This window comes from Vulpes vulpes, chromosome 1 (assembly GCF_048418805.1).
Source record: "Vulpes vulpes isolate BD-2025 chromosome 1, VulVul3, whole genome shotgun sequence".
NCBI lineage: Eukaryota > Metazoa > Chordata > Mammalia > Carnivora > Canidae > Vulpes > Vulpes vulpes.
Window position 1 is genome coordinate 41192557 of NC_132780.1, and position 71518 is coordinate 41264074.

A 71518-nucleotide genomic window follows, 5' to 3' on the forward strand; every position below is an offset into this window, starting at 1 on the left:
TAAAATGTGTCTAGCCTCTGATTTAATAACCATGATTGTAAGGATCCAGACTAAAGAAATATTCACACAAAGAGAGTCCATAATAAGAGTCAGTAATAAGAATGTGTACTGAAGCATTTTTGAAATAATAAAAAATTAGAAACAACATAATTATACATAAATGTGGAAATTATTGAATTAATGCCTACCAATTCCCACCACGCAATACTCTGCAGCAGGTAAAACAGCAGCTCTGTAGTATGGACACAGAAGTATTTTTAAGGCATACTGACATAGGGTGTCTGGCTGGCTCCATTGGTAGAGCACGCAACTTTTTATCCCGGTGTTGTGATTTTGAGCCCCACGTTGTGTGTAGAGATTACTTTAAAAAAATAAAATTTTAGGGCACCTGGGTGGCTCAGTGGTTGAGCATCTGCCTTGCTCAGGGCATGATCCCGGGGCCCTGGAATTGAGTCCCACATCGGGCTCCCCACAGGGAGCCTGCTTCTCCCTCTGCCTGTGTCTCTGCCTCTACCTCTGTCTCTCATGAATAAATAAAATCTTTTAAAGAATAAATAAAAAAAATCTTAAAAAATAGATGTACTGATGTGAAAAACAAGTTCTGCCATGATACTTGTTCCATACTGTTTACATTTATATGGGTAAACACCTGTTTACACATATATGGTGTGCATCTGTGTCTGTGCTTAGAGAATGCTCGGTAAGAATACATACATGTTGATGGTGACTCTGCAGAAGGCAGTAGAACTGTGAGGAGGGACAAAAGGGGCTTTTTGTATTTTACTCTATTTACTTTAGGTTTTGTTTTTTTGTTTTGTTTTTTTTTTTGTTTTGTTTTGTTTTAGCGTAGGCTTCATGCCCAGCATGGAACCCAATGCAGAACTTGAACTCACACCTGAGGTCAAGATCTGAGCTCATATCAAGCATCAGACCCCCCCTGGTTTTGTTTTTTAGGAAGCCTCTTTTTATGGTTGACAAGTAATTTTCTAAATTCTCTTCATCACAGAGAACTTGGAAAATACCGATAGATGATCTGTCATCCTGTACTCCCTGTGTCCATTTATTTTTCAAAATCTGCCTGTCCTGTGATCTATGTGGAAAATGAGCTTTCCCGTGTAATGTCTCCATTTTGTATCCTGATGGCTTCCTACGTAGTATATTCAAACTGCTTTTTTTTTTTAGACCACAACCCACAGTAAAAATTATATTTTATGCAAAGTAAAAGGTTAATTGTCCTGGCCCACAGCTGCCTTGGGTGCACACGTAGTGAATGGAACATTTCATCAAACAGCTCTTAACTGCCCTTCTAGTGACACTCTAGTATGTTCTGTTCTGATTCCTTTAAAGGAAATTCTCTTTGCCACCTACTAAGTAGGTTTCACAATCCACTACTGGGTCATGACCTATGGTATGAAGACACTGGGGAGAATGCTTCAGATATTTGTCCTGTCTACTCCCAACCAAACTGCTGTGGGGGTGAACACGAGGCTTTCCCACCTTCTCTTCATTTGTGGGTCATTATGGGTCAAAGTCCTTCTCCATTTGTGTATTACTTCCAAAGCCCAGCTTTCTTGAGCTCTTTCCCTCTCAATAGACCTAAAATAATTTCTGTGAGATTGTCTTTTAAAAAAAAAATCCTTTTGTTACACTGAAGGCCTGAGTTTTCAAATTGATGCATCTATGCAGAATCCTAAAAAATATAATTGCGTCTAAGAGTTTTTTAAAAAAGACAAATATTGTGTGATTTAAAGCAATTGCTTGGTGTAGGCGATTGTTCACAAGGCACGAAATGTACTTACTGTAAGGGTTGAAAGGACTCAATCCCCATGTCCTCTTAGTATAGTTTGTAAATTTTAAACCAGTGTGAACTTAAAAACAACAAACACAAAAACAACCAAGCAGTTTAGAATTAGGTAAGGATACCTCCTATATATCAGATTCATTAACTTTGGAAAAGTGACCAGTGAGATTCAATTGGTTTGTTTTTTTAAATATTTTATTTATTTATTTGACAGAGCAAGAGAGCACAAGCAGAGGAGCAGCAGAAGGAGGGGGAAAAGAAGGCAGATCGACTCCCAAGACCCTGGTATCATGACCTGAGCTGCAAACAGATGCTTAACTAACTGAGCCACCCAAACACCCCAAGGATTACTTGGTTTATTTTAAGGTTTTCAAAAGATAGTCCTAAAAGTTCTTTGACATGTGGAGGAGACTTTCGATCTCTAAACCAGAAAAACCAAAACCAAAACTTTACAAAATCTTAAAAACTAGGTAATCCCAGGTCTTTTTGTCTTAAATGATAAAATTTGATGGTGGTGTGAAAACACTGAAATTGGATGAGGGGATAGGAGAGGTGCTGTATAAGGCTACAGATTTGCAACAAGTACTAAGTAAATCTGACAGATGTCATGCACAGTGTAGTAAATATAGACAATACTGTACTATAATCATCAAACTCGCTAAGAGACTAGATCTTATTCCAACCACTAAAAAGAAATAATTGCATAATGTGGTAGATGCACTAATTACTGTCACAATGACATTCATACAAATGGATCAAATCAATGTGTTATACACCTTAAATTAACAAAATGTTATATGTCAAAAATATTTCAATAAAAAAACCCTGAAAATTAATTTACTAAATCATTCTAATTTCTTTATACCAAAGTCAAACTAAATCTTTCTTAAGAAACTAGTGCCTTGGAGGCACCTGGGTGGCTCAGTCTGTTGAACACCTGACCCTTGATTTCAGCTCAGGTCATGATCTCAGAGTTGTAGGGTCAGGCCCCACCTTGGGCTCCATGCTCAGCAAGGAGTCTGCTTGAGATTTTCTCTATCCTCTCCCTCTGCCTTCACCCATGTGTGCTCGCTGTCTCAAATAAATAAATAAAATCTTAAATTAGAAGGAAGGAAGGAAGGAAGGAAGGAAGGAAGGAAGGAAGGAAGGAAGGAAGGAAGGAAAAGGGAAGGGAAGGCAAGGGGAAGGGAAGGGGAAGGAGAAAGGGAAGGAGAAAGGGAAGGAGAAAGGGAAGGAGAAAGGGAAGGAGAAAGAAAGAGAAAAAGAGAGAAAGAAAGAGAGAAAGAAAGAGAAAGAAAGAAAGAAAGAAGAATCTAATGCCTTATTGTACACCAGATAGGAGACACTTTCACATACTATCCCAAGACTTGAAAACCTGTAAAGGGTCAAAGGTGTTACCTTTATTCCCTTTACACCAGTCACACCCTGGTTCGAGCTACTGCTTACAATCAGGTGAGCCACTGGCAGTTTTTGTGACAAGTGGCAAGAATGACAAATGTGAAGCTATGGAACGTGGTTTTCTTGGCTTCCTGTTCTTTATGGATGCTTAGGCTTATATCATTTTCTGTAGCTGCTATCTTCTCCAACATAGTTAATATAACAACGTTATAACTGTATAATAATAAGTCTAAATTGGCTAATGCCTCAAAATTTTTGGTATAGATTTCCAATCAATTTTGACTTTAAAAAAATTAGTATTAGGGGATCCCTGGGTGGCTCAGCGGTTTAGTGCCTGCCTTCGGCCCAGGGTGTGATCCTGGAGTCCCAGGATTGAGTCCCAGGATCGAGTGCTAGGATCAAGTCCCACATTGGGTTCCCTGCATGGAGCCTGCTTCTCCCTCTGCCTGTGTCTCTGCCTCTCTCTCCCTGTCTCTCATGAATAAATAAATAAAATCTTAAAAATAAAATAAAATTTAATTAGTATTAGAGGTTTTAAAATTACATAACTTTTTGCATGAGCACATGCAAAATGGGCACATGAGTTGGTGGCTCAGTAAGTTAGGTGTCTAATTCTTAGTTTCGCCTCAGGTCATGACCTCAGGGTCATGGGTTGGAGCTGTGCATTGGGCTCCATGCTAGGAGTGAAGCCTACCTAAAATATAACTTTTTGCAGAAATCATTCATCTTAAACAGAGTGAAGTCCATAGTCTTCAAGGCCTAGATTTTGAATACAGTTGATAAGATAAAGTTTGGTGTTTTCTTTTACTGATAGGAGCAGATTTACCCTGAACATTTTACTGGGAGTTAAGATCTTACACCTGTAGGTTAAAATAAAGCTTTAGGCCTACAACCCTCCGTTGCCCATGATTTGGCCATATCTTTTTTTTTTTTTAAGATTTTATTTATTTATTCATGAGAGACACAGAGAGAGAGGCAGAGACATAGGCAGAGGGAGAAGCAGATTCCCTGTGCGGAGCCCGATGCAGGGCTCGATCCCAGGACCCCAGGATCCCAAACTGAGCCAATGGCAGACACTCAATCACTTAGCCACCCAGGCATCCTGATCATATCTTTAAAGTACTTCCTGGGGATTCCTGGGTGGCTCAGCAGTTTGGCGCCTGCCTTTGGCCCAGGGCGTGATCCTGGAGTCCTGGGAATCAAGTCCCACGTCGGGCTCCCAGAATGGAGCCTGCTTCTCCTTCTGCCTGTGTGTCTCTGCCTCTCTCTCTCTCTCTCTCTCTCTCTATATGTCTATCATGAATAAATAAATAAAATCTTAAAAAAAAATAAAGTATTTCCTTTTTCATGTCCCAATTTTAATAGATGTGCTGCCAAAACAAGCATTCAAGTATTTCCTTTTATAAACGGGACTAGGATTGAACTTTCCACTAATCTGAGTTAACTCTGGTCCACAATTTACAGAGAGATTGTAATCATTCAGAGTATCTCCCTGTTTGGTCAACTTGAAACTCATAACTCTTCTCTACAACAAAACGATGCCTCTCCACCTGACTACTCCTCCATCTCCCCCATTCTCCCTTGAAGGAGAGTTAATGCTTTGGGCCTTGGGTTAGGAATGGACCTTGCAGGTCCTTGGCCTTCTGAGTGACATTTATGTTGTTGCCTCAGTAAGTTCAGTACTACAGGCCATTCTTCAGGAGAGGCTCTGAGAAAAGCACCTGGGTGGCTCAGTGGTTGAGTATCTGCCTTCAGCTCAGGGCATGATCCTGGGGTTCTGGGATTGAGTCTCACATGGTGCTCCCCACAGGGAGCCTGCTTCTCTCTCTGCCTATGTTTCTGCCTCTCTGTGTGTGTATCTCATGAGTAAATAAATAAAATACCCCGACGCCCCCCAAAAAGGACAGACTCTGAGAAATTAGAAACAGCTTCATTTCTTCAGGGACTTTGAAGTTCCATGTGGAAAAGGCAGGGTGCCTGCTAGAATGAGGAAAGTCTTACCTCCAAACAGGGAGAGACGCTTCTTTGAGGTGCATTTCCTAAGGGTTTTGAGGAGAAGCCGCTTCTGAGGGGAGCTACTGCCGCAGCACACGGGCTCCCGCCAGCCTGGGACTTCTGCTAGCCCTGGGAGGGCTCCGTGGCAGCAGGAGCAACCCTGGGAAAGTCGGTTTCTCCCAGTTCAGTTTCAGTCCACAAGTCATGGACTCTAGACAACCGGCCTGGGGAGTGATATCCTGGAGAACCCAAAGCCAAGATTGTTCTGCAGGAGAGGCAGCTGTGGAAAGAGCCAGGCTCTACCACCATCACTGAACGAGCCCCCTCTGACCGACCCTGAACCGAAGGGAAACTGGGCAGAAAATAATCGTGGATTTTTAATTTCTTTAGAGCTCAACCTTCAAGAGAAAGGATATTAATTTTTTTAGACTTTAATTCCTCCCTGAGAATTTAATAATGTGAGGCATTTCATACAGTTCAAATCAGGGCATTTTAATATTGCCAGCATTTATTATTTGGAATAGATTTATGCCTTCATTTGAATTCATTGCATAATCTCCAGTGAGCTCTATTGAATGCCCTACCTGGAAAAATCTAAGATGGAAAACAGATTGGGGAGTGAATATTGAGACGAGAGCGTTGGATAGCCTTGAGGGAATTTAATCAATGCTCCATTGAGACCCACTTCAGAGTCTTTGAGGTCCCATAGCTGACCTCAGGAGGACTCACAAGGGGATGGAGGATGAGGCCAGGGAGCACTCAGCATTTTCCTAGGAAGAACAGCTGCACTTATGCAGTGCTGAGGCCCGTGTTTCTAACCCAAATGTTAGAAATGCTGGGGACATAGGGAGAGATGTTGTCCCCTTCATCCATGTGTCAGCCAAAGTCTGTAAAGGTGACTGTCTGCTTTCTTGGAGCCTTTGGGCACTCAGCATTCATTCTCTTTGTCAGACCCCCTTCCTTCTCCCACCATGACTGAGTGGCTAATTTTGGTTTTCGAGGTCAGCAGTGGAGGTGTTCCTTACACAGGCTCAGCCTCCTCTTCCTGGTTATCCTCTGGATCCTGCCTGTGCCCATTAACTACCACTGCCTTGAAAGTCAATTTCATTTGGTGAGAGAGGAGGATAGAAAGATTAGCCTGGACCTGGCTTCCAGTCATAGCTTGCAGTCTATCCTAGAAAGTACTAACATGGCTACTTCAATCCCCATTAGAGCCTATTGGGCTTCTGTGAATAGGTTTCAGTTGAGTCCAGAACTTTGAATGGAAGAAACGTAGGATTAATTTGCATCCTAGAAGGAACACAAACTGTGTTCCTTCACGTGTCAAGAAAATATGACTATCTCTGGAGTCCCACCACCACGGCTTCTGTCCTCAGAGAGAATGACTATCTTCCTCGGTTCACCAGAAATCCTGGTGAAACCGCCTCCTCACACCCATTAGGATAGCTACTCTAACAACCAAACAAACCCTGGAAAATAACAAGTGTCAGTGTGGATGTGGAGAAGTTGGAAGCCTTGTGCATTGTTGGTGGGAAGGTGAAATTGTGCCACCACTAGGGGAAAACAGTTGGGAGGTTCCCCCTAAAATTAAAAATAGAACTACCAAAGGATCCACCAACTCCACTTCTGAGTATATAAGAGCTGAAAGTTGGTCTTAAATATATATTTGTACACCCATGTTCATAGCAGCATTATTCACAGTAGCCAAAGGTGGAAGCAATCCAAGCATCCATTGGTGGATGAATGGATAAACAGAATGTGGTATATACATATGTGAGGTAGTAAAAAATAGATATATTGGTCTCTACAATAGAGAGTACATATATATGTATGTGCATGCTCCTGATTCCTGGCATGGGGTTCCTAAAACCCATGAAAATCCCTAAGAGATAAGAGCACTAAGAGCATCTCTTGTTCTGATGAGGTGACTCTAGGTGGCTTCTGGATGTCTCCTGGAAGAAGGCCGGTCACCAGAAGGACCAAGACATAATTAGAAGTTTGGAGTTTTCAGCCCAGCTCCCCCTTCTCTAGAGAGAGGAGAGGGCCTGAAAATGGAGTTAATAATTGATCGTGCCTATGTGAGAAAGCCTCGAAGAAATTCCAGTAGTATAGGGTTCTGAGAGCTTCCAGGTTGGTGAACACATCCATGTATGAGGGGGGCAGCACATGCCACACATGTCCCCGCCACAGGGAACAGAATCTCCTGTGCTCAGAACCCTCCCAGACCTCGCCCAATGTATTTTTTCTATCTGACTTCTCATCCATATCCTTTATTATAGCCTTTAATAAACTGGTAAATATAAGTTAAGTGTCCCAGAGTTCTGTGAGCTATTCTAGCAAATAATCAAATCCAAGGTGGGAGGAGGCCATGGGAATCCCTGGTTTGTAGCCTGAAAGTCAAAAAGAAGATGTGGTAACCTAGGGACCTCCTCCTTGTTACTGGCATCAAAGTGGGGCAAAATCTCGAGGGACTGGGCCCTTGCCCTGTGGGATCTGATGCTAATTCCAGGCAGAGAGTGTTGGAAGTGAGTTAAATTGCAGGACACTTGGCTGGTGTTACAGAATTGCTTGGTGGGGTGAAACAGCCACACCTCCAGTGTCAGAAATGTCGGGAACATGGTAGTCATGTGAGAGCACTGGAGACACACAGGGGCAAGACTGGGTTTTTTTCTAATACAACATAACATACAATAGGGTAGTCATATTTACAGAGACAGAAACTAGAATGATAGTAGCCAGGGCCAGGAGGAAGGGAAGAGGCAAATGAAGAATTGTTTAATGGGTAAAGAGTTTCAGTTTTGCAAGCTGGAAGCATTCTGGTGGCTGGTTGCACTACAATGTGAATGTATTCCTGAACTGTACATATAAAGATGATTAAGATGCTAGATCTTTTGTTATTTGCATTTTACCACAATTTTTTTAATCTTGGGAAAGATTTGTGATGAATGCCTCTTGGCTCACTCTTGAAGCCATTAATTGTGGCCAATGGGCAGGGTCAGCTCCAAACATCTGAGCCTCCACTTTATGGAGAGAGGAGCACTGAGGGTCTGCTTCTGCTGGCCTTCATATAATTTGAAACCAGTGAGCCATTGGAAAGCTCTGGATATCCTGTGGCTGAAAAATATCTGTGGCAAAGAAAATCATAAATGGAACTGAAGGGTCATTGGAATTTCTGCAGAAGAAACAATTCTGTATTTTTTTTAACCAGTAAAAGGAAGGGGTGAAGTATTACTTCTTTCTGAGTTGTCCACACATAGGAGAATAAGAGTAATAAATCTCAGTTTAGTCTGAGATGCCAGGACAGGAAGGGTAGGAGAAACAGATTTTTTTTTTTTTTATTTCCGAAGCCCTAGGATAAAGTGTTCTTGCATCATCACTATTTCCCAATGATGCATGATCTTCTGAGTTCAGGCTTAAGGTCGTGTGCAATTTGCAGCAATAAGAGTTTAGTGATTTAAAAATAAAAATGTCTTTCTTTTGTCACGTCACCTAGCACTTTGGTTCAGGATAAAACGTTAATCATTGATTTTTCTGGTTGAAACTTGGTTTTTTGCTGGGCCAGTACCTCATACTGAGTAGTCTACTCGCATGGGTGATGAACTGGAATGTCTGAGAGACAGTGTACATCAGCAAAACCAGCTCAGAATTCTGATTATTGACAGAATGTGAGATGAGGTCATTAGGGCGAGCTGTGCAAAGGAGGGGAAGGAGAGGGGATCTGTAGTGTTTGCCTTCCCAGGCCTCAGCCTTTCTTCTGTGAAGACCATCCCCCCGTGGGATTGAACTCAGCCCACCTCACTTCAGTATTGGGGTGCTGCCAATCCTACTCCTCTGCACCCCTGAGTGCAGGACCAGGTGTGTGACCCAAAGGCCCTGGAGTTATTTCAAGGTGATTTTTGAATCCGAAACCAGGGAAGAGAGTCTCTTCTTCGCTCATGGCAAAAGATGGGACATGGTCCCTGGCCATGGATTCAGGCCTGAGGAGACAGCCAGTTTGAGAAAACAACATGAAGTGAAGAGAGAAGCCAAAAGGGGGACAAAGACATATGCAAATACATAGCTTGTGGAACATGGGGGTCTTGTCTAGGTTGTCCCTGAAGCGAAGCCTCACCCTCGTACACCGCCTTGAGGTTCGGTTCCAGGTTCCATAGTGGACTCATTTCCCCTCTGCCAAAGCTGGTCAGAGTTGAATTTCTGTCATTTCCAATCTGAAGAGTCCAGGGATGGCACCCAGCACAACAGCGCAGACCACCCAGCACTCACAGAATGAAGAGGTGTCCCTCGAAGATAAACTAGAGCAGGATCAGGCCACTGCCTTCCCTTCCTGAGAAAACAAGGAGTAGCAGCAAGTAGGCTCGGACACTGGATTCAGGAGAGCGATGACGAGAGCATTGTGCCTTCTGCTCCCACCCCCAACTGCGCCATCTTGGCTGAGTGATCTTTCAGAACTCAGCAAAACGAGGGGTCTAGACAACACCATCTGAAGGGCATTTCAGCTTATATTCTTTCAAATATGGTACTGTCGGTTTGATTTATGCCACTGAGTCTACTCTTGGTTTTGACCCCAACTCTGCCTCAGTGCTTCGCTTGAGTCTTGTTCACTTTAACAGGGTTTAAACGTTAGTCCTTCCTGTGTTGGCTAGAGAGGGTAAGACCCGGAAAAACAGTGCACCCTCCATCTCCCCAGTGGAGCAGTCAGATATTTAATATAGAGACGATACCTGTTCTTGGCAGCATAGGGCATAAAGATGACAGAGGAAAGAAGAATCACAAACTGGCCTTGGTGTTCGCCACTCCTGAGGCTGAAAGCTGCCATGGGCTGATGTTTTGCTGCAGGACAGAAGTGTCTGGAAACGCAGGGGATACGCAGACAGAGTTGAGGTCTGCTGTTTGGGCAGCGGTTGGAGTTGCCACTCTGGAAGACCCAGAGAAACTCCCCATGTAGGTGTGAGTCTCCCTGACATAATCACGTAAGATCATTTCATCAGCCTGGGATTGTTGCTCTTAAAATACATTGGGGTTTCTCTATTCTTTTCAGGAAATACCTTGTCTGTGTTGTGAGGAAGGGGAAGAGTGTGGTGTCTCCTCAATAGCCTAATTCCCTCTGAAAAAATAGGCTTGCTTGTTCCTTTGAAGTGTGTGTATGTGTGTGTGTGTGTGTGTGTGTGTGCTTGCGTGCATGCATAAGAACTTAAAGAAGATTATGACGGGTTGACACGATGAACTTTTAGTTTTTGTTTGTGTTGGGAGAAACTTAAAAATGGGTCAGAGGGACGCCTGGGTGGCTCAGCAGTTGAGCGTCTGCCTTCGGCTCAGGATGTGATACTGGGGTCCTGGGATCGAGTCCCACATTGGGCTCCCTGTGTGGAGTCTGCTTCTCCCTCATTCTGTGTCTCTGCCTCTCTCTCTGTGTGTCTCTCATGAATAAATAAATAAAATCTTTAAAAAAATAAAATAAAAAATAAAAATGGGTCAGAGGATTCCTTAGAATAATTCTGCTCTCAGAGAATTGGCTGAACTTCACAGCAGAAATCCTCAGTTGGCCGCCTGCTAAGGAGTGAACCTCACCAGCTCTGGACCCTGGGGCTATCCTGACTGTAGGAAAATCTTAATCTCAGACAGATGGGTGAGTTTTGTATTTATATTAACATTGTATTTAATGGAGAACGGAGAAGACACAGCTCACTCTTGAGTTTCTGTCTCTTGGTATGCTCTAAATTTTGTTTTCTGGTTATCAAAAGAATCAAAGGGTAGAATGGCTTCAAGAGGAGAGGCATCCCCAATTTTGGTTGTCCCTAAAATAGCTGGATTTCACAGTATTTCCTGAACAAGCAAGACAGGAACCTGGGCAGTTCTGGCTTCTACATGGGCTCACCTACTCCCGCCTTCTGCTACTACTCATCAAACGAATCTTGTCATCACAACTTATCTGTGGTTTATTTCTTCCTAAGGCCAATGGAGAGGAGGAGGTTGAACAATTATTGGCTCAATGAATTTATCCTGCTTAGTTATACAAAAGAAAGAAAGAAAGGAGAGGCCCAGGTGGCTCATTGGTTGAGCGCCTCCCTTCAGCCCAGGGCCTGATCCTGGAGACCCGGGATCGAGTCCCACATCAGGCTCCCTGCATGGAGCCTGCTTCTCTCCTCTGCCTGTGTCTCTGCCTTCTCTCTGTGTCTCTTATGAATAAATACATAAGTCTTAAAAAAAAGGAAAAAAGAAAAGACACATGTACATGCGTGTGCACACACATGTATATGGCCTTTTATTTCTGGTTTTTTTTTTACATTCTGAGTCAAAATTTGCCTAATATCTATTAAATAGAACAAAAAGGCAAGATATAAAGCAGTGCTTAAGTTACCTTAATGTAAAAGAGAGGGAGAGAATTTTGTATAAAATACAAAATTTTATATTTGTATTTGCCTGTCTTTGCTAAAGAAACTCGGAGACATATGAAGGGAACTGACCTAAGTGTCTCCTGGTGGAGATGAGATGGGGGTGAGCTGAATAAGGCCATTTTCACTGTGCATCTTTTATAGGTTTGATTTTTGAACCCATGTGAATGTATTACCAATTTAAAAAACAGACTCAGTACCTAAACTAAAATTGTCTCAAAGGTGGGACAATCTCTGTCTATGCTCTGAATTTCTATAATGTTTGAACATTTCAAAAGCAATCATGTGTTATATATGCCTCAGGAAAACTTAAAAAGGGAGAAAACTTTTTTGGAACAACACAGGCTGTTAACATTTTTCCTGGGTAAGGAGATCTAGGAAGACAAAGGCAAAGTACCAGATGTTTCTCTAGGGACCAAGACTGGGTGTAAATGCACCAAATTCAAAAAGTAGGGAAGAAGAAAGAGGGACTCTCCCAACCACTGGGTCTTCTCAAATGTCTCTAAATTTACACCACAAATCACTCAGAAAGCTTTTCCTCTGAGCCAGACCTCTAGTGATAGTTAAAAATGTCCCTGCCCCGGGGGTGGGGTGGGGGGGGTGGGGGGGATGGGGGGGTGGGGGGGGTGCTGCCTGGGTGGCTCTGTCAGTTAAGAGGTTAAGCAGCTAAGCTAAGTGACTGCCTTGGGCTCAGGTCATGATCTCAGGGTCCTGGGATCTAGCCCCGCATTGGGCTGCATGTTCAGCAGGGAGTCTGCTCCTCCCTCTGTGCTCCTCCTCCCCCCAGCTTGTGCTCTCACCTTGTCTCTCTCTCAAATAAATAAATATACCCCTTTGGCACTCAGCAGTTACAGAAGGATTGAAGACCAGCACAACGGGCTGAGGCCAACTTGGTGATAAATGGAGGAAACCAAGTGGTAACTAACGTGGGATGGAGAGGGACCACAGTTCTACAGGGAAATGTAACTAAAACTGCGGGGGGGCGGGGTGTCCAATGGGTGCATTTTGGGGCTGGCAAAACAGGGAACAGGGGAGCAATGCCTGTAAAAACGCCTAGGAATACCATGTGAAGCCCTTGCCTGCAGATCCCAGAGGATGCAGCCTCCTCCTGAGGGAGTGGAGGCGGGGCGAGGCAGAGGGGGAGGCGGGCAGGTCCCAGGCTTGTGCAACTGCCTACCCAGAACATGCCCTTCACTTTCTAGGTCTCAGATGGCCTGGGGTTCATTTTGTATTTCTCTGAGCTTGCTCTTTTCTGAGAGAGTTTAAATAACCTTGCCAACCCCTCAAGGTAATTTTGTTTGTTCTTGTTGTTTTTAAAGATTTTATTTATTTATTCATGAGAGACACACAGAGAGAGAGGCAGAGACACAGACAGAGGGAGAAGCAGGCTCCATGCAGGGAGCCTGATGCGGGACTCGATCCCAGGACCCTGGGATCACCACTGAGCCAAAGGCAGACACTCAACCACCGAGCCACCCAGGTGCCCTCTATTTGTTTTTAAAGATTTTATTTATTTGAGAGAGAGAGAGAGCACGCAGGAATGGGGGGGGGGCGGAGGGCGAAGGAGACATAGACTCCCCACTGAGCACAGAGTCCGAGTGGGGGCTCGATCCCAGGAACCTGAGATCAGGGCCTGAACTGACGTCAGGCACTTACCCAACTGAGCTACCCAGGCAGGCTTCCCTTGAAGTCATTTTTAAAAGCAGGGAAATGCATATAAGACTAATGGTTATATTCTTGGGACTTGAAATGCAGTGGTCTGGTGTCCTCTCTGTGGTTTGATTGACGAGATTCTTGGTGAAACTAGACAAATCCTTGATCTGGGTTTCAGCTTTCCCGCTGCCAAATGGGAACACATGTTAGTGATCAGCAGGTGGTAGCAGCTGTGGAGACACAGAGGGCAGGACTGGCCCCCCAGCATCACTGTTCCTCACCAGAAACTGGAGGAGTTGCACTAAATCCCCAAGATCTAAGTGTGAATGCTATAACACCACCCAATAGATGCAGGACACACCAGAATCACCTTGTATTTAGTACTCGAGAATGAGCCCATGTTGTTTGGAAGAGGGTAGGTACACTTATCATTTTATTCTTCAGAAGTGCACTTGGCCATTTTCTTCCATCTATAACCTTAGAGTTCAGAATGCAGACGGTTGTCCTTGACCACTGGGTTCCAAACTCATGGGGCCAGCCTGGCACCAAGTCATTCTGTTACCTGAGAGGAGTTTGGTGACATAAGCTACAGGGATGCTAGAACAGACATCGTCAATATAAAGATAATTGTTTTAAAAATATTTATTCTTGGGATGCATGGGTGGCTTAGCAGTTGAGCATCTGCCTTCAGCGTAGGGCGTGATCCCAGGGTTCTGGGATCGAGTCCCACATCGGGCTCCCTGCAAGGAGGCTGCTTCTGCCTCTGCCTGTGTCTCTGCCTGTGTCTCTGCATCTCTCATGAATAAATAACATAAAATCTTAAAAAAAAAAATCTTTATTCTTTCATCCCATTCCCCAGTTCTGCAACTTCACCCTAATCCTTGGGCAGTCATCCAGGACAGACATTGTGGGATTTATAGGGGATTGTGATTTTCTTCCCTGCTGCCCCAGGACAATGCTGGGAGAGGCTGGCTCTCAGAATGTGTGGGTGGATGATTCGAGATGACATTCCAAGATTCCTTACAGCTCTGCGGGCACTCTGTCTCCACCCTCTGCCACCCTGCCCTTTTAGCCACCTCTTCTTCCCCTACAAAATGCATCACTTCTACCACCTGCAACTCACTAAGGCTGCCGTGGACTCTGGGTGGTTGTGCCAAGTCAGAGAAGTGCAACTGAATCCCGTGCCAGTTGCATAGGAGTGAGGGATTTGCTAATTTCCCACTTGCAGCTTGTCTCTCCAGTGAAAACATTAACCTAGAATTCTACTTGCACAGGGACATGTTCATACTTGATGTAGGGGGGAGGCTTCAAATCTCAGCACATCCTGCCTTGGGCAGGACAGGCCTCAGCACTCACCACGTTGCAAAGTGGGATGCCAGGATCACCAGAGTTTCTCATGGTCAAATGCCTGTCGTCACCCCACTCTTTAAAAATAGCCAACTTTTAAAAAAGGATTTTATTTATGTATTTGAGAGAGAGAAAGAGACAGCACAGCTGCACTCACATTCAAATAGGGGGGGGAGGGAGGGAGGAAGGAACAGAAAGAAAAGCAGACTCCTCCCTGAGCAGGGAGTCTGACCTGGGGCTCGATCCCAGGACCCTGAGATCATGACCTGAGTCAAAGAAAAATGCTTAACTGACTGAGCCACCTAGGCTCCCCTAAAAATAACCGACTTTTAAGAAAATGGCTATGGGGTACCTGGGTGGCTCAGTCAGTTAAGCGTCTGCCTTCAGCTCAGGTCATGATCCCAGGGCCTTGTCATTGAGCTGCACATCGGGCTCCTTGCTCAGTGGAAAGCCTATTTCTATTTCTATTTCTATTTCCTCCGCTCCCCCTGCTTGTGCTTTCTCTTTCTGTCAAATAGATTAATCTAAAAAAAGTCTTTAAAAAATGACTACTGTTTTTAATATTCACTATAGAAAATTCTGGAGCAGTAAGAGATACTCACGATTTCTTTCTCCCAGCAACAAAGATTGTCAGCCTTGTTGTTAATTCCTTCTTCCTGCCCTGGACATTCACTCAAAATATATCTACTGAGCACATACTATATTGATGCTGTGGGTATAGCATGAACAGAGCACGTGTAGTCTCACCTTTCAGAGGACATGTAATCTAGTGAGAAAGTGGATAATGAATCAATACACAAATATTTCAGAGACTGGCAAGTTCCAAGAGAAATAGCCTGGGAAATATGGTGACAGAGAACCAAAGGGTATGCTGGGAGCATTTTGATGCAGTGGCCAGGCAGGACTTGAGGAAGTGGTGTCTGAACTGAGGAATAAGGGATGGACAAAGCCAGCCTAGGGGTGCCAGAGGATGCTGAGGAGGGAGGGAGCTTGAGAGGGTCCCAGGACCGACAGAGTTTTGGGTATTGAAGCAAGTCAAGCACTGAGCCAAGAGGTGACCAAGGATCAGACCAGGCCAGTTAGTATCTTGTGGGCCTGTTAGGAGTGGGATTGTTGCTCTAAAGGTAATGGCCTGCTGTTAAAGCCTTTCAGCAGAGCAGTTACACCATCTCATGTATATTTTTCAAAGATGACTGTTGCTGTGTTTGGAGAATGGATTCTAGGGGGGCAAATTGAATGCAAGGGGACCAGGTCTAAGAGTCTGGAAAGGAAGAGACCATGGGAGCTTGGAGAGGCAAGCAGACACAGAGAGAAGTGGATGGAATGGAGAAACACTTTGCTAAGAGATTGAATATGATAGTGAGGGAAGGTATAACCTCCTCTGGAACCTTGAAGAATGGGGTGAGGAATAATTTAATGATAAAGACAAGCATCAGGGTGCCTGGGGGGCTCTGTCAGTTGAATGTCTAATTCTTGGTCAGCTCAGGTTATGATCTCAGGGTCATGAGATTAAGCCCTGCATCAGACTCTGCATTTAATGGGGAGTCTGCTTCAGATTCTCTCTTTCTCCCTTCCACACTCCTCCACCCTCACTCGCGCACATGTGTGAGCTCTCTCTCTTTCTCTCTTTCTTTCTATCAAATAAATAAATCTCTAAAAAAGTAAAGGCAAGCAACTTTCTGTCTCTAGAGGTAGAGACTTCACCTTTGGGACAGACCTCTTGGTTTTAGGAAAATTATCATAGGAGACCTAGTATTTATAAATTCAGTCTTTCATTCAACAAATCCTTGTGAGCTTATCCTGAGCTAGGCACTGACCTAGGTGTGCTAGCAAATCTACAGAATTTGCATTCTACCCCACAGGCTATACATTTAAGGGCCAAGGGCAGGCTGCCCCAAAATGTTCCACTTTGGCATATTGCTTGCGATAAATAAAAGTTTCTTATGCAAGAGGGACACTCAGACCCTTCCCCATCCCCCTGAAAGCAGGAAAGAACTCTCCCCTGTGGAAGGCACCCTCCCGTGCCAGGTAATGAAGAGACATCCTTTTCACCAGAGATGGGAAATTTAGAGCAGAGAAGCCTGAATAAACAGCCCTTGTTACTTTTTTCCTAATTTACTACTCCAGCCCAAACTCAGTTGAGAATTCCTTTACAAATTGAAGCTCTCAAAGTTAACTTTTCTTTGTCCTGTCAATTCCTCACAGATTTATTGTCTCTTTGTCTAAAAAGTATACAAATGGAGACTTAGGTCTCCATTTCATTATTGGACCTCCGTGAGCATATAATAAAACTCTGGTTTTTCCTCCTATTGATGGGTCTCATGTCAATTTAATTCTTAGTTCAGCTGGAAGACCCTGAAGGACAGAAAAGAATTTTTCCTTCCTTTTATACACATGAATAAATAATAAATGAACGAATTCTATTGCATGTTAGAGGTGATTTATGCTTTGGAAAAAAGAAATGTTAGGGTAAGAGTAATCAAGAGCCACAGGTGTGGAGGGTGAGGTTTTGATATTATCAAGGTGATCATGGCAGGCCTCATTGAGCTGATGACATTTGCAAAATATAAAGAGATTCTCTATAAATATATCAAATCCCAGAAACTGTGGGAGGGCAGGAGCTATGCCTGCGTTCCTTGAGGTACATGGTAGGAATGCAATATTTGTGGAATGAATAAATGAGTCTGAATACATTTGTTAATGTTCTGGTTTGGGACTATAAATTGTCAAAGTCTGAGTAGGAATTGTGACCCTAAGGAAGGTGGTTTTTTTGTTTTTGTTTTTTTAAGTGGGGGAATGTTTGCAGAATGTAAATGGTTAATGGTTGCAGTGATGGAAAGTGGCTTTTGTTTTCATTTGATTTTTTTCATACTGAGTATATCCCTGTGTCATTAAAAAGTCTTTGTATGGGGGCGCCCGGATGGCTCAAGTAGGTGAGGCGTCTGACTGTCGATTTCAACACAGGTCATAATCTCAGGTCCTGGAATCGAGCCCCAAGTGGGGCTCTGCGCTCAGAGGGGAGTGTGTTGGAGATTTTTTCTCCCTCTCCCTCTGGGTCTCCTGCTTCCATCCTCTCTCAAATAAATAAATCTTTAAAAAATAATGGTCTTCTAATGCATTACCTGAAATAGTGGTATAGCAGTTCACCACATGCATAAACCATGATATATTGAACTGATGGGACTCTGCATGCTTCTTAGTCACTTCCCTTCAGACACACTGCCTGCCTTGTCTTTCCTGAATGTCATCTCCAGGATTACAGAAACGGCTCTCACCTGTGCAGCTTTGGATTCTTGCTATTTTTTATTACTCTTTGCTGCCTTTCTATGCCAAACATAAGCTAGTAAATCAATTAGATGAAAATCACTGTTTCTGAAGTAGTACATATTGGGTTTGGGGTAAGAAAAGGAGCAGGAGCAGGAAGTTCCAAGTCCTGCACTGGCTCTGCCCCCATTGCCCCTGGTTTTGCTCTAGCTCCTTCCCTTGTCTTAGTGTTTGCTCTGGCCTCCAGAGATGGGGATGGGGGCTAGGGGTAGAGGTAAGGGTAGGGGGGATAGCCTGGCCAGCTCAGTGGATAGAGCACAGGGCTCTTGATCTTGGGTTGTGAGTTCAAGCCTCACGATAGGTGTATGTAGAGATTACTTAAAAATAAAATCATAAAAAATTAAAAAATAAAAGGAAAAAATAAAACCAGCACCAGATCATTCACACTACAAATATCATTCTAAGAGAGACTTGTGGTTTCTATAATAGGCACACATAGACTTTGGACAGGTGATTAAACAGGTGCTCTGTGGCCATTTTCATGCTTCCATGTGGAACCCTGGGATGAGGTAGCCCAGGTGAAGAGTCCTAATCCAAAAATGCACCTACACATAAGCAGAGCCAGCCCTGCTGGGTGCGGTGAATATCATGTGTACACACCAGAGAGATAGCACCAAGGAGTTTTGCTCCTTTCCTTTAGAAAAACAAAACAAAATTAATGAAATATATTTTCAGGTTAAAAAACTCTTGATTTTTTTCCATTCCAGAATCTTTTTAGGCTGTCGAAAGATGTAAGCGGTTGCAGCCTCCTGTGTAATTTTGTCTACTGGTCCATAGAGAGCATTTCTTTTAAAATGATCCTCTTAGAGATTTTACTAGTTCAAACCCTGCAGTAGAATGCTCTCTGTACTGATCATTTAAAAAGGGAGTGAGAGGAGGGCATTTGGTTGGCTCAGTTGGTAGGATGTGTGACTCTTGATCTCGGGTTTGTGAGCTTGAGCCCCACATTGGGTACAGAGATTATGTTTTAAAAATTTAAAAATGAAAAATAATAGGGAGGCATGCCTGGGTGACGCAGTGGGTTGAGCATCCAATTGTTGGTTTCCAATCTAGCCGTGATCTCAGGGTTGTGAGACTGAGCCCTACATCCTGCTCCAAGCTCAGCACAGAGTCTGCTTGGGATTCTTTCCCCCTCTCCCTCTGCCCCTCTTGCTCTTTCTCTCTCTCTCTCTCTCAAATAAATAAATAAATCTTTAAAAAAATTGGGATTAATAGGCAGAGCACTGCTCTACATGATACTGTAATGGTGGATACACATCATTATACATTTGTCCAAACTCATAGATTGTACAACACCAACAGTGAACCCTAATGTAAACTCTGAACTTTGGGTGATAATGATGTATCAAAATAGATGTAACAAAAGTGCCACTCAAATGGGGGATATGGGTCATTGGGAAAGCTACCTATGCATGTGTAGGGGCAGGGGGTAGATGAGAAATCTCCATAACTTTCTCTCAATTTCCCTGTGAACCTAAAACTGCTCTAAAAATAAAATCTACTAAAAAAAGTTTTGAAAAAAATATTTTAAAAGATTTTTTTTATTCATGAGAGACACACGGAGAGAGGCAGAGACATAGGCAGCGAGAGGAGCAGTCTCCATGCAATGAGTCCGACGAGGGACTCAATACTGGGTCTCCAGGATCACGCCCTGGGCTGAAGGCAGGTGCCAAACCGCTGAGCCACCCAGGTGTACAAGTTTTGAAAATTTTTAAAAAACCAAGCAGAATGGATGAAGCTTGGAAAAAGTGATATAAGCTTGTCACAAAAGACAAATTCTGTATGTTCCACTTATGGGAGGTCCTCAGAGCAATCAAATGCCTAGAGACGGAAAGCAGAATGGTGATTTATGGGGACTCAGGGAGAGGGGGATGGGGATTTACTATCTAATGCGTGCAGTCAGTTTCAATTGCAGTAGATGAAAAAGTCTGGAGATGGATGGTGGTGATGGTCGCATAACACTGAATGTACTGATGCCACTGGACTCTGGACACTTAAATGGTTAAAATGGTAAAATTTGTTATGTATATTTTATCACAACTTTTGAAAAATGAAACAAAATAAGGGGAGGAAATAAACTGAGGTCATAAATGAGGAGGGTAACTTTTTCTGGCTTTGGGGGTTAAAATGAAGGATGTTATAGGATTTGTTTTGTTTTGTTTTGTTATAGGATTTTGACTTTTTGTTTCTTTCTGCTACTTAAACTACAACGACTGCCTTGTTCCAGGCCTCATTTCCTCTGGGGATAATGATAAGGGAACGAGATCTTCAGCTCAACTACAAAAGGTGCAACAGAAAAAATCTCACCTCATTCTAGACAGGTTTCTTCTCTGTTCAATTACCTTCACTTCCCATGCCTCTCTAGATGGGTTGGCCCATCTGACTGGAAATGGCAACATTTTCACCGAAGTAAGAACTTAATAAGTAACACCCTGGGAATTGGCATTTACAAAAAACACCTTTCATAAAGAAGCTTCTTTTACCTTCTCAATGACAGCCTACTCGAAGGGGGACAGAGGCCCTACTTAAATGCAAGAATTCCCTGGGCTTTATACATCTGCACTGCAAAATAGGCAAGAGAGACCATGGTGTCTAAATGGGTGTCTTGGGGCACCTGCGTGGCTCAGTCGGTTAAGCGTCTGCTTTCAGCTCAGATCATGATCTCAGGGTCCTGGGATTGAGTCCCGCATTGAGCTCCTTGCTCAACCAGGAGTCTGTTTCTCCCTCTCCCACTCCTGCTCCCCCTGCTTGTGTGCTCTCTCTCTTTCTCTCTGTCAAATAAATAAATAAACTCTTTTAAAAAATAAATGGGCGTCTCTCGATCGGATGGGATCCCCAAATATGGAGCAACTATCTGGTGGAAGCCAATAGCACAGAAGGTGAAAGAATTCACCTGAAGCAGAACAGAAATGATAGAATTTTACTAAACACACCACAAGGGAGCTTTGGACAGGACAGCTGAGAGGCTGTCTGCCAGGAGGTAGTGGGTGGGGGCTACTTTTAAAGGGGGAAGGTGGCAGGCCCGGTGGTGCAGTGATTTAGTGCTCCCTGCAGCCTGGGGTGTGATCTTGGGGACCTGGGATCGAGTCCCACATCAGGCTCCCTACATGGAGCCTGCTTCTCCCTCTGCCTGTGTCTCTGCCTCTCTCTCTCTCTCTCTGTGTCTCTATGAATAAATAAATAAACATCTTAAAAAAAAAATAAAGGGGAAAGGTGAGGAGGTCTGGATCTCCCCTCTTTGGTAACTGGTTATAAGTAGCCCAATGGTTAGTTAGGGCCTATGGTGGGTCGTCTGCTGGCCCACCTACATTCAGCCTGGTGGTCATTGGGGGCAACCACTGCTCAAGCCTGTTTGCCTAAAAGCAGCCTCTACAGCGACGGAACAATATTCTGAGATTCAACCACATTTCCTCCAGTGTTTTTTCTCTTCCTGTTCCTTTATTCAAGCAGGGCACAGAGTGTGTCTTTCACTGAATGAGGGAAATACACGGCAGCATACTATAAAGCAGGGAGCAGAATCAGGGCCTGCAGGGAAGCCAGCTCGACCCCTCCACCATGTCGATCTGTAAAGTGTTTTCTGAAATTTTAATTTGGAGACCTTTAAACATTGGGAAACTTCACATAAAAATCCGGATTTCTGGTTTTCCCTTATACATAGGGAGACAGCTCAAACAACCTTGTTTGCCCATTCAGCAACAACAGCGAGATCGCATTTGCAGCTGTTGGATTTAGAATGGTGTATTAACAAGGGTGACACGAGCCCTGGAACAAACAGCCCCTCGGATTTCCATGGCATCACAGAAAAGAAGACAATTTCACACTTGTGAATAACAAGCCCAGAGTCAGTGATACAGAGACTTCAGATCCTTCCTTCCTGTGTCTCTACCACCCCTGGGGGTCTCGGACTCTTTGAATTCAGCCTGTGGAATGGGAAAAAGAAGTGGAGAGGCACACCAGTTCTCAATCACTGTGGTCTGAAAGGACAACCTGGGTGCCATGCCCAGATGGGCCCCTGTCACGTGATCTGCCTAGATGCCAGGGGGAGCTGGGAGATGTGGAGTCTGGTTGGGCAGCTTCCTGGCGACGGCTCTGTTCCATGGAAGGGAAGCACGGATGTGTGGTGGGCTTGTGCCCCTCCCTCACAAATGGGTGGGTATGTTCCAATTTAGCACAATCTCACCACCGCCTTTCTTTTCCCGAGTGGCCCAGGAAACATTGAAATTCTTGGCTCAAGCTAAAGGCATTTGTGTCAGAGTGTGAGAAAGAAAAAAAAGAAGTGGATTCCCTCTAGAATGAAAAAAAGAGACTCCCTCGTGCTCTGAGGAAGAGAGAAGCAGAGGTCGGCAAGTCTGCAGAGAGCAAAATGGAGTCTCTCAAGTCAAGCAGGGGTCTGTGCAAGCAATGGTGTAAGCAGTTAAAGGTACTGTCCCTAGGAAATATCATGGGGACCAGCATCAGCTGACAGCCCAGAACTGATAAGAAGCAGAACTAGAGGAGGCCTGCAGGGGCCCGAGCCCAATGATATCCCTTTAAAAAGGGAGGATTTAAAAAAAAAAAAAGGGGGAGAATTTTGGCAGCCAACTGTCACTCTTCAGACCTGATCCCTCTATGTCTGACCACTTCAAAAATGCAACTGCCGGGGCACCTGGGTGGCTCAGTCGGTTAAGCATCTGCCTTTGGCTCAGGTCATGATCCCAGGGGCCTGGGATCGAGCCCTGCATGGGGCTCCCTGCTCTGCGGGGAGTTTCCTTCTCCCTCTGCCTCTGCCTGCTGCTCCACCTGCTTCTGCTATCTCTCCGTCAAATAAATAAAATCTTATTTTAAAAAAAGGCAACTGCCCCCAAAGACTCTGCCCAGTTGATCTCCAAACAGAACCGAGATCCTTGAACACAAGAAGCAGTAAGTGCGAAGAGCTAACGTGGACCAGACAGAGGCCTTATCTCCACCGCGCGCCCACAGATTGACTTTGCCTTTGGTTCATTGCTTCCTACACCTGTCTGTTACCATGTTTGTGGTGTGGTTTGTCTCACGCCCTGCTCTGTGTGCTGTGTAAGAAGCCAAATCTAATCACACCTGGGAAATGTCATTGAGTTTGGAATCCTGAACCTGTTATATAATTGTGATTTAACTTTGTTTGATGATCAAGTAAAACTGACATTGTGGAAAGACACAGGTCGTGTGTGTGCCTTCGGAGCTGGTGTGCTCATGACAAGGGCTCTGTGCACCTCACTCCCCTGTCATAACAGCTCAGAAACTGGAAGGCTCTAGGTGCAATGGCTGACTACATGGCAGGTGTTGGCAGATGGGATAACAACCAGCCCCACCCCACCCAAATTTCCCGTGTCCCCTTTTTTTTTTTTTAAAGATTTTATTTATTCATGAGAGACACAGAGGGAGGCAAAGACATAGGCAGAGGGAGAGGCAGGCTCCCTGTGGGGAGCCCAATGCAGCACTTGATCCCAGGACCCCGGGATCATGCCCTGAGCCAAAGGCAGATGCTTAACCACTGAGCCACCCAGGTGTCCTTTCTGTGTCCCTCTGATATGGGAAACAAAGGCAAGAGAAATGTATCTTAAGTTAAATCTCCTAAAAGCTTACAGCCCAGTGATGGATACCTGACACATGCAGAGCCTGGCCTTCCTTAAGGAACTCATGGCTGCCTTAGTGCCTTAATGCTTATGTGTTATTAAAGACTAAAAGTAATCTTATCTTAACAGCACCTAGGCCCTCAAGATTCTGAAAGCCTTGCTTCCAAATTCCTTGGAGTCTTACACTATCCCTAACCCCAACTAATGAAAAAGTATATAATCTCCTCATGATCTCAGTATAGCTCTTTCTGCTCACAGGTCCTGTCTCCGGGCTATAATAAAATCACTTTTTTTTTGCACCAAAAATGACTCAGGAATTCTTCTGAGCAGTTTCCTCACAAACCCCAAAACTTCCAAATTTCATCACCTTGTGGGCCATAGAAGTGGTAGAGCCACAGTAGAAGCAGCCATATACACCTGGATGGTGGACACAATTCAGCCACATTTTCTGGGGATGGGAGACCAAAAGGATGCATGCTTCCCTCTCCATCCTACACCATAGGACCATGTAAATCCCTATAGATAGGGACTCCAGGAAGGAGGAAGAACAGCTCCCCTACTCCTCCAGTAGATTAGCTGCTAGGGGTTGACAGATTAAGTCATTTATAAAATAATAGATAAGTGATGATTCTTGTGCATCTTAGTTTATGGGCTGAGATTCATATCCTTTGCTCAAATTTGCAATTTTCTTTTTAAGATTTATTTATTTATGAGAGACACAGAGAGAGGCAGACACATAGGCAGAAGGAAGAAGAAGTCCCTCGGGGAGCCTGATGCAGGACTCCATCCCAGACCCCGGGATCACACCCTGAGCAGAAGGCAGAGGCTCAACCGCTGAGCCACCCGGGCTACCCCCATTTTTGCAATTTTCTAAAGGACGGTGCTGTGGAAAGCAGTGGCTTTTCTAGCTTTTTCATTTCGGCTTCATTTCGGCTTTTTCTAGCAACTTTGCCCTCTCCGGCTCCAGAATCCAAAGCAGGGCCTCCCACCGCAAAAAACAAAAGCCAAAACCCTGTTAGCTTACAAGCCTTTTCAAACAGGGGTAATGGACGCTGTGGATGGTGTTAAGAAAGTCCCAGGATAGGCACTGTAATCCTGGAGCATCAATTTCGCTCAAAGATTTGGTAAAATATTTTTATCACTAGGTTAAATGCTAAAGTAGAATGCAAACTTCATAGTTTAAAAAAAAAATGATGAAATTCCAGACTTCAAAGAACTGTCTTTCACATCGGGAAGGGAGTCTCCCTGTTTCAGAACCCCATGGGGGTTCTTTTGAGAACGATGCGTCTGTGTAAAAGTTTGAGCAGCGCTGGCCCCGCGCCCGGCCTGGCTCTGGGCCTGGGCCTCTTCCTTGGCTTGCGCCGACTCCCTAGGGGTATCGCATTGCCATTACTATCTCCTCACGTTTCTGAGCTCACAGCTTGTCAGCGCCGGCGCAAACTGAGAGCGAGAGCCAGGCTCTAGCTCGCTCTTTTCACAGGAGGACAAGGAGAGTCGGCAACTTGCAAGGACTTGCCTGGGGGGCACCCAGGTTTCCCTGGCTGGTGCCCCTCCCAGAGTCCTTGGCCGCCTCCATCCTTTCATCCCGCTCTACTCCTGGCCCCCTGCAGGGAGCCCCTCCCCCGTTCATCCTCCACCCTGCGGTGCCTTTTCGTGGGAGCCCTGCCTCTTCGCTGGAGTATCTGGGGCTCGCGGGGGTGGGGGGGGGCGCTTAGAAAAGTTTTGTGGATTAATAACTGCTGGTTCTGAAACGTGCATCAGAACCCGGACCAGGGGCTGGTGAGGCAGGGGTGGTTCCATCGAGGAGCGATTTGCTCCACATCTCCCGGTGCGACCGACAGAGAGGGGCTGGGGTCAGGGTTGGAAGGCGGGAACCGGCCTGATCCGGGCTGCAGAAGCACTAAGGCACGTGGGCAGGGGAAGCCTTTTCCCGCCGCCCACGATCCCAGCGCGGGCACCCTGCCGAGCCGGGCGGCTGGTGCAATCTCCCGCGCGCCTTGCAAAGATCAGAGAAGGGAGTCGAAACAGTAAACGAGAGGAGGAGCAACTGCTCCCGGGCCTAGCTGCGAGCGCGACCAATGGGGCTGCGAGCCCCGCAGCGCGACCCAATCAGCGCAGGGCCTGCGACAGCGCGGGCCAATGGCGGCGCCGGCTGGGAGCCGGGAGCCGGCCGACGGCGCGCCCGCCGCAGACTCGCGCTGCGCACGCGATTCGCCGCTGCCCGCCGCTCCCCGCCGCCCCGGCCGCCTGCGCTGCCGCACCATGAGCGCCCCGAGGCAGGTGGTCAACTTCGGGCCCGGGCCTGCCAAGCTGCCTCGCTCGGTAAGGCCCCACGAGCGCGCGCCGGGAGGGCGGCCGGAGCGGGGGCCGCGCATCTCCGCGCCCCGCGCTGGGTCCCGCGGAACGCTCCGCACCGGCGTGCAGCCCGGTCCCGGGGGCCTCGCAGAAGTGGGCTTCTGGGAGCGGGCACCGGGCGCGGGAGCTCGGCGACGTGCTTGTGCCGCTGCGCCTGGCGCCCGCGGCCCGTGAGCGCCTCGCAGGACTTGGCGCGCCCGCGCAGCGCACCTGCAGGCTCGGGCGCCGCGCCTCCGGGGGGGGGGGGGGGCGGGGGGCGGAAAGGCAAAGCTCTCCTGTCTGGGTTCGCCTTGGGGGGCAGCGCTGCGGGCCAGGCAGTGTTGAGGGCATCCGTGAACGGACCGCGACGGAGCGGGGGACGCGGGATCGCGTTAACTGCGGGGGGTGCAGACGGGGGCCCGCGCGCAGAGCCCCTCCTAAGGGGTGTTGGGTTTAGCCAGCACTTGGGAACTTGGCTTTTCAGAAGTGGAGATTTGAAAGCTCGGTCCAGCCTTTGTTTCCCAGGAGAACCTCCCCTTACTCCCCCCCCCCCCCCTTTTTCCAGCCCTATTTCACGCGTAGGTTTTTTTTTTTTTTTTTTTTAACTGGCTTGACTCCTAAAGGCGTTCGAGTATTCAAATTCTGGTTGGCGTTGGGCTGTCAGCCCAGTTCGCTTCATTTTGTTTCGGAGGAAATGGGATGATTGAATTTTCCCTGGGGCCGAGAGCAGACTTTTCAAGTTCAAGTGGAAACTCACTCCCTGCCTTCCCGGGCCGCCAGCCAGGCTTCCGCCCCTCCCCCAGGCCCCTCCCTTCTTCCCACCCCCCGTGAAGAAGGCAGCTGGTGATGGGCCTTGATTGACAAGCAGCTATCACTGCTCTTGTATTTTTTCTAACCACAACGACTCCGATAATATGTTGTAGCAACATGGGACATAGCCAAGTGCTTTACAGTGATCTATTGTTGAAAAGAGTAGAAATCTCCCCGGGATAGAGCCTCCTCTGTGTTGTAAGAGCAGAGAATCTAGTAATTTTAGAAGGGAAAGGACTTGGTGCTTTTCTAGGGGCAGGCTCTTAGTAGCTGAGAGAACAAGGCTGGGTTTTCCCCTACTTATTACAGTCTGTTTTAGGCGAGATTCCTTCCCTGCTAGAGCTGTGCAAATATTTCTTGTACCCTTCTCACCTTTGTCCCCTCTCCATGTTTTGGAGCCTATCTGTTCCCTGTGCTAGCTCGCTCTTTTCCTCTTTTCTTTTCTTTCTTTTCTCTGTTTTTTCTTTTCCTTCAAGTACTCTCTCCGCGGTGGGGTTCGAACTCAGGACCCTGAGATCAAGAGTCACAGGCTCTACCAACTGAGCCAGCCGGGTGCCCCTCTCTGTGCAATTTTTTTTTAAAGATTTATTTATTTATGATAGAGAGAGAGGGAGGCAGAGACACAGGAGGAGGGAGAAGCAGGCTCCATGCCGGGAGCCTGACATGGGACTCCATCCCGGGACTCCAGGATTGCGCCCTGAGCCAAAGGCAGGCGCTAAGTAAACCGCTGAGCCATCCAGGGATCCCCTCTGTGCAATTTCTTACGCATTTATTATAATGGCAGCTGTCTTCAGTAATACAATTATTTATTATTTTCTTGGGAGGATTTTTGTCCTCAGATACCCTCTCTGGGGGGGACGGGTTGGGAGGAAGTGGCAGATGTTGCTTTTTATGAGTTTTGATTTTATTTTATTTTTTATAATTTTAAAAAAGATTTTTTATTTATTCAGTCATGAGAGACAGAGAGGCAGAGACACAGGCTCCCCATGGGGAGCCAGATGCGGGACTCGATCCCAGGACCCCAGGATCATGACCTGAACCAAAGGCAGATGCTCAACCACTGAGCCACCCAGGTGCCCCTGATTTGATTTTATTGTAAGAATTAGAGAAGCTTTTTTTTTTTTTTAAGATTTTATTTATTCATGAGAGACACAGAGAGGTAGAGACCTAGGAAGAAGGAGAAGCAGGCTCCCCACGGGGAGTCAGGACTCGATCTCAGGATCCGGGATCACACCCTGAGCCAAAGGCAGACGCTCAATCACTGAGCCACGCAGGTGCCTCTAGAGAAGCTTTTTAAACTTTATTGTTGACTGTGACCACAAGGACAAATATATTCTACAAAATGATGAAGTATATACATTTAATTTTGATTAAAGCCTTATGAAATATTTAGCCTAAATAACTATGGCATATATACTTTTGGACTCTATTCTACTCTAGTCTATTCTGTTTCATTTAAAAAGAAATTAGTTGTGATCCACAAGAGTGATTGCATGCTGCACTTTGAAAAAAAAGCTCCACTGGAGTAGAGGGCACATGCTTCTGAGGTAGAAGTCTTTAAAACTCTTTGTAATGATTTGGTTTATAAACTCATTTCAGGGGATACAGTCTGTAAGAGAAATCCTGTCTTTTTTTTTTTTAAATCCTGTCTTAAACAAGTATTCAAAGATGATTCTGTTTGTTTTAATTAAAGAAAGGATTCATTAAGTGTGTTTGATCAGCCAGTACTAATAATGGTCTAGTCAGTTAGCAAAAACAGTGACAAATACTTTTTAAAAAATAGCAGCTTTTTTTTTTTTTTTAACGTAATATCTATACTCAACATGGGGTTTGAACTCACAACCCTTGGTGAAGAGTCCCATGCTCCACAGACTGAGCCACCCAGGCACCTCTGGATTATATTAAAGTCAATCCGAGCTGTCGTCATTTCACACACTTTAGTGTTCATCTCTGATTGGGCTTTCTCTCTTCTTAAAAATAAAAATAAAGGATTGGTAATTGTTTTTCATTGTGTAGTTACTTGCATTCTGCTTACCTTGCGGAAGGAAACACCCTTGGGGATCCTCCAAAGCCAGCTGTGTTTTGGTAGGGGTTGTGGACCGTGCTTCTGTTTCCTGACTCTTTGGGCTTGGCAGTACGCTGGGTTCCCCCTGCCCAGGTGTCCCTGTAAGGTAGAACATGGTAAGGGACTACAGTAATCTTCGTAGAGGGGTCAAGGGGCTGGCCAGGTGCGAACTCTGCAGAGCCGCTGTGGATACTTACTTGCAAATTGGGGACAAGAATATCACCCTCAGGGCTCTATTGGTGAGAGGGATATGTCACTATCCCTCTGGATTAATCTTAACTCACAGCAGGTGCTTCCTAATTCCTGCACACCCAACCTGTCCCAGTTGAGCATCTTAGACCAGTGAGATGGAAAATTGAGTTATCTGTTTAATTTCAGCCTACTTGACTTTTTTTTTTTTTTCAATGTTCCCTGAACCCAGAACTTCATGCATTTTGTTGTACTTTTGCCTTCAGAGACTGACAAATGTAATTGTGGAGGGGACATTTTCTGGGGAATCTGGTTTTCCCAAAGGTCTTCTCTTGACAGTTAAGGGTTATCATCAGAAAAATTCTTTGTTTTTTATTTGAATCCAGGTGAATTTTTATATCTAAGTAAATTCATACCTTTGGGGAAAATTGCATTTTAACATCAATCATGTTACATGATTTTACACTTGTATGTAAGTTGCATCAGCAGGGCTCTGTGGTCTGGGTGGGAGGAAGGGGTTTGGCCATGGGCAGGGTAGAAACTTCTGGATGTCACAGGCTCTGTTTGATGTCTAGAGGGAGACCTCTGTGCAGATTATTCAAATCATTTTATTTTCTCTTATTTCTTCTAGGTACTGTTAGAGATACAAAAAGAATTATTAGACTACAAAGGAATCGGAATTAGTGTTCTTGGTAAGATTTATTTTTTGATTAGGAATATCTGGGTTCCAAAGGGAACTGATTAAAATGCATCAAGCTTCGAATTTTTCTCCTTGATCTTCCTTTAGGTCTTTATGGATATATTTTTATATTTTAGTAACGTTGGTTGCATGTTTGATAGGAGCAGTTCTTTTTTTTTTTTTTTTTTTTTTTAAGATTTTACTCTTTTGAGAGAGAGGAGAGAGCATGAGTGGGGGAGAGTGGCAGAGGGAGAAACAGACTGGCGGAGCAGGGAGCCCCATGGGGGGCTCGATCCCAGGACCCAGTGATCAGACCTGAGCTAAAGGCAGTTGCTTAACCGACTGAGCCACCCAGGTGCCCCTAGAAGCAGTTTTGAAATCAGCATACATGCTGGTGATAGGTTCTTGTGTGTCTGTGTTTGCTATTCATAGCATCTAAGATCAGAAGCTGCCCAACATGTGCATTGCAGTGCTCCAAACCTCTGCTGTATTCCCTTCCATTCATTTAACAGTTTTGACTGTACTTAAAAATGAACTTAGTAAAAGTTTAAAAGTCTATAAGCCTTTGCTCAAGATCTTGCCCATTAATAATTTCAGTAAATTTCTCCTTTATCATTTAGGGAAGGGGATCCCCTTTGAATTGCAAAATTTACTTTTTAAAATTGAATTTCTTTCTTTTTTTTTTTTTTTTTTTTTTTTTTTTTTTGGTGATTCCAAAGGCTGCAGAGTATTAAGAGATCATAGGGTTAACCGTATGCTCACTGCTATTAAATTTTGTTCCTGTGGGTTTGGGATACGCACTTGGGTTTCTGTGCAGTGCCAGCTACACTGTGGAATGTTGTGCTGTTGTTTTACTGGGCAGCCTTTGCACACGGATTTGTGGTTGTGGGAATGATGTGAGAAATCATAGGGACGGAAGGCTGAATTAGTAAATGGCTCATTTAATGAGTGTGCCACTTGAAAAATCGTTCTCCTGTGACTCTAAAGCTCATCAGATGTTTGCAACGTGAAAATCAGTTTGCATTTCTCTCCTAAATGAAGTGAAACTTGGCCAACAATTTGAGTGCAAGATGACTGAAATTATTTCATTTGCAAATTGTGTAGTTCTTTCTAAAGTTATTTCTGTTTGTTTGGTTTTAAGCAGGAACTTTGTTTTCTTGTTTATCTTTCCTTCCACAGAAATGAGCCACAGATCATCAGATTTTGCCAAGATTATTAACAACGCAGAGAATCTTGTGCGGGAATTGTTGTAAGTTTAAAATTTTAAAGACCAAAGTTGTTACTCATTGATGATCTGCATATGTAGGTGTCTCTTAGGGTATTTTCTCTGCTGTGTGTTAAGAATATTTCATAGTTAAAAAGAATCTTTTAAAAATTCTCCCAAATTCACTAAATTAGTACATAATGCTCTTTACTTGTTTCCCATCCTGAGTTTGTGGGTGTTTTTATTTATTTTTTTAGAGAGAGAGAAGGGAGAGGGAGAGAGAGAATGCTAAGCAGGCTCCATGCCCAGGGCAGAGCCCCATGTAGGGCTCAGTCTCACAACCCTGAGATCATGACCTAAGCCAAAATTCAGACTCAGGTACTTAACTGACGGAGCCACCCGGCACCCCTGTGTGTTTTTATTTTTTGTGGTATTTCCAAAGATTTGAAATCATTATATCCAGGAAAGATTTTTCCAGCTTAACGGGGATTTAAATAACAAAAAATGGTCATCTTGGTCCTCACACTGGTTCTTAAAGCATGGGCCTCATACCACCTGTCAGAATCACCCAGCTGGGGCAGGTATTAAAAAATTCAAGTGCAGGGCCCCACTGAGCCCAGCTGAGTCAGAATCTCTGCAGAAAACTTCATCTTGAGCAGACTCTTTGGGTAATTTTAAGAGTTCTTCACTCCAGGCACTTCTTAAATGATCCCTCTTAGCTTATCTGCACTACTCTCCTTACCCAGAGGAAACCTTACTCTTAAATAGATTGCTGCTTAAAGGAGAGACTTATATATATATTATCTAAATATATTCACATAAATGTTACGAATACGGTAATCTTGAAAAAAAACAACCATGTTTTCTGCTCATGAAACTAGGGCATATTCACGGTAGAAAGTTTAGGAAAAACTGAATGTCAAAGATGAAACTGGAATTATCTGTAACCCCACCAGTCAGAGGTAATTATTATTAACATTTCAAGGGTCCAAATTTGAATTATTTCATTTACAAGACTGGAATTGTACCGACTAATACTTTCCTTTTAAATTGCCTTGATAAAATGCTTCAGATGGGGTAGGCTGGTTACATTTTTGTGAGGAGCAGTAGAAGCCCATTGCAATGTGAGTGGTCAACCAGTAATTGTTTGGCTTTGCACATGGGGTCTGTCTGTTGGGTCCCATGTCATGTTCACAGCACAGTCCTGTCCTTCATAGAACAGGTATTTGGAACCTTGGCCCAGAAGATGTGACATTTGACATGTCAGCCTCTTGGGACTGGACTCCCAGTAAAGTTTTTGGGCTATCCTTTATTTTCCTAACCAAGTGCCTACCTTGCACCCGTGTACCTGGGCCTCTGTCGGTGTCTTTCCATCCAGGTGTTGGGCTTCTTTTCTATTTGGTGGCTGTAACCCTGCCCTGGACTGCCAGCCTTCCCAGCTGCCGAGAACCTCATGTTTAGAGCCTCCTAATGAGATTGGCCTGCAAGCCCTGCATGATCACAGGCAGATGTGGTTCAGGACCAGATACTTGTACACCACCCATTCCCCAGGACCCTCTCACGTTGCCTTGCCCTTTGGTATTTGTGCCTCTGTCCTAGATCTCTCTCCCCAGCCATCTGCTTTCTGTATACCTGTCCCCAAGCTCTGGCCTTACTCAGAGGCTGGGTCCAGTTTCCATGACCTAGTCCCTCTGGAGCTGGTCTTCTCCTACTGCCTGTAGCCATTCCAGTGAACATCTTAATATTCTATCCTGGAGTTAAAACATTTCGCTGTTAATCTAATGTACATCAGTTATGTGCTTAGGCCTAAAACATTACCTAATGTACATCAGTTATGTGCTTAGGCCTAAAACATTACCTAAGATCCTTTACTAGTGTCATTTGGTTCATAGCATGGACCAGCAAGTACCTATTTTTAGGACTTCTGGTTGCAAGTGACAGAAGCCCAACTCTGGACTTAAGCAAAAAGAGGAAATGTGTTACCTTCTGTAACTGTAAAGTGCAGGAGTGATTTAGGAGCTCAGGTGAGATCTGGGAAGGTCTTTTTTTCCATCTCCTGGCTTTGCTTTTTTATGTGTTGGCCTCACCAGATGGCCACTGGTGGTTGTAGGATTGACTGGTTTGTTCTTTCCCTCAATAGAAACCGTTCCTTTTTTCCAGGCGTTTGAGCAAAGGTCTCAGAACCAGACTGCACAGGCCAGCTTGAGTCCTATGCTCATCAGCTGGAGCCAGAGTTGGCCATCCTTGAACCTCGTAGATTGAGAGTAGTAGCAAGATGAGTCCCTAAAGGAAGAGCAGGGTGTTCTTAGCTTCCCTCCAAATAATACCCATAGGCTTCCACCACAGAGCCCAAGGGAGGGCACTGGGGAAGGCCAAGCAGTGGTAGGACTCTACCATATTTCTTGTAGTATATTCACCCAAGGTAAAAAGCCGGTAGAGCATCACTCATTCTCTTTCTTTGACCCTCTGTGTATCTCTCTTTACTGTCACCTGTGCTTCTGCCCAGAGCCATTCCAGACAACTACAAGGTGATTTTTGTGCAAGGTGGTGGGTCTGGGCAGTTCAGTGCTGTCCCCTTAAACCTGATTGGCCGGAAAGCAGGAAGGTGTGCCGACTATGTGGTGACAGGATCTTGGTCAGCTAAGGCCGCTGAAGAAGCCAAGAAGTTTGGGACCGTGAATGTCGTCCACCCTAAACTTGGGAGTTACACGAGTAAGTGCTGGGATCTGAGCTCCCTAATGACAATGAAATGCTGACAAATGCTGCCAGATGGGTGGTTTCTCTTCAGATACCAGGTGACCCCTGTCCCGGGCAACCTGCAGTTTTTAATTCCTTCTTGTCGGTAATTGATTTGATATCATTTAGATTGCATGGCCTTATTTGTTTAGATTACTAACTGGCTGCTGCAGAAAGAATATTCATAGGTTTCCTCAGCTGAGAAAGCCTGTGCCAGTTTGGTTTTAGGTATGGCTTGATCAAAGGCCCCAACAGTGTCTGCAGGTCTTGGTGCCTCTCCCTGTCTCCTCTATGATGGCTCCATAATCATGAAAGTTATTCCTTCCCTTTAATTAATTAATTAATTTAAAAGAGGAGTGGTTATTTTTTTTTTAAAGATTTTATTTATTTATTAGAGAGCAGAGCTATTGAGAGCATAAGCTGGGGGAGGGACGGAGGGAGAAGGAGAAGCAGGCTCCCCACTGAGCAGGGACCCCGACACACGGCTTGATCCCAGGACTCTGGGATCATGACCTGAGCCAAAGGCAGATGCTTCACCAACTGAGCCACCCAGGTACCCCCCCCTTCCCTTTTAGAAGATGCTCCTGACCTTATATTCTCCCAGGTTTCAGTGCCTTTGCTAAAGCATTCCCCAGGACAGTCTCAGCATCTCCTGTACACCATTCCCATTCAGTCATGTGGCTGCCGGTGGAATTGGCTACACTGGAACTGCATGGGCTGAGTTGGGGAGGTTGGAGCCCCAAGAAGGAACTCAGTGGGTATAGGATGGATGGAGACTGGAATATAGGAAAAATATCCACCATACTATTCTTGAAGATTAGGGGTGTCATTCCTGGTCTTTCCCACCTACACAAGGAAAGAAGAATGAAAGTGCAGAGTCTTCACCTTTTCTTCTGTGATAGAAATTCCAGATCCAAACACCTGGAACCTCAGCCCGGATGCCTCCTATGTGTATTACTGCGCCAATGAGACCGTGCATGGAGTGGAGTTTGACTTTATCCCTGACGTCAAGGGAGCAGTGCTGGTTTGCGACATGTCCTCAAACTTCCTGTCCAAGCCAGTGGATGTTTCCAAGGTACAATATAAAAGGCCCTGGTGGGGGAGTTCCAGTGTTTTGGATTTTGTAACAGCATTTTTAAGATATCTAAGAACAAGGAAAGGTCCAGAGTGTCTTGGGCCAGCAGAGACCCTGAGGCCAAGGCAGCTCCCAATGACCAGGCCAACAGTTGCTTGTTTAAGTGGGTTGTCAGAATGTGTAAGTCTCCGTGTTAATGATTGCCTCACAGAGTCACATTGGAGTCCTTGGGGAGTTTATCTGCCTTTGAGGGTGCCTCTTAGGAAATATTTTAGCCAGTAAATTGGGATAGCTTGCTGACTTCCCATATTATCCAAGCTTGGTGGGTCTGTGAAGGAGCTCCACATTTCTTGAGCCCACCTCAATCAACTCCAAGAGCATCAACAGGACACAGACTTTCTAAGTGGCACAGCAAGGCATGCTGAGGAGCACTGCACTCAAGTGCATGCAAGGAGGGGGCGTGATATCTGTAAAGCATTTAAAAACAAACTCCCTAAATGGTAGCCTGCCATTTTAAAACATACTGTGGTAAAAGATACATAATATAAAACTTACCATTTTAACCATTTTGTACAGTACAGAGACATTAAGTACATTAACACTGTTGTGCAAACATCACCACCATCCATCTCCTAAACTTTTTATCTTCCCAAACTGAAGCTCTCCTCGGGCCCTCTCATACCTATTCATATTCACTCTGTATGCCTCCTTTTTACACCCAAACCAGTAATTAAAATGAGGCTGCTGGAACACTGAGTGGCTCAGTGGTTGAGCATCAGCCTTTGGCTCAGGGCATGATCCTAGGGTCCTGGGATCAAGTCTCACATCGAGCTCCCCGCAGGGAGCCTGCTTCTCCCTCTGCCTGTGTCTCTGCCTCTCTCTGTGTGTCTCTCATGAATAAATAAATAAAATCTTAGAAGAAAAAAAGTATGTGTGAGATCTTTATAGTGATGGGCTTGGGCTAGCCCCTTGCTGGTGAGAAGGACCAGGCACATAATGTAACCTGCAGGCCTCTGAACTCGTGAGTATGTTTGCTGTCCCAGATAGATGGAGATGCCCTCAGAGAGTGGAATGCATTCTGAGCAGGATTAGAACAGAATCACCTCCTCTGGCTTTGGAAAGGGATCAGAGAAATTTGAATACATTTATGAAAAATGACCCAAGTGTATCTAAAGCAGCACGTCTCCTGTTTTTCAGTTTGGTGTGATTTTTGCTGGTGCCCAGAAGAATGTGGGCTCTGCTGGGGTCACGATTGTGATCATCCGTGACGACCTGCTGGGGTTTGCCCTCAGAGAGTGCCCCTCGGTCCTGGAATACAAAGTGCAGGCTGGAAACGGCTCCTTGTACAACACACCGCCGTGCTTCAGGTTTGCTCTGGGGCTTGGCTTGGGGACTGATTGAGGGGGGGGTCTCACTGTCTCCTGGCAGAGTGGAGGGAGGTAGCTTTTTAGAGAAGAGCATGTGTTCGTGAACCAGTGACCTAATAGCTCAGACTTCCTATCAGGATTCTCTGCCCAGCTTGCTTCTCCCTCTTAACCTCCTGTGCCCTGTTCAATCAGGTTTTCTTGCCCTTTCTTTTGGGGGATGGTGTTTTTCTTTGATCTCGACAGCCTCACTGGTTCACCATTAACCCAAAAGCTCTCTGCAAATGAAGCAGCAGGGTTGTATCTCAAACAACCTGTAAAGCTTTGGAGAAGGACTTCAAGGGGCGCCTGGGTGGCTCAGTGGGTTAAACGTCTGCCTTCAGCTCAGGTCATGATTTCAGGGTCTTGGGATCGAGCCCTGTATTGGGCTCCCTACTCAGTGGGAAGTCTGCTTCTCCCTCTGCCTCTGCCCCTGTCCCTCCCCCTGCTCATGTTCTGTATTGGGCTCCCTACTCAGTGGGGAGTCTGCTTCTCCCTCTGCCTCTGCCCCTGTCCCTCCCCCTGCTCATGTTCTCTCTCACTTGCTTTCTATCTTGAATAAATAAATGCAATCTTTACTTTAAGTAAAGGGCTTTGAGAGGCCAGGCCTCCTGCAGCTTGCTTTTCTTTCCCTGTTGGCCCCTTGGCAGTGAACATACTGGCTTGGAAAAAACACCATTCTGGTTTTTCACCCTATCTGCAGGTGTCCTGTAAACTTGGCTTCCCATTGGGCAAGGGAAAAAAGTGTCTTGAGGCACATTCAGGAAATTAAGGCTTCCCTGCCCCGGTAATGTGATCGTTTAACAGCTAGCCTCGGGTATTTTGTGAAAATCTTGTGACCCCTAGGATTTAACAGTTGTCTGGGAGATTGTAGTACTTACTGGCTGTGTGACCTTGGGCAAGTCACTTAACCTGTGTGTGCAGCAAGTTCCTCCAGGAGAAATAAAAGTACCCTGCTGATTGGGTTGCCATGAGGAGACATATATATATACACATACACACACACACACAAACATATATATATATACATGCATACATATGTATCTATCTGTACTTAGTGGTTGGTACTTGGTGATTTATAAATGTTAGTTGCTGTATTATTGTTGTTGTTTCTCTTGGTGTTTGTTTCCAGAGCCTTAGCAGGGGAGGGAAGAGCCAGAGTTTATGGATTTATCTTTCAGGCGGGCATGAAATAGAATTGTGAGATACTTTATATGTATGACCCGTTTAATCCCCCCAAGTACTCTATGAGGTTAGATACTATTAATTCCCATTTTGTAGGTAAAGAAGCAGAGGTCATACTTCTAGGACATGGCCTGGCTGGGATTTGAACTCGGGTAGCCTGGCTTCAGAGCCAGGATGTGTATACCTTGTACCTTAGAGTTCCCCAGAAGTGAGATGATCAGTGTGCATGTATTTCTGTTTGAAGGAGTTGGTCTTAGGTGAGTAGGTCACTGTTAGAGTCTAGCTCTTCCATAATGGAGTTTTCTACGGTGGGTGCAGGTGCTCTCAGAAGAGCGTGTGGAAGGGTGGGCTTGGGCTGGTGCAGGCAGCGGTCCCTCATGGGTTGGGACATTGCCAGAGTTCTCCCCCACGGGGCTGCCTGTAGAAAAATCTCCCACATAATTTGCTATAGGAAAGAAAGGTGTTGTTTTTCAAAGTTAGAATTCTGATGGAATTTCCTGCTGCCTCTCCTCACAGCTGGCAAGGGACGCAGCCACTCATTTGTATCTCTTGCATTCCTCAGGGAATGGGGTGCTTACTCTCTTGGTCACCTGTAAATCCCACTGTTTCATCCTGGGTGAAAGGGTTTCTGAGATGCCTGGGAAGGGTGGGGCAGTAGGGCTGGATTTCTCCCCGACTCCTCCCATCTCTGGGGGTCCAGCAGTAAAATGACTAGTGATCACTGGCCACGTTGGGAAGGAGAACTGGGGGTGCTGAGCAGTGAAGATGCAGGTGCAGGGCCCCTGGGGAAGGGGCTTAGGTGCTAGGCTGCACAGGGATAGGAGGTGTTTGCCCCCCGCCCCCCCAGCGAGGACAGGGCCGGGCTCCCAGAATCTTTCAGGGCGATGCAGAGGGCACCCTGGGCCCCAGGAAGAGGCAGGGGGAACGTTGTGCCTGAAATCTGGCTTGAAAGCTGGCAAGTTCAGATCTGAGCACAGCCCGGAGGAGCCGGGGAGTGGGGGGCACACCCTCTGGCACCTTCTCTGGTAACGAAGAGTTACCGTGAAGCAAGTTATGGAAAAATGTGATGAATATGTTCAAATGCTGTTTGTTAATATTAGGGTGAAAAGTCAACGGGAACAGTGAGAAAGCGGGTCAGTGTGTCTCATCAATATGACAAAATGATAAGAGACAACAATGTCTGGAGTCAGACCTAGAGACAGAGAGGAAGGGCTCCTTTCAGTGACTCTCATGCAGGGCCACGGCCCTACCAGCCCCTGCGCTGGCATGAGCTCCAGGCCTTCACCCGACGGGTCAGCTGGTCACCTGGGGGAGGGTGGGGAGGGGTGCGGGAGGGCAGATGCTGCCTCCCCAGAGCTCTCCTATGGAGCAGGGGTAGCCAGAAAGGGCAGAAAGGGGGCAAATCTTTTTCCTTAGGCAGATCAGAGTAGTGTTAATAACTGAGACCATCCAAGGGCAGGTTCTTTTCTTTTTTTTTTTTTTTAAGATTTTATTGATTTATTTGTGTGTGTGAGAGAGAGCAGGGGTAGGGGCAGAGGGAGAGGGAGAGACAGGCTCCCTGCTGAGCAGGGAATCCCATCTTGACTGGGACTCAGTCCCAGGACCCTGGAATCACGACCTGAGCTGAAGGCAGACGCTTTACTGACTGAGCCACCTAGGTACCTCATTGGGCGGGATTGTTAATATTGATCAGAATCATGTAAACGTAGCAGATAAGAGAGACTTGGGTAAATATGTTCTGGCCAAGACACCCTCTGGGAATTGCTTTGCTTTCTTTTACCCTGAAAGAAGAGAAAAGTAAAAGTGTATATAGCTGGGCAATTACCCTAAATCTATGATTTGAAAAACCTCAGAGTTCATTTGTGGTACTTTAATGTTCAAGATTAGAAAATTGTAGCTTGTCCAGTGAGAATAAGCTCCTAAGTTGGAGATGGGAAGATTCGTGCCAAATGCCCTCCCCAATCTTGAGGGTAAGCTGATAAGGCATGAAGAACCCTTCCGAACTTTGTATCACGCAGAAGTCCTTGAAAAGGCCCTGCATTGGAAAAGAAGACTTTTTTTCCTCCTTTCAAAATCAGAGCTGAATGACCACAGGCCCTGGACATTTTGTGTGAGCTGGGCTGGCTAACTGGCCTTGACATTGTTGCCTGTAGCTCTGAGCAGTGAATTGGGGTGGAATAAAGGAACACGTGGTCATTCTGTTTTAACCCTTTAGTAGATCACCCTAAACCCAATGAATGGACGGGCAAAAAGATGCTTAAACTTCCCTTCTGTTCCCACAAAACAATTTTTTATTTACCATGACAAACTGAACCTGTAAGTCTAAATTTGTCTTTGCTGTAGTATGAGGGAAAATAACTAATAAGAAACAAAATAACCCCATTAACCAAGGCCACCTTTCTTAGCAGAGGAGGAGTGTGTGAGCCTGCCTAGGGCCTTAACCTCACTCACCATGAACCCCAAAAGCAGATGTGCTTCTGCAGTTTGAATCATCAGAACAAATAGCCGGGAAGAGTTTTTCCAGGGACTTTCTGGTGTACTTTTTTTTTTTTTTTAAGATCTTTATTTTCAGGAGAGAGAGAACACTAGTGTACATGCACAGGTTAGGGGCTCTCCTGAGCTGAAGGCAGGAGCTTTAACTGCTGAGCCACCCAGGCGTCCCAATAGGCAGGCTTTAAATGGTATGTGTGTGTGATGTAGGTGGCGTTTTAGAAGTGAAGGCATGAATCTGGTATGTTACATTGGTTAGTGAAGAGAGTTGAGACCAAATTGCAGAGCTGCATATGCATTTAGGTCCCCTGTATTTTGAAGAGTTGAGAAGCATGAGTTAATAATGAACTAGAAGGGGAAGCCCTGGTGGCTTAGCGGTTTAGCGCCGCCATCAGCCCGGGGTGTGATTCTAGAGACCCGGGATCGAGTCCCACATTGGGCTCCCTGCATGGAGCCTGCTTCTCCCTCTGCCTGTGTCTCTGCCTCTCTCTCTCTGTGGGTCTCTCATGAATAAACAAACAAACAAATCTTTAAAAAAAATAAATAATGAATTAGAAGCCACAGGGAGAACCTGCTTCCTTCATGCTGAGGCTTCAGGGACGAGACCCGGGTGCTGGCTCTGGGCCGCGTGTGAAACAGGAGGGCTTTCTGCTGATTGTCTGCTCAGATCCCATTAAGATTGGCAGGGTTTCTGGGCAGTGAGTCTGGACATGACAGCCACAAAGACGGCAGTGTGTTGGTGTTGAGGACTGGCTTGGATTGTGGACCTGCCTGGGGCCTCGCTGCAGCCTTGGGTTTGAGTAGCGAGAAAGCAGCTAGGGACTCTAGGATAACAGAGCTGTGGGTAAAAGCAAAATGTGACCTCTGCAGAGTATAGTCAGTGAATAGGCATTAGTGGCTCTGCTTGGATCGTGGGGCAGGGGTGTTTCTGTGGTTCGTAGGGGAGCGAGTGAGCAGTTTGGGGTTTAGGGGAATTCTAGAGCATCTTACGGAACAGAGGGGTGGCCAGGTGGCATCCCGTCTGGAGCACACATCCACACACACATGCTGTGAAGCTGCTGTGGCAGCTGCACTTGGCAGCTGGGTCTGTGGTCTACCTTTTGGGTGGAAAGACCTGGGTCTCCTACCTACCAGGTTGAGCCAGTGAGTGAGCCAGTCAGAACCTTGGGCTTCTCCTGGCACCAGCTTCTGGCTATTAGAGTGTCTTCCAGATCTAGTGATCTCCCGCTTCAACTGGTCATGGTGGTGGGAAACCGTGGTGGTAGTAAGCAAGGAAGCTCTTGTCCAAGGGTTACCACCCTAGGTCTTTGCTGGACATTGATTTCTGGCAACTCGTTTTGTACAGATTCCCATAGGGGAACTTTGTCCCACTTTTAGGGAGGACGTAGCTGAGAGCTGATCTTCAAATTCCCAGCTCCAGTGGGTGGTGTCTCTTCCTTTGAAGACCTGTGCTGCTGCCCCCCCAAGCTTTAGTGAAGTGCGCTTTGCAGCTTTTTAAGAGAAGGGCTTTCAGAAGACCCCTGGGAAACCATCCACTGCCCTTCAGCACTGTGTATGTTTGGTTTAGTATTTTTTTTTTATTTTTAAATATTGTATTTATTCATTCATGAGAGAGAGAGAGAGAGAGAGAGAGAGAGAGAGAGGCAGAGATATAGGCAAAGGGAGAAGCAGGCTTCTTGTGGGGAGCCCGATGCAGGACTCAATCCCAGGACCCCAGGATCATGACCTGAGCCCAACCACCGAGCCACCCAGGTCCTCCGTTTGGTTTAGTTTTGAGCCCTTGGTAATGAAGATGTCACTGACTACACTTGTGGGACCTACTTGCCATGTGCTGGACCCTGCACTGAGCACTTCACTGAACCTGCCTTAGGCTTCTATAGTCCCCCTGAGCCCCAAGGTCTCAAAGGTGATGGAGTTGACATTTTGGTTCAGAAGGGAACACCCCAAGCTCACTGAGGTGCAGTGGTTCCCCCTGGAACCAGGGACATGAATCCTACCCCATCTGCTCTCTGTTTCTGATCCTTGCTTCTTTCTGCTGGAATATTGGCTTCATTTTCTCAGAGGAGTCTCCTTCAAATGTTCTTTTTTTTTTTTTTTTTTTTTTTTTAAGATTTTTATTTATTCATGAGAGACACAGAGAGGCAGACATAGGCAGAGGGAGAAGCGGGCTCCCTGCAGGGAGCTCGATGTGTGACTCGATCCCAGGACCCCGGGATCATGCCCTGAGCCAAAGGCAGGTGCTCAACCACTGAGCCACCCAGGTGTCCCTCCTTCAAATGTTCCTCCTCATGTCTCACACTTTCACCAACACACAGGTTGGCCTCTGTGTCCTCATTGCCAAGGCGAGAATCCTAGGGAGGGCTCTGATTGGCTCGGTTAGATCCCCTGCCCTGCTGTGAGACCAGGGGACAAAGGACCCAGCTGGATCTGCCTGTTGGGTGGGAGCAGGCTTAGGAGCATCAGGGCTGCTAAAATGCCAGGTGTCCACCATAGGGTGGGAGGCCTCCTTCTTTCCAGATGGGAAAGCCGAGGTTTGGATTCCCAAGGTGACTCTTCATGGGTAGTCCTCTTAGTGGCAGCAGTGGGACTAGAGTCAGGACTGACTCAGAGCCTGTGCTCCTAGTATCGTGTCACACTACTTCCTGCGCGTTAGAGGGCCCCCTGTGAGGGCTTGGGGGTGGGAAAGGTGAACCTTGGTTCTTTAGATCCTCTACAGCCACAGAGTCCAAGTCATGGGCACAGAGAAATATAAAATAAGGGAATGAAGGTACAAACTATGGGAAGTATGGGCAGAGGGAGTGTAGGAGGTGAAGGGGTTAACTGGGTGGGGGTGGGGAGCCAGAGTCCTGAGGAAGCTTGCTGCAAGGGAGAGAGGGAAGTGTGTTCCAGGTGTTGTGGAGAGTTTGCATTAGGGTTTGGGCTGGACAGATGGAGACCCGTGTGAGTTCCAGAGAGGAGTCTAATTAAACCTTTGTTCTGAATGACCTTCAGGGGCCTAGAGTTGGATGGATCCTAGTTCTTGGTTCATGACACACTTTTGTCCTTGGTCTGCACATGGCCTGCTTTCATCTTGTCTGTCCCATGGCATTCTTAAGTGTGTTTTAGTGTGACTTAAACAATAGTTTGCTTGAATGTCTTTCCACTTTTGCAAAGCTGAACTAAGTGGATTTGTCTTATTTTTAAATTTATTATTGTTATTATTATGTAATGGATTTGTTTTAATCTCTATTTCAGCATCTATGTCATGGGCTTGGTCCTGGAGTGGATTAAGAACAATGGTGGTGCAGCAGCCATGGAGAAGCTCAGCTCCATCAAATCGCAAATGATCTATGATACTATTGATAATTCTCAAGGATTCTATGTGTAAGTTGATTGGCTTTATCTCACATTTTGCCTCTTGTGAATTTTAAAATGTGTATGTCCTGTACCTTTGAGAAGTGGACATATTTCCCTTTCTTGAGGTGTCGGAAGTGCAGTGAACTGGGTAGTCCCAGGCCCCAGGATTAGGGAACAGGTGAGTTCTTCCCTTGTGCATCCCCACCTGGGAATCCCACGATGAGGGACCTCTTCCCCAGGGGGTGGTGATGTTTTTTTCATGAAAGATACTTCCTGGGGATGTCTCATTTCCTCCTGGGACAGACCCTTCTCCCGCTGTCTGCCTCCTCTCTGTGTCCCCTGGGAAAAAACACTGTGCTTTCTGGAAGGTCTCAGCTTTACCCAGAGACTCCACTGGAGACCCTTGGTATAAATACCCACTCCTGGTCCCCTCAGCCAGGTCATTTGCCTTTTTTTTTTTTTTTACATTTTATTTATGTGTTTATTTGAGAGAGATAGCGTGCACGCTTGCATGAGCAGAGCAAGGGGCAGAGGGAGAGAGAGAGAATGAGAGAATCCCAAGCAGACTCTGCGCAGAGCACAGAGCCCAATACAGAGCTTGATCCTACAGCCCCCAAATCACAACCTAAGCCGAAATCAAGAGTTGGATCTCAACCGACTGAGCCACCCAGGTGCCCCTAGGTCACTTAGCTTTTTAGGAAAGCTCACTCCTTCCCTTATTATAGGACAAATATTACCACTCCAGGAATGCTGTCTGTGAATGGAATTGGCTATGGTATGAGGAGACTTCTAGTTAAATTCTTTTGTGTCCACCACTGGATGAGCACCTCTGAGGGGTACAGGAGATGAGGGGTCTTGTGTTAGTCTCCTAGGACCACTGAGATGATGGGTCTTGTGTTAGTCTCCTAGGACCACTGGAACAAAGATGTATTGCTTTGGTGGCTTAAAGCAACAGAAGTCTATTCGCACTCCCCTGGAGGCCTGAAGTGTAGTATGTCAGCGAGGCTGGGCTCCCTTCAGAGGCTCTAGGGAGGAATCCATTCTTTGTCTCTTCCAGCTTCTGGTGGCTCCAGGCATTTCTTGGCTTGTGGTGTGTCACCTTAGGCTCTGACGTCAGCTTTGTTGTGCGTCTTCACTTCTGGTCATTGGATTTAAGGCCTAGCCAGATAATCCAGGATTATTTATCTCAACTAGAGACCTTTTACATAGTTATATCTGCAAAGACCCCTTTTCCAAACAGGTCACATTCACAACCCCTGGGGGTTAGGACATGAGTGTATCTTTTAGGGGGTCACTATCCAGTCCCCTACCATAGAACTCTCACCAGAATGTAGGTGTGAAGCACCTAGTGCAGTGCCTGGCACACAGAGATGTTTTCATTTGTGTTTCCCTGTCCTTAAAGTGACATACAGGTTTATGAAATTTTATGCTGTGTGTGTGTGTGTGTGCTCATGCGTGCACGTACACATGTGTATATTTGTGTTTATACACATTTATATGCATATACATAAACATAGTCATTTACAAAGCCTGGGACCTCCTCCTTAGCGACCACTACTCTTTCGGGTTCAAGGATAGCAACTGACCAATAGTAACTGGAGAATTTATACTCTTTGAGAATTCAGTGTGCCATGTAGGATGGACAAAACAATGCTTGAAGCCTAACTGTTAATACATCCCCATGACCACCCAAGGGTGGGAGATGGGGATATACTTTTGGAGCAGTTAGGATAAAGTAGCATGCTACTGCTACCTCTGCCCTGAAAATGCTTGTTGCCTTTCCTGTGAGTTCTTGGCATGCAGTGACCCTCCAGCCACAGGCCCTGGGGGAGTCGGGTTTGGCTGGATGCCTTAGCCTTTAGGCTCCTCTCCCATGAGCAGTCTGGGGGAAGGGATGCACACTGTGCTTTTTGCCTGTGCATGGTTCAGCAGAGCCAAGTGCAGCCAGGGGGCTTGGTGGTGGTGGTTGTTGGGGGGGGGGGTCCAAGGAATTCAGCGCCAAGGGCTAAATAATAGTTACAAGCTTGGAGTGGTAAGATGATATTGCTTTGCCTGAGGTGTACAGGGGTTTTTGACTGAGCTTGAGCCTTGGGCATGAGTAGAGTTAGAAGGCAAAAGTACTTTTGGGAATTTTTATGAAAGCAGGGAGTGGCCCCTGCAAAGGTACTGAGGGAAGAAAGTACATTGTGTGTGGGGAGCAAAGAGTGAGTTGCCTGGAGGGGATGTTTGTGCTGAGATTAGAAGGAAGGTCTGGAAAGGTCTGAAGACATATTTAGTCTACCTGTTCAGTCCTCTGTTCACCTGTCTGCTCATCTACCCACTCACCCACCCTTCTATCCATCATCCACCCACCCATCCATCATCCATCATCCATCCACCTATCCATCTACCCATCTAGTAAATGTTTCTGAGCACCTACTCTGGGCTGTGTTCTAGGCTCTGGGATACTCAGAAGAACAAGGTATCTTTCCTGACTCCCAAAGAGTACTCAGAACCTGAATGTGAGTGAAAACACTTGGCTATTGTGGAGGAGAGACCAAATTTTCTATTATTGGCTTTAGGCTCCATTTATTTCTCAGGAGATGTATAGGCACAAAGTGCGAGGACAGAAAGAATGCTAATGCCTCTGGAAAAACCCAGGGAATTAGAAACAAAACAAAACTTAGGAGGAACCCTGGGAATCCCTGGGATTCCTTTTCCTCCAAGCTCCTTAAAACTCCAAGCACCCAACCTGGCATTTCCCAGAAGGCAGCCTGCTTAAGCCAACGTGGCAGGCGGGTTGTCTCCGGGGGAATCAGGTCACCTTCCCACCCAGAACTTTTCATTTACTTATGCACAGCCTTGACCTAGAATTTTCATCTTCTTCACAATAAACCTTTTTCTGGGAACTTCCATCTGCCCTGGGCTGCCCGCCCAGAAAATGTCACTCTAGCATGTGATGTTCCCACCAGGACACTGTTACTGGAGTCAGCAGGCTTTCCACTTGTTCCCTCCTCAGTGTTGCTATCTACTCTTTATAGTCACTTTAATTTTCAGGAAATTCTCTGCTTTTCTTTAAAACTATAGAAATATGGTACCACAAGGGAGGTGAGTGATTTTAAAGAGGAATACCAAGTAAGCTAGGATTACAATCCTGAACACAGTTGTGGGCAGTTTCCTGGGGGCCACACCAGCTCTGCCAGTGAGCCTGGCAGAGATGCCCAGACAGATAAGATAGCCATCGAAGTCCGTATGTTCATCCCATGGCCTAACCACCCATATGGCGCTGATTGACCCTGACTTGAGCCCATGGGCACAGTGTAGCATTCAGGGCAGAGAACCCCCTCTTGGCCATTTGTTAGCATGTGGCCTTGGGCCAATGACCTGACTGCTCCAGACTCCCATTTCCTTATCTGTACAGTGTGTGTAATGGTGGTACATACTTCTGTCTGTCTGTCTTGAGGACTAAGTGAAAATCCATATGAATAAAGACTATATAACAGGGGTTTAGAACATGGGCTCCAGCGTGGGTTAATTTGTATAAACCATACTTGGCATTAGGGAGCCTTCCTTAAGAGTTAGGTCCTAGTATTATTTTGGGTTACTATGGAAAGCACACAGAATGCTGAATTTTGATATTCTAAAGATATCTAAGTGATAGCGCCCATATCGAGACCTGAGATCACCTTTCTTGGTACCTTCACGTGGGGACCAGACCCTAGGAAGGAGGGGAGTGTGTGATGGGCCTAGCAATAACCTCAACATAAAGGGAAGTAGGTAGAACCCTGGTGCTTTATAGCTACTGACACATTTTATTGTCAGTGCAGCCCTGTGGAGCAGAAATGAAGCCTATTTTCCAGAGGCACAGAGAGGTTAAGGTGGCCGGGAAGTGGGAGCAAGCCAGGGTATGCACATGAGGAGGGTCATGGGAGTGCTGGTTCCAGGGTGCTTATGTACTACTCTCGAGAAACTACAACAATCACAGACCAGAGATGATGTGACTCTATAATGCAGGCATCAGGGATCCCTGGGTGGCGCAGCGGTTTGGCGCCTGCCTTTGGCCCAGGGCGCGATCCTGGAGACCCGGGATCGAATCCCACGTCGGGCTCCCGGTGCATGGAGCCTGCTTCTCCCTCTGCCTGTGTCTCTGCCTCTCTCTCTCTCTGTGTGACTATCATAAATAATAAATTAAAAAAAAATTTATAATGCAGGCATCAGTGGAAAACTTAGAAATGATCAAGTTCAGAATTGTGATTACTTCAGCTAAATACGTAAAAGCCGATTACTTTCCCATACTCCAGAAATAAATGTAAAAAGCGTTAATGAGGTTAAAAAGATCCCATTTGCTGCAATAGCCATGTCAGTTCTTTTTTTTTTTTTTTAAGATTATTTATGTATTTATTTATTCATGAGAGACACAGAGAGTCAGAGACATAGGCTGAGGCAGAAGCAGGCTCCCTGTGGGGATCCCGATATGGGACTCAATCCCAGGACCCCGGGATCACGACCTGAGCTGAAGGCACTCAACCACTGAGCCACCCAGGCGTCCCAGCCATGTAAGATCTAAAAATCCAAATATTCATCTGGAAAAGTTAGTTAATACAGAAGGATAGCTGAAAAATTTTAAGAATATGTATTTACATTAATAAAATGTAATGTTAACATGTGGTTTACCAAAAACAAGCCATGGTAATGTAATGGGACACTGGCATACAGATAAGCAATATGCCAGTGGAATAGTAAAAAAAGAAAATTCCAGTAAAAAAATTATTTTATTGTAAATATTATTTTTTATTTTTAAAGTTTTAAAAAGATTTTTGATTTATTTATTCGTGAGAGACACAGAGAGGCAGAGACACAGGCACAGGGAGAAGCAGGCTCTTCATAGGGAATCTGATGGCAGGACTCGATCCTGGGGCCCTGGGATCATGCCCTGATCGAGAGGCAGATGCTCAACCGCTGAGCCACCCAGGCGTCGCAAGAATGGCCTTTTAAATTAGGTAGAAATGCATGTTTGGATTGCCCATATGATGCAGTTTGTTGGACATCTGACTCTTGGTTTCTGCTCAGGTCATGGTCTCAGAGTTGTGAGACTGAGCCCCACCTTGGGATGCTTGGGATTCTCTCTCTTGCTTCTACTCTGCCCACTCATGCACTTGCTCTCTAAAATAAGTAATAAAATATTTTTTAAAAAAGTAAAAGAAAAGCATGTTCATAACTTTGAGGTTTTGATGTTCAAAGCATTGATAATCCATTTAGACAAAATTATAGAGCTAGATATTTGCATCATGCCATACTCAAAAGTAAATTCTAATGAGTTAAAAGATCCAAATGGAAGAAACTGAAATAAAAATACCATAAGAAAATAGAGGAGTTTCTTTGAATATAGAAAGTGTAGAAGGCCTTCCTAAACAAGCTGTAAAACTCAGAAGCCATAAAACAAAAAGACGTCTAATTATGTGAAAAATTTTGCACAGCTTAAGATATCACAAATGGAATGAAAATTAAAAATGACAGACATGAGAAAAGTTTCACAGTATGTAGCATAAAATTTAGGTGACTATCTTTGGTATAGGCAAGAGCCCACAAATGAAAAAGGAAAATAAACCAAATAACAATGAGGTGGTGGTCGCTAATGAGGTGGTATGAGCCAGAGACCCAGAGAAACACAGCTGGTTAATAGGCCAACCTCTTCAAGAAATGCAGATTACAACCATGAGAAATATCAGAGAGGGAGACAGAACATGAAAGACTCCTAACTCTGGGAAATGAACAAGGGGTGGTGGAAAGGGAGGTGGGCGGAGGTGGGGGTGACTGGGTGACGGGCACTGAGGGGGGCACTCGATGGGATGAGCACTGGGTGTTATGCTATATGTTGGCAAATTGAACTCCAATTAAAAAAAAAAGGCAAGTGGCAAGATACAGGCCTAGGGGGGGTAAAAAGATTACAACCATGAGATTTTTTTTTTCTTTTTTGCTGCTAATCAGAAATTATAACGATTGATGACATCAGGCCAAGGAATGCACTTGGTGTGTCAGGTATGAACTTGGACAGTTTGGAGTGAAGTGTGCAGCCCCCATCACAATTCAAACTCTTAATCTTTGACCAGGGATTTTTATTGCCAAGTAGATGGCTGTCATTTCTACTCATGGATCCAGAGGTGTGGTACCTGCAAGTCTGGTCCTGCTAGGTGAAGATCTGCAGACTATTCAGATGCCCATCAGGAGGCGTCTGATGAAAGCCACTGGGGTCAGGACGCCTGGGTGGCTCAGTGGTTGAGCATCTGCCTTTGGCTCAGGTTGTGATCCTGGGTCCAGGGATCAAGTCCTGCATCGGGCTCCCCACAGGGAGCCTGCTTCTCCCCCTGCCTGTGTCTCTGCCTCTCTCCCTGTGTCTCTCATGAATAAGTAAATAAAATCTTAAAAATAAAAGAGGAAGAAAGCCGCTGGGGTCCATCCACAGTGTGGGATAATGTGTGCAGTGAGAAAGGTGAGGGAGGTCTGTGAACAGACATGGGAGACTGGCCAGGTTCTATTATTTGGACAGAAGATAAAAGCAAGTGTAGGAAAGGATGCATCTATTATTAATTCACTTACAAAGCCACAACATTTCAGGAAGTCTGGGTGGCTCAGCAGTTGAGCGTCTTGCCTTTGGCTCAGGTCATGATCCTAGAGTTCCGGGATTGAGTCCCATGTTGGGCATGTCTATACATCTTTGTATGTTTAAGAAGAGCCTGGGGAGTGCACATCAGTGGGAACCCCCTCTGTAGGAAGAAGATGGTAGATTTCTGTATTTTTACTCTGGATTTTCATAAATCGCATCAAAATTTAAAATTAATATTTTATTTTAAAAATCTGGCAGTAATGGGCAGCCCTGGTGGCTCAGCGGTTTAGTGCCGCCTTCAGCTCAGGTTGTGATCCTGGAGACCCAGGATTGAGTCCCATGTCGGGCTCTGTGCATGGAGCCTGCTTCTCCCTCTGCCTGTGTCTCTGCCTCTCTCTCTCTCCACCCCCCCCACCCCCCGTGTGTCTCTCATGAATAAATAAATCTTTTAAAAAAAAATCTGAAAAAAAAAATCTGGCAGTAAGGAGAGGCCTGATTATAGCATTTTGTGGGCTTCTTTCTCGCAGGGCAGTCTTCCTCATTCTTTCTCAGCTGTCCTTATAGAAGGACATCACTGAAACTTGGCCATGCTAACGCTCACGCTCACCTTCTTTGTAAGGTGGGTGATTATGGGAGCTGTGCCTTGGCCCCACGCCATCCACTCTGCTACTTTCAGAAGTCCTGGTGTTTCTCAGTGGCCACTCTGGGGCACTAGTCCCAGAGACCCAAAGCATTTTTCAGTCACATCATTTGAGGAAAACTGTGTCCCTGTAGGATTTCTCATCTGGGGAGTTTAAATTCATGTGAACTTATGACGGGCTCTGTGAAGTTTAGGAGTCAAGAAACCAGTTTAGCCCTGTTGACACAGGATTTCCTAAATTTATAAGGTCATGCAACCAATTTTCCAATATTATCATAGACAGTAGTGGGAAGCAGCACATGGAGTTTGTCCTTCTGTCTTTGTAGTCCTGAGATTACCTGGGGGGTTTTACATGCTGCCTAGGACCCACCCTGACCTTACTCTCAGTCTTGGCACCTTCTGCCTGCCTCTGAAATTTGGTAGTGACTGCCCAGATCGCACACTGGGGAGCAGTGGCCAAGTGCAGCCCACAGTGGTGCTTGCAGCTCCTGCAGTGTTTGAAACACAGCTTTAGGGATGCCTGGGTGGCTCAGTGATTGAGCCACGTTGGGCTCTGCTCAGCCAGGAGTCTGCTGCTCCTTCTCCTTTTCCTTTTGCTCCTCCTCCCACTTGTGCTCTTGCTTTCTCTCAAATAAATAAAATCTTGAAAAGAAAAAGTGGGAGCATATTTCTCTGGGGAGGCAAAGAATGGGCAGTCACATTTGTTGTGTAACAAAGGGAGTTTGTGCTGAGTCTGGCACACCAGACCTGTTCTCATTTGTATGACAGCTGGGCCTCTGTTGGCATTTGAGTTGGCCTCCCCAAGTGCCCTTGTTCTAGTCTTAGGCCTTGTTTCTTCTGACCAAGAAACTTCTGGTTTTTTAAAAGAATTGATTAATTAATTAATTAATTTATCTATCTATTTATGAGAGAACTTGAGCAGGAGGAGGGGCAGAGGGAGAGGGAGAAGCAGACTCCCTGCTGAGCAGGTAGCTGAGGAGGGGCTTGATCCCATGACCCCAGGATCATGACCTGAGCTAAAGGCAGGCATCCGACTGAGCCATCCAGGCATCCTTGATCAGGACACTTCTTTGTAAAAGCTTTCTAGCAGGTCTCTTCACCTTCTGGTGTTCCCACTCTCCATTCTCTCCTGTGTGCTGCTGTTCTTTAAAATTTAGATTTCATGTTGTGGAAACCTGACTGCTCCTCGTTGTTCAAGGACCCAATCTAGTTCCCTTCGGTGAATCGACAGGGCCTCCCCCCTGCAGTCCAAGCTCTACCCCTGACCAGCAAAACCCAACACTCCAGTTCCCCAAGTTCTTGCTGGGGGTCCCCTGGGCCTTTGTAGATGCTCACCTGTCCTAACCTTGCCGTGTCCCTCTGAAACATTTAAGCTTCCTCTTGGGTGGAATTCCTTGCTCAGCTCTGTGCTTCTTGCTGTTACAGACCTCTCCCTTGGAAATTTAATTCCCTACGCTGCCATCTCACTAGACTGGGAGCAGTTAATTCCCTTTAATCTTTGTTTCCCTCCCTGAGCTTTATACCAGAGACATTCTTGGGCACTGTGTGAATATTTGTCATGTGCCGATTATTTACTGTCATGATGCCATCTACTTTCATGATAGGTTGGGCAAATTTGGGGTGGGGGTGAACTGTAAATAAGATGTTTAATTCTCCCTCCTTTTAATTTTTTTTCTTAAATTAGGCTTGCTTTTTGCTGTGCCACCTCTATAATTGGACCTTCCTGTTGGGAGCCTGAGGCAGCAGAGTATCAGAAGGGTAGCCAATGAATTTTTAATTTAAATGTCAACCACCAAACCTACCACCTAGTGAAAGGGGGGTGGTGTGCAGAAATCAGGCTCAAAGCCTATTACTAGATATTTGGTTTCCCTGTTTGCGTCTTTTCTGCCTGTAGGTGTGCACTTGACTCTTATTAACTTTAGTAGGAATTATGTATGTGCCCTTAGGGGAGAGCATAACTTTTAATGGGGGCTTCCTCACACTGCTTTTATTTGCTGTTTAATTTTAATGAATCACACCCCAGTAGAAGTGTAAGAATACAACAGGATGAGCTTGAAAATGCAGAAGTGGTTATTACATATTTTACTCTTCTTTTATTCCAGAGTAGATGTCAGCTCTTCATTTGTCTCCTTTGATTGTCGATGGAATGTAATTTTGACTGCCTATGTTTCAGATCAGAAACTCAAGTCAAAATACTAACCTTTCCTACATAAAAATTCACACATCCTTCATTTTTGAGAATCTGTATAAGCCTTGTGCACGATGCTGGGAAGAAAATGATGAACTTGTTGAATTTAACTGATACTTAGGTTCTTTAATATGTTCCAGACACTGTTTTAAACTGTATCAGTTATCTGTTGTTTATGCATCACAGAGAACATGGAAGACAGTTGTTAAAGCAGCGATTTTTTTTTTTTTTTTTTTGCTCATGACTTTGGGTCAGCAGGCTAGGCTGGGCTTAGCTGGGTGGTTCTTCAGCTCCTCTCACTTGGGATGGCTTATGCTAACAGGGTCAGTGGTGCTTCACCTGTAGCCAGTGGTCTACAGTGACCTCACTCATATGTCTGGGAGTTGGTGCTGGCTGTTGCTGGGCCTCTTCTTGGCTTGCTTACATGGCAGCCTTGTTTTAAGAGGGCAGCTATAGAGGCTGTATTTGTATTCCCCTTGAGGTTTAGGCTTGGAAGTTGCATAGAAATCCTGATGTTGCAGTCTCTTGGTCAAAGCAAGTCACAAGGCTGGCCAGATTCAAACAGCTGGTTGGCTCAGTCGGTTACACATCTGCCTCGGGCTCAGGTCATGATCTCAGGATCCTGGATCGAGCCCTGCGTGGGGCTTCATGCTCAGTGGGGAGTCTGCTTCTCCCTCTCCCTCTGCCTCTCCCCCTGCTTGTTCTCTCTCTTTCTCAAATAAATAAATATAAAAAAATAAAAAGGTATGGAGAACTAGACCTCGCTTCTTGCTGGGATGGCTGTAGAGAATTTGTGACCATTTAAAAGCCACCAAAGCCCCCTATAAATACTCGCTCAATCCTCACATCAAACTTAGAAAGTGGGTTCCATTACTCTTTCCACTATTCAATAGATGGCAAAGTCAGACAAAACAGGTCTAATAACTTGCTCAAGGTCACACAGCTTGGGACAGTGCAGTGTGACAGTGCTTTGAAAACTGTTCATGACTGAGCCCTTCAGCCACTGTTAGGACCAACAAATTTTTTTCTCTAGCCTTGTAGAGAAAGGGTCAGTCACATTGCTGTGTGATTGCCATGTATTGGAAAATCCATATATGTTGTGTCACCGAGCTATCACAGCTAGTCTGATATGAAGGTATTATTTCCATTATTTAGGTGAGGAAAACTGAGGCTAATGGAAATTAAGTATAAGTCATACAAGGGAATGCTAACTCACTGTTCCATCTGCAAGAGTGGCCTCCTTAAGTAAAAATGATCAGTTCCAGGGCAGACTTTTTAAAATCTATTTGTGTTGACAAAATGTTTAAAGCAGTTTTTCTGTTGACTTGTTAATGGCTGTTGCACATTACAGAAATAGCTGGAATAATAAATATGTTTTTCAGATGTCCAGTGGAGACCAAGAACAGGAGCAAGATGAATATTCCATTCCGCATTGGCAATGCCAAAGGAGATGATGCTTTAGAAAAAAGATTTCTTGATAAAGCTCTCGAACTCAATATGATTTCCTTAAAGGGGCATAGGTGAGTATATATCCAGTTCAGATGCTCATTAGAGAATTTAGTTTTTCTTTCTTTTTTTTTTTTAATTTTTATTTTGAGAGAGTGCTCACATATAAGCAGGAGTGCGCAGTTTGGGTGAGTAGAAGGAGAGAATCTTTAAGCAGTCTCCACCCAGAACGGAGCCTAAGGTGGGACTCCATCTCATGACCCTGAGATCATGACCTGAGCAGAAACCAAGGATTGGATGCTTAACTGACTGAGCCACCCTTGCACCTCATAGTTTTTCAAATGTGGAGTGAAACCTATCTACCTCTCTAGGAGTCTTGCCCAGCTTGGAGTAGCAATTATTATAACTTGTTGAAAAAAAACAGTTGTCATGGGATAATTCTCCTCTCCCCACCCCCCAAGATTTTATGATTTATTTATGTATTTATTTGAGGTAAAGGGTGGGAGAGGGGCAGAGGGGGAGAGAGAGAGAGAGAGAAAGAATCTTTAGCAGGCTCCATGCCAGCATGGAGCCCAACACAGGGCATGATCTCATTAGCCTTAGATCATGACCTAAGCCGAAATCAAGAGTAGGATGCTCTACCGATGGAGCCGGCCAGGTACCCCTTAGATTTTATTTTTAAGTACTCTCTATACCCAACACAGGGCTCAAACTTACAACCCTGAGATCAAGCGTCTAATGCTCTACTGACTGAGCCAGCCAGGCATCCTTCTATTTTTACTTATAGACCCTTAGTGTGATTCCTTGGCTGGGTGCATCATAGACCACATCTACAGGCTTTTGTCAAAATTACCTTTGAGGGGCAGCCCAGGTGGCTTAGCAGTTTAGCGCCGCCTTCGGTCCAGGGCATGATCCTGGCGACCTGGGATCGAGTTCCATGTTGGGCTCCCTGCATGAAGCCTGTTTCTCCCTCTGCCTGTGTCTCTGCCCCTCTCTCTGTGTGTCTCTCATGAATGACTAAATCTTTAAAAACAAAACAAAAAAACAAAATTACCTTAGAAAATCTCTTCAGTGGTTTTTATGGCAGAGGTTGGCATCCCATGACTGGAGAAAACAGATTGCTGTTGCTCCAGCTAAACAGCAGAGAGTGGGTCCTGCGAGCTCTATGAAAAATGTGTCCTCGCCCCCGGGGAGGTGAGACACCTGCCCCGCAGTGGTTGCCTGCTCCCTGCTTCTTGTGAGGCAGGCCCACCAGATACCTGACTGAGTTAATCTAGGTGATGTGTGAGCATGATGGTCCTTCACTATATTAGGGAGAATTTCCTAACAATTAGACATTTGAACCTGCTGGCTACGTAGGGGCCTTCAGGTGACAGGTTGGACATGATGGCCTCAGGTGCTGTGTCTCTCTCAGAAGCGGGTAACTGGAGACTGGAAAGAGGGTCGTTATGATGCTTAACGGGATGCTTTTGTTCATAATGGCTGCATCTTTGGTTGTTCTAGGTCTGTGGGAGGCATCCGGGCCTCTCTGTATAATGCTGTCACGATTGAGGATGTTCAGAAGTTGGCAGCCTTCATGAAGAACTTTTTGGAGATGCATCAGCTGTGAACACATCTTAATCAACATATGCTCTCCCCTTGAACAGTGTACAAAATTGGAAGTAACTTGGGGATGGCAATAGAAGCTTAGAAAACACAATATTTTTCTCGAGCAAATATGCTTCTTAGGGACCTCGTTTTTCAAAGAACAACAGCACAACATCCACATTTCTGCAAAGCTGGTTGGTCTTAATGGCCCCCACCTTCATTCTGACTTGAACTGGAAGTGTTTTTTATTTAAAATCTTCCTTATCTTTTCTAGTGAACCAGCTAATTTTGTCTTTGCTGCTACTTTTTCTAGCTAAATCTCAGTATTCAAACTTGCCTGTGGACTTAATAATGCAACTTGAAGTTACTTATTTCTGGGACACACACACACACACACACACACATACACAGAGCATAGAGGTTGGGTGGGGACCTTTAGGTGCTGAATCTTGATCCTTTACAAAATGACACGATGGGGTCTCCTGGGTTTTGCAAGCTGTTAATTCAGGACCACACTCACTGTGTGGTGAGTGTTGAGGGATTCCAGGCTAAAGGGCAAATTTGGAATGTTTCTTTCTCCTGTTACTCTTCTAAAGAGATAAAAGTGGCATACTGTGTGTTCATATAGCAAGGTCTGTTTTTAATACCAAATGGTTTATATGTCTATGTAGCCTGTTTCTAATAATATGATTCTTGGTGACGCATATGTAGAGACTTAGAGAATTTGTTAGAATCCTTGTCCTCTTGTATTAGGCGTTAACACTTGAAATGGTGTGTCCCTCCCCTCCCCCTTTTGTCTTCAAAAAAACTACTTTGCAAGATTTTGAAATTTCCCTGATTCCCTTTGATGTTCCTTTTAGTGGGTAGAAGAGAAGGTTGGTTGGTTGCTTTGTTCTTTATTTTTCAGTGAGGCTGTTAAATTAAAATTCTCTGTTAAACCCCCTTCTTGTTGGTTTCACTTGACAGTTCTCTTTATAGCATTTGACCAGTGATGCTGTGAAGTTCTGGAAGATCTTTGTGGAAGAGTTTTTCTCCTATTGTTTATTCATTGTCAGTTATTTTCTCTTGACTATGTGGAGGACATTTAAGTCCTAAAACATGTAAACCTTTGTCAATAAATTTCTTTACCTGCTATTTATTGACGTATGTATGTATGTTAAGTAATCTCTACACCCAACATGGGGCTCGAATTTATAGCTTGGAGATCGAGAGCCTCATGCTCTACCGACTGAGCCAGCCAGGCACCCCCACTTCACCTGCTTTTTAGATGGATTGTTCTGTTAAAAACTTTATAATGGAAAAACTTGAGTCTGACTGTAGCATCTGATAAGGGTAATTAAGTTCCACCAAAGGGGTAAGACCTGAGACCTGTGCATCCATTTTTAAAAAAATGATTCGGTATACAGTTGTGGCTTTCCATTGGCTTTTGGAATGGATATTATCAAGAAACCACCCTACAGCCACAGTATAAAGGTCTATGAGCTCGGTCTATGAGCTCTGTCCCACATAGGTCAGAAGCATGCCAATAGGGCAGTTCTAAGCTATCTTTGTGTTTTGTTCTATTGTGTGACAAGGACTGTACTGATCTCTTATCCAAGCTCAACATCAATTAGTTGGGTTATTTGGGTTCCACTGGTCAGAGCTAGGCTTCCCTCGTCTTAGTTCTCATCTGTAAAAAAGAGGATTGAAATACTCTCTGACTTGTTCTGGAGAGGTTTAAGAGCTTAAAACAAGGGCTCAATGCAGGATATGAATAGTAACTACAATAAATGTTTATATAGCAAAGCCAACCAGTCCATGGACTCCACCTAAGTGTTCACATAGAAGAGTGCTCAGTCTACCTCACCTTTTTCATCCTTTCCTGATGGTTCCAAGTCCCTGTGGTTTGTACCAACCCAAAGTTTCAAATTTCCATTTAACTCCATTCCTGTTGCCATGGCCTACTCTCATGTCATGGTGGATTATTTCTGCAGCCTCATCTCCAGCCCCACTCTTGCATACCAGTTGGATTATTACTTCTCCCTCATGTTCTTCCTTGATGCTTTAAAAACGCAGGGTTCTCAGCCTGGCCTCAGGGCTTTGTAGCATCTAGCTTGGCCTTGTCTTCCTTAGGTTAATGGTTCTTGGAATGGGACTGTGTTTGCCCAAGCTATGACACACATGCCTGGCCTGGAGTTTCTGCCTCAGTGGAGTCCCCGCTCTGTTGGAACAATGCTCCTTTCCTTTGTTCTTACAAGGGTGACCATTTTACCCATCACACGCCTGCATTCCCTCTTGAAGTGTCCACTTACGTACCTTTCCCCTTACAGCATCATGGAGGAGCCATGTTTCTCCACTTCCAGCAGCTGTCGTCCTTGCACTTAGGGGCTACTCAACAATTGTCTGTTTAAGGAATGAAAAGTCTTAGGTCATATTGATCTTCGTGAGTTTCACAAACTGAACCTGGATTAAAGGCAGACATACAATCTTACCTATATGGATTTTTTTAAAAAAATTTAAAACCTTAGTATACAATATAGTTTTGTTTTCCACTAAAATGGTCAGATAGGACTCTGGTTGAATAGGGAAATTTAATATCTTGGAGGGCTGTCAGACTCATTCTTATAAATCTGTGAATGCTTCTGGAAAATGATCAGCAACTGCATTCGTACAAGTACAAAGGGTAGTTACGTTTCGGCACACAGATTGCTGGAAGATGCTCATCGAGTGAAAACCTTGACCTTTATATGTCTCATGTGAATGAACTGATGCCAGTCTGTTGACCATGTGGAGAGTGGTGGGATGGAAGATAAGAATTTAGGCTCCTGGGTCAGCAGGCTGCAGGAGCCAGAACCAGCCAGTCTTCCCTTTAAGATTAAAAGCAAAGTAGATAAAACCAGTGTCTTTCAGGCCATGGGGAGTCTGTAAGACACAGGAGCCTCACAATCCTTTGGTTACTCCCAAATTCTACTTTCCCCAAACTGAACTTAAAGTTTGATTTTTCTCCTCCAAAATTCATGCCAGCACATAATCATTCTAATGCTGCTCAAGTGAGAAAAAGCATTATCGTTTCCATGTTCCTTATGTTTACCTTCACACACTACTTGGTCTCCCAATGCTGCGGTTCTGTCCTTTGCACAAGAAACAAATTGTTTTCTGTCCCAAAGTCTTCATTCCCCTGCTAGTCTATGTTTATCTAAATATCCAATGCTGCTTCATCACAATTTAGCTGATGCTAGAAGGTTTGACAAGCCCTTTGGTGAACTAGGTGTTAAGTTATTCCTTTCGCCCCCTTCGGAGCTGAAGGAGCCACCAAGACCCATAAAATAGACAAAACCCACTGATATATTAGATACTCATTTCTGCAGAAGGCATTAGCAGGTCCAGCCTTGTATCACTTCATGATTAATGTTTGTTTTAACGTTTTTCGTTGGAAGGAAAATAAAATGAGGAAGAATTTTCTCACATTTGATCGGAATGTACATAATTAAAAAGTGAAATGCTACTGGGTTTGGGAAGAAATCAATCACTTTAATTGGAAAGAAGATTCCTTGCCTCTGTCGGTAATTGGACTCTTGGTAATTTAGAATCGGAATCCATGACAGTTTGTGATAAATTGGCTCCTTTTGGGCTAAAGAAGGTAAGAAGTTCTAATTACCCCCGGATTATTCCAGAGTGGATGGAAAAGCTTGATCAAAGAAGGAGATCCTGGGGAAGAGATAGAGAAGCCAGCAGTGAGCAAAGATTTATTGAATTTCTTTTTAAGAAGGTAAAGAAGAAAATAGTTCATTTGATGTGACAAAAACAAGAACATGGTATTTGTGGTATTTGACATCCTAGAGATGTAAATTGGATTTTGTAGGAAAATAAGGAACTGGGCATATTAGAAAAAGTTTTAGGTATTCAAAAGTTCTACAATCAGGTTATAGCAATTAGCTTTGCCTACCTGTTAGTGTATGAGAGTATTGAAAACCTTGGGCCTCACTGGGGGAAAAGTATGGAATTTGTACATTGAGTGTTTAAGCATGTATGTAATCAGCACTACGTTTAAGGAAGTCTGATGCATTTTATTCAAATCAAACATAATTTGAGTTAGTAGAAAGATAGACAAGGCCCCAGTTAGTAAATCTGCTGACCTGGTCACTGTTGGTATCCTAGACTTGTTTCTATATGCATGGCCTAAGAATACCTGAGGAATAGGCTGGATTTTAGGTTGAAGCTCTGGGTGATAAATTTATTTGAGTTGTGCAGTTTAGTATATATATATATACATATATATATATGTAGATGTAGATAGATAGGATTTTAAACTTACAGTGAAGTTGCAAGGTTAATACAAAGAGCTCTTGTATTTGCTTTCTGTGCTCGCTTCGGCAGCACATATACTAAAAATTGTATTTGCTTTCTGAGATTCACCAATTATTAACATTTAGCCTCATTTGCTTTGGCATTACATTAATATATATATTATATATATATATATATTATATATATATATATAAATATATACATTTACTCCCCACCCCACCCCAAACCATTTAACAATAAGCTGGAGACATTGTGCTTGTTTACCTCCAAATACTGATGACTTCCTCACAACAGCATTCTCCTGTGTGGCCAAAATAATGATGATCTAAATCAGAAATGTAATGTTGAGGGCACCTGGATGGCTCAGTTGGTTAAGCGACCGCCTTAGGCTCAGCTCATGATTCCAGGGTCTTGGGAAAGAGCTCAAAGTTGGGCTCCCTCTGCCTGCCACTCCTCCTGCGCATGCTCTCTCTCTCTTTCTCTCTGTCAAATAAATAAAGTTATATATTTTTAAGATCTTATTTATTTCTTCATGAGAGACACAGAGACAGAGGCAGAGACATAGGCAGAAGGAGAAGCAGGCTCCCTGTGGGGAGCCCAATGTGGAACTTGATCCCAGACCCTGGGATCACAACCTGAACCAAAGGCAGACACTCAACCACTGAGCCACCCAGGTGCCTCTATACTTTTTTCCTGAGATCTTATTTATTTAATTGACAGAGAAAGAGAAAGAGAGAGCACAAGCAGGGGGGAGTAGCAGGCAGAAGGAAAGGGAGAAACAGGCTCTCCATGGAGAAGGGAGCCTGATGAAGAACTCGATCCCAAGACCCTAGGATCATGACTGAGCCAAAGGCACTTACTTAACAGGGAGAAGCAGGCTGATGGGGGACTCGATCCCAGGACCCTGGGATTACAACCTGAGCCAAAGGCAGATGCTCAACCACTGAGCCACCCAGGTGCCCCATAAATAAAATCTTAAAAAGTAATGTTGATATTATTTGACTCATCTACAACCTGTATTCAAATTTTGCCAATTATTCTAACATCCTTCATAGCTATTTATTTTAGTCCAAGAATCAATTCACAAGCATGCATTGCTTTGAGTTCCATGTCTCCTTAAGTCAAATACGAAAGAGTTCTTCAGGCTCTTTGTCCCTCATGTTACTGACTGTGTGCAGAGCACAGGCTGCTTGTGGTGTATGATGATGGAGTCTGTTGGAGTTGGTCCTGTTTCCTGTTTTGGCAGGGGTACCACAGAAATGATGTCTGTCCTTGTGTATCCTGGTAGGAGGCACTTGATGTCCATCTGTCTCACTGGTGTCATGCTTTAGGTGGTGTCCATGAGGTTTTTCCACTGTCAAGTTATTTGTCCCTTTGTAGCTAATAAGTGGTTTATTTAAAAAAAAATTTTTTTTAATAAGTGGTTTATGAAGAGATATTTCAAGGCTCTCACTATTCAATTCTTCATGATGGAGAAGGTAAAGTGACTTATTGCTTATTTTCCACCAGTATTTCTACCATCTACTCCTCTCTCACCCACAGGGAAAAGAAGCCCTGAAATATAAGCAAGGGTGTGAAAAAAAAAAGTACATTGGAAAGTCAAAAGCCAACAGTTGGGGCTATATATCCCAGGAGCCCTGAGAGTAACAAATGTGTTTTGGGAACGTGAATAGTATGGGCAAGTGTGCTTTTTGGTGAAATGAGAAAGAAAGCAAAAAATCTCCTGATCAGGATACAGGGACCAACTTGTAGAATTCTCCCCCTGCCCCTGTCCAGCCAGGTTTGTTTAATTCTCAATATCTTCAGAAGAACAGCCCTTTGGCAACACAGGCACTTAATCTAATAGCTGGACCATGAACCACACAGCCTGATTATACTTTGAAAGATGTCATATAACAGCCTAAAGTTAAGGTTGCTTCTGATGTTTCTGGCCTCGCAGAATAGTCCCCGAGAGAAAAATAAAATCTTGGCTTCTACCTAGCCCGGTAAAAAGCTGAAAGCATCTTAAATGCCTGAAAAATAAAACTTGAGGTTGAAATAAAGGAAACATTAGAGGCTATATAGGTCATTCTCAGGGTGGGGGTCGGGGTTGGATAATGATCTAATCCAGCAGAGTAAGTGGTGCCTGCTGGCTCAATATTCCTTCCTGCTCCCTTCCCCCACTTTAAAACCATACTTTCTTTAGGGTGAAAGTCCAGGGGTTGAAGCAGAAATCTTCAGGAATTGTTAGGAAATGACAGGTGAGCAGGTTAATAACCTCAGGTAACAACCATTCTGCTATAAAATATACACTGGGGTAAATACTTCTGAATTTTTGATGCACTTAAATCTTGGGAAATCATACATGTTTTGTAAAGAAATATGCTCAATTAAGGCTCCAACTGACTATTACCCAGTCATTTCCTACATTAATCCATTTCTTTTTTAAAAAAAAAAGATTTTATTTATTTATTAGAGACAGCAAGAGAGAGAAAGAGAGAGAGAACAAGCAGTGGGGGAGAGGCAGAGGGAGAGGGAGAAATAGACTCCCCATTGAGCAGGGAGCCCCATATGGGGCTTGATCCCAGGACCCCAGAATCATGACCCGAGCCAAAGGCAGACACTTAGCCAACTGAGATAACCAGGGGTTCCTAAGCTATTTCCAATCACCCAGTAGCACACTGTTTAGTGAATATTTGTTTATTTCTATTTTTAAAGATTTTATTTATTTATTTGAGACAGAGAGAGCACAGGAGGAGGGGCAAGGGGATAAGGGCAAGCAGACTTCCCCCTGAGCAGGGAGCCTGATATGGGGCTTGGTCTTGGGACCCAAAATCATGACCTGAGCCGAAGTCAGATGCTTAACCAACTGAGCCACCCAGGCACCCCCGTCCAGTGGATAGTTAATCCAGTGTCTTCCATGAGCAAGGTTCTTATAGATACAGGGGCAAACAAAATAATCAAGGCATTGTATCTCTCTGGATTTTCTTGGTCACAATAGATAGAAAACTTGATCTCAACTGGCTAAAGCAAAACACGACAACAACAATAAAGGCAGAGGAAGGAATCCATTGGTTGAGAGAACTGAAATATTCAAAGGCAGGGCCAGGCCTAGTCTGGTTTGCTCCAGAGGCCCAGGACATGTAGCCTTTGGGTTCACCTTTCTGGGACATTTTGCCCTCATGCCTTGCTTCAGGATAACGTCAGGCAGTAGTAGTTTCAGATGCTGGCTCGGAGTACTTAGAGTGACCAGGGAAGGAGAATAGGCCTGTATTTGCACCTCCCAGTGAGAGTAGCCAGGCCGTTCTGCTTGGGCTGCCCTGTCAGGTTCTCATTCCTGAACCAAATATTAGGGCTGGGAGGAAGCGATATGCTAACTGGCTGGAATACATTAGAGCTTATCCTTGGGGCTGGGTGGGTGACCAGCCCCACCTACACCATATGGAAGGAAGCCTGTGCAGTTTGCCAGATAAATTCTGCTTTCTGTTACCCCCCATAGAGCTCACAGCCTACCGGGGTGGGGGGCGGGGCAGACAATAGACAAATATTTGGATACAAGATATGAAGTAAAGGAACAGACCTATGAGACTCATGCCAGGGAGATACAGTCTGTAAAGTGGGAAGTGATGTTTGAGCTGATATCCAAATGGTAGAGCAGGAGTTAATTAGGAAAAGAGATTAGGAGAGACAAGAGAAATTTGGGCACCTTGGGGGACATTTATTTTATTTTCTCTTAGAAGAGTTGGTGTGTGATGCCACAGTTTGTACAAATGGCCACAAGACTGCAGGAAAGCACCAGCTGGCCACAGGTGGTCACAACCACAGAGGGTGACATGAGCACCCAGCATTGGCCATTATAGTGTTTGGGGCACTGTCCTGCAGGGCTGGGGCTTGAATGGTGACAATTAACCAAGTAGGTTGGAAGCAGATAAACAGGGCAACAACTGGTACAGCAGCAGAGGTGTGTACCCACTGGATTTCAGCCCTGAATGTATCTTGTTCTCCTTAGTATCTTCCCATGGTCTAGGGACCACCAAACCTTCCATATGTCATATCCAATAAATGTTGACTAAACATATAGATGACTATATTGATAGCCATGGAAAAATAATTTACATTTATTCCTGATTGATATTGGTAAGATTTCACCCCAGAACAAATTTGCTAATGCTTTCCAAGATTCTGCAGAGTGTCTTGGGCATTGATCCTCTACTAGAGGCTTCTGAAAGTTGAATCAACATCTGCCTGAGGTTTGCAGGGTGAGGGGATCTCAGCATGGAGATACACATTGATTCCTTTGCACAGTTTTGGAAGCCCATACAGAGTGACCAATCCAGTTGTGTTTTGGTTGAAGCATCTACTACTTATTAAATTAATGGCCACATTAAAAGATCATGAGATGAAGCATTTATATCTTTTTTTGTTTTTGTTTTCAAGAATGTTTTTTTAAATAATAAATTTATTTTTATTGGTGTTCAATCTGCCAACATACAGAATAACACCCAGTGCTCATCCCGTCAAGCCCCCCCCCTCAGTGCCCGTCACCCATTCACCCCCACCCCCCCCGCCCTCCTCCCCTTCCACCACCCCTAGTTCGTTTCCCAGAGCTAAGAGTCTTCATGTTCTCCCTTTCTGATATTTCCTGCCCATTTCTTCTCCCTTCCCTTCTATTCCCTTTCACTATTATTTATATTCCCCAAATGAATGAGACCATATAATGTTTGTCCTTCTCCGATTGACTTATTTCACTCAGCATAATACCCTCCAGTTCCATCTATGTTGAAGCAAATGGTGGGTATTTGTCGTTTCTAATGGCTGAGTAATATTCCATTGTATACATAAACCACATCTTCTTTATCCATTCATCTTTCGATGGGCACCGAGGCTCCTTCCACAGTTTGGCTATTGTGGACATTGCTGCTAGAAACATCAGGGTGCAGGTGTCCCGGCGTTTCATTGCATCTGAATCTTTGGGGTAAATCCCCAGCAGTGCAATTGCTGGGTCATAGGGCAGTTCTATTTTTAACTCTTTGAGGAACCTCCACACAGTTTTCCAGAGTGGCGGCACCAGTTCACATTCCCACCAACAGTGCAAGAGGGTTCCTCTTTCTCCACATCCTCTCCAACATTTGTTGTTTCCTGCCTTGTTAATTTTCCCCATTCTCACTGGTGTGAGGTGGGATCTCATTGTGGTTTGGATTTGTATTTCCCTGATGGCAAGTGAGGCAGAGCATTTTCTCATGTGCTTATTGGCCATGTCCATGTCTTCCTCTGTGAGATTTCTGTTCATGTCTTTTGCCCATTTCATGATTGGATTGTTTGTTTCTTTGGTGTTGAGTTTAATAAGTTCTTTATAGATCTTGGAAACTAGCCCTTTATCTGATACGTCATTTGCAAATATCTTCTCCCATTCTGTAGGTTGTCTTTGAGTTTTGTTGACTGTATCCTTTGCTGTGCAAAAGCTTCTTATCTTGATGAAGTCCCAGTAGTTCATTTTTGCTTTTGTTTCTCTTGCAATTGTTAATGGGATTGACTCCTTAATTTCTCTTTCTTCAGTCTCATTGTTAGTGTATAGAAATGCCACTGACTTCTGGGCATTGATTTTGTATCCTGCCACACTGCCAAATTGCTGTATGAGTTCTAGCAATCTTGGGGTGGAGTCTTTTGGGTATTCTATGTAGAGTATCATGTCGTCGGCGAAGAGGGAGAGTTTGACTTCTTCTTTGCCAATTCGAATGCCTTTTATTTCTTTTTGTTGTCTGATTGCTGAGGTGAGGACTTCCAGTACTATGTTGAATAGCAGTGGTGAGAGTGGACATCCCTGTCATGTTCCTGATCTTAGGGGAAAGGCTCCCAGTGCTTCCCCATTGAGAATGATATTTGCTGTGGGCTTTTCATAGATGGCTTTTAAGATGTTGAGGAATGTTCCCTCTATCCCTACACTCTGAAGAGTTTTGATCAGGAATGGATGCTGTATTTTGTCAAGAAGCATTTATATCTTAATTCTTGTCTTTTCTTAAAGGCATAGAACATTTGAGTCTGCATTCCGGTGTGGTGACAAATGTCTGGAACCAGTGGATGCTGCTCTGTAGTTGGCGAGAAAGGCTCTAATTTGCCTTTTTTTCCACCTAGCCCACTTTTTTGGTCATACTTCTTACTACCTGTCTCTTGGTTACTGGGTCTGCAAATAGCAAGATTTGAACTTTCTGTTAGAAAATCATCCCAAGGCAAAAAGCGTAAGATGTTTTATCATCCTTAGTTCCATCCTTCGGGCCTCTTCTGCCATTTTCAGCTCTGCAGAAGCACAAACAGGCTTTTAGCTGTGCAAAAAACTGAGAACTGAGCAGGGCAATCCCCAAACCAGCTGGCACTGGTCTGTTGGCTTTGTGAAGGCTGAAAGCATTAAATCATCGTTTCTGGTTATACCCTCTGTCATTTCCCTTCGGCCTACTGTTTTCTGTCATGGCCTTCAAGCCTGGCCCAGAACTAATCTTTTCCAGCTTGATCTCCTTTCAGCGTCTGAATCATCTTTCCTGTTTAGGTCTGAAGTCCAGTCCTATAGAATTCTGAGTAAAACTCCCGCCCCCGAGTCATTTATCCATCCACGCAAGGCACTCACACTTACCTATTCGTTTAATGAAATGCGAACAGTGTTGACAAGATCATTATCCTAAAGGAATTTGGAGCCTGATAGGGAAATGAAAATATGAACATGCAATTGTTATACTCTGGGACAAGTACAAAACCAGGTCAGGCTGCCAGATAAAATACAAGATGTCCAGTTAAACTTGCATGGTTTATTGGTGAAATCTGGTGACCCTACCTACCACTTGGAGAAGGGTCAGGCACAAGGGAACATATGCAATGGGGACTGGCCAAGGCTTCCTACGAGAATTGCCATTGAGACTCATGAGACAGGTGTAAGTAGGGAGGGAGACAGCCGTGGGTAGGGGAGCGTTCCATGAAGAACATGCTGTTCTGCACCTGTGAAGACCAGGAGTCAAGCTGCCCCAGGGAACTCAGAGGTGAGCATGAAGTTCAGTACGTTGTGGGTGAAAGAGTTTTGTCACAACAAGAAGATGGAGAGGCAAATGAAGTCCTGCCATGGGATCTGGACTTGACCCTAAGCACAGTGGGTAGCCATTGCAGGACATGAAGCAGCAGGCTGATATAAGATGTGCATTTGAGAAAAGTCCTGGCAGGAATGTAGTGGCTGATCAGAGTGGGAAGTCTGGAGATGGGAGACAGTGAGTGATGGTGGTGGCTGTGGGAGGAGAGGAGGCTGGATGAGCTCCTTACAGGATTAATGAATAGATGTGGGAGGTGAGGGGGAGGGAAAGGTCAAGTGTGGTGTAAGCAATGAATGAAAGATGCTTCCACTCAATGGGATCAGGGACACAGGGAGAAGCAGGTAACCGTGCTGTCATTTGCCTGTTTGCTCCCTGCCTTTCCATTGCTCTGCTCAAGGCCCCAAGGCTGGCCCTGCAACCCCTATCTCTCACATTTCCTTGCCAGCTCTTTTCAACATAGGGTCAGCCAGGAGAAGGCATTGGCAGGAGAGCAGGAGGAAGGTTGAAGCCAGGTATCTCTCTCCCCTCCCTCTCTGTTGTCTCTTCAGACAGCTGCAGCTGGGCCTCTGAGTCCCTGCCCCACCTGGCAACTGTTCCTGCTGCGTTTCCAGCTCATGCCTGGTAGCCTGGCTCTGGCCATGGCAATGCCATCCCCTTGTCCCTCCAACCATGGGGTGGCTGTGGCTTTCACTGCCATGACTCTCTTGGCTGTCTCGCCATCCCATCTGGCCTTTTAGATTTCTATCACCCTATGAAATTCGCTGTATCGAACTGCCTTTCTTGGGGCTATTTTTCTGAGTGGGCATTGAGTAACATGGACGTGTTGAGTCTGAGGTGCCTGTATGAGGCATTGAAATGGGGGTGTTCAACAGGGAGTCCCATACACAAGTGGAAAGCTGCAGTGAGTGGGGTTTGGATGGAGACAGGCTTCCATGGTAGTAGAGGCCAGGAGAGTGGGTGAGATCCTCCGAGAGACAGCCTAGGGGAAGGAAGGGCAGAGAGCCACCAGAGACAAAGTCTCAGAAAGAGACCAATAGGGCAGGGTGAGAGAGAATAACTTCAGGCGGGTTGGCCAGCACAGAAACCGAAGAAGGAAAATACTGTCACAACAGAGGCCCCATGTGAGGTGGTAACCTTACAGCTCACATAGATGAGGAGCACCTGGTGGCTTGGCCAGGTAAGCAACTGACTCTTGACCTCAGCTCAGGTCTATCTATCTATCTATCTATCTATCTATCATCTATCATCTATCTATCATCATCTATCTATTCATTCATTCATGAGAGACACAGGCAGGAGAAGCAGGCTCCCTGAGAGGAGCCTGATGTGGGACTCGACCCCAAGACCCCGGCATCACGACCTGAGCCAAAGGCAGATGCTCAACCTCTTAGCTATCCAGGTGTCCCTCAGCTCAGGTCTTGATCTCAGGGTTGAGATTTCGAGTCCCATGTCAGGTTCCACTCGAGGCATGGAACCTACTTATAAATAAATCAGTAGATGCTACATAGCTGAGGCTTGAGAAGCACTGCTTTGACCTTATTAGCAAAGAAATCACTGGGGCGTCAAGGAGGGTGCTTTCACGAGAGTGGTGGGGCAGAAACCGGCCGCGGTGTATATTTGCTGGAAAAATGCAAAAGGAGATAACACTTTGCAGTGACAGGCCTCGGAGCCTGGGGGCCCCGAGGCTTCCTGAGAGGACAGCAGACTCGCACCCCCGTTTCCCTCTCACTCTGGCTGGGAGCTCCTGGGGTGCTGTGACAAGTACAGTCACTGATATGGTCACTGATATGATCGTTTTTTTCCTCTTTTTTATTCCGAGCAGATTTAATGGAATTTATATACAGTTTGTAAATTAACGGTATCCTCATGATCCCCTTCCCTTTGTGTTTCTCCACACCTGCTGTCTTTAGCTCTTCAGAAGGGAAACACTCGTCATCCATCCACGGTCAGTCCACTGAGCACTGCTTCTTCCTTCCCGTAGGGTCCTTGTTGACAGCCTGTCCCCTCCCAGGGGGGACTAACTGACTCCTTGGGGTCTCACACCTCCCCGGCAGCTGTGGAGTCCCACCAGGCTGGCTCACCATGGGAAGGGACTGTCAACAGCCGAGTCGGTGTAGGTGGACGGGGAGGTGAGTGAGCCAACCCCGAGTCTGTACCGATGGGTGGGGGTCAAGGAGAACGAGGGAGACAGCCACAAACCCACACCTGCGTGCTTTGTTTTTTCTCTCTCTTTTTAAAAAGGATTTTATTTATTTATTCATGAGAGACACACAGAGAGGCAGAGACACAGGCAGAGGGAGAAGTAGGGTCCATGTGGGGAGCCCAATGCGGGACTCGATCCCAGGACCCCGGGATCACGCCCTGAGCTGAAGGCAGACGCTCAACCACTGAGCCACCCAGGTGCCCCTGCTTTGTTTTCTCCTTTGACCCCATCCAGCTTCCTGCTGTCCTCGTCCCTCAGGGGACGGAGGTCGGTGCCAGTCTGGGGCTAGTCCCCCCAATGCTTCCTACTTCCAAGCCCTAATTGGACGCGGATGCCTGATGCCTATCTACCTGCTTGGGTTGCCCTGGCTTTCCTTATAACGTGGAGCGTGGTTCCTGCCCTAAGCTATGTTTTCTGCTATCTTTCCTTGTCCTTGTTGATAATTTTGGCAGAGGTCATCGAGAGGACATGACCCCCAGTTGACCTGCAAGCAGGATCTGGGCAAGTTGGAGGCACCACCCCCCCCTTGCCTGCCATTCCCACAGCCAGAGCTGCTTAGAAGGACACTAGCCCAGCTCCTGTTCTCTCTCTCTCTCTCTCATTCTCTCTCAAATAAATAAATAAAATATTTTTTAAAAAAAAGAAAAAAAGGACACAGCCTTGGGGGAGCAGTAGGTCGTGGAGACCATCTGAAACCTGGTAAGGCTTCTGTATAAACTCTGAAGATTCTGGTAAGTGCAGAGATGCTCTTGCTTCGCCACCACCCAAGACAAGCCTCGAAAGTTCCCTGCTGCTTAAAACTGCCACCTGCCCATCTGCGGTGGCCTGCGCTGTGTCCTGCCTTTCCCGGGCCCCTGGCAAGAGCAGCTTTGCAAACCAATAGGTGATCATAGCGCTCGGTTTTCTCCCAAGGATGTACATCAAATAACGCTTCTGTGACCAAAACCAAACACATACTTTCCATTATATCCTTGGGGCATAGTTGGTGTTACACTGACATGTTTCTTCACCCTTCTTGTTCTTTGGACTGTTTTGTTTTTTTTTTTTTTTTAATCTGAGTCTGTTTTCAACTGCTGGTCTACGAATTTATAAAAACCTTATGTGAATTTGGATATGCTAACATATTTGACTCTCGGTTTCAGTTTGCATTCTTTCCTCTGAGTACTCATTGGTTGGGGTGGTGTTTTCGAGATGTCCTTGCAGGGATTTACAACAACAGAAACATGCTTCTGCAAAGTGGTGGGCAGAGCAGTTTGTACAGCATGTGCATGTGCTGTTGATTCTCCCTCAAAACCGAGTTCATCACAGCGGGGATTGCTCGTGCACCTGTGGGGTCAGCTCAGGGCCGGCTGTCAGTGGGCCTGGGGCCACGTGTCTGTCATCCCCACCAGAGATCCAGGGCTTGGGCTCGTGGTGGTGGCAGGGCTCCAAGAGGGAGCGTAGACACTGCATCTTGAGGCCCGGCTCTGAAGTGGTACACTGTCGCCCTCGCTGCATTCCATTGGCCAAGGCCTGTAAAATGGTGAACCGAGATTCCAGGGTGGGGAAACTGAGTCTACTTCTCCATGAGAGAAGCTGTAAAGTCACCTCACCTCACCGGGTTGAGAATACAAGGAGATTATTTGGAGCCGTTTTTTTGGTTTTTTGTTTGTGTGTGTGTGTGTGTGTGTGTGATTTTGGAAGACAACTGTTGCCTTCCACCAAGAGGTTGTCAGTTTTTAAACCTCTCACATTCCTATAATTCTCCATCTCCGGTTTGGCAGTCCCTAAAATCTCGTGATTGCTTTTGGTGAGGGGGCATTTTGTGACTGGTGCTGTCATTCCAAACGAGGAGTTTTAGTATTGACATTCTATTGCTCTTCATACATTATTTATAAGATTCCCTCTATGCATGCACAATTATATTTCTGTGTATATTTTGAGAAATAAATTGTAAAGGTCTCTTTTCTTTCACACCCCCTAGAGATGTTATAGAGGTAGTAAAAGTGTCCAAATTTGTGAGAAATTGGAATAATCAAGAGTTACCTGTATGGAATGCTATTAACGATAGCAATTCACGCTAGAGTACCTTTCATCTGAGACACTCAGGGTCTGTTAACAGATTAAAAGTAGTAAAAGACACCGATCTAGAGAATTTTCATTATCTTGTGCTCTGAAAACTCAGAATTTCATTGGTTTGAATGGGCCTGAAAATACATTTTTATTACTAGGGGCATAGAAGCCTCTAGCAGTGTTCTTAATAAAGCAAGGTGAGTTATAAGCAATCATCTGATGAAGGGTAAATGTACCATACTCTGTTTTAAGAAAAATACAATATAAAAGTCTTACCATGGAAGAAAATCTTTATATGGTCTTTTAAGAAAACTTCAAGAAAAATAAAGACATGACACTATATTAAATTTAAAGCCAGTGACTTATAAGCAAAGAAAAGCAAAGACGGTCTGATTAAGGCTGTTGTATTGTTCTGGCATTTTTTATGTCTCCCCCATTTCTGCGGCCTTTTTAGATCATAAGCTTTTAGGGCACAGAGA

The 71518-nt window shown here is 45.2% G+C and overlaps 1 protein-coding gene across 1 annotated transcript; it reads left to right on the forward strand.

Moving 5' to 3' along the window:
* Window positions 1-24968: 24968 nt before the first annotated feature.
* Window positions 24969-56582, forward strand: LOC112922084 (phosphoserine aminotransferase). The gene is made up of 9 exons (XM_072762779.1): window positions 24969-25820; window positions 29528-29588; window positions 30755-30824; window positions 33286-33491; window positions 34418-34590; window positions 35788-35957; window positions 42903-43031; window positions 53798-53935; window positions 55365-56582. The coding sequence occupies exons 1-9, from the start codon at window positions 25638-25640 to the stop codon at window positions 55468-55470; spliced, it is 1236 nt and encodes a 411-aa protein (XP_072618880.1). The 5' UTR covers window positions 24969-25637; the 3' UTR covers window positions 55471-56582.
* The last annotated feature ends 14936 nt before the right edge of the window (window positions 56583-71518 follow it).

Coding starts and splice junctions, on each gene's coding strand:
- LOC112922084 (XM_072762779.1), top strand. CDS start 25,638: ATGGCGGCGCCGGCTGGGAGCCGGGAGCCGGCCGACGGCGCGCCCGCC. Junction 25,821..29,527: donor CTGCCAAGCTGCCTCGCTCG/GTAAGGCCCCAC, acceptor TATTTCTTCTAG/GTACTGTTAGAGATACAAAA. Junction 35,958..42,902: donor AACACACCGCCGTGCTTCAG/GTTTGCTCTGGG, acceptor TCTCTATTTCAG/CATCTATGTCATGGGCTTGG.